At 37.8% G+C, this 71,648-nt stretch overlaps 4 protein-coding genes across 5 annotated transcripts; all 4 read left to right on the plus strand.

Moving 5' to 3' along the window:
* Positions 1-15,001: 15,001 nt before the first annotated feature.
* On the plus strand, positions 15,002-22,190 carry poglut2 (protein O-glucosyltransferase 2). Its single transcript, XM_015009718.2, has 10 exons — positions 15,002-15,460; positions 16,516-16,721; positions 16,843-17,048; positions 17,702-17,779; positions 17,937-18,109; positions 19,009-19,246; positions 20,367-20,576; positions 21,336-21,425; positions 21,533-21,637; positions 22,049-22,190. Exons 1-10 carry the CDS (start codon positions 15,273-15,275, stop codon positions 22,064-22,066), a joined length of 1,512 nt encoding a protein of 503 aa, XP_014865204.1. The 5' UTR covers positions 15,002-15,272; the 3' UTR covers positions 22,067-22,190.
* A 138-nt stretch (positions 22,191-22,328) lies between these two features.
* tex30 (testis expressed 30) lies at positions 22,329-24,890 on the plus strand. Its single transcript, XM_015009720.2, has 5 exons — positions 22,329-22,575; positions 22,744-22,980; positions 23,484-23,535; positions 23,643-23,857; positions 24,668-24,890. The coding sequence occupies exons 1-5, from the start codon at positions 22,507-22,509 to the stop codon at positions 24,836-24,838; spliced, it is 744 nt and encodes a 247-aa protein (XP_014865206.2). The 5' UTR covers positions 22,329-22,506; the 3' UTR covers positions 24,839-24,890.
* An 896-nt stretch (positions 24,891-25,786) lies between these two features.
* rmp64 (ribonuclease MRP subunit p64) lies at positions 25,787-30,879 on the plus strand. The gene is made up of 9 exons (XM_015009719.2): positions 25,787-25,919; positions 26,054-26,208; positions 26,359-26,447; positions 26,841-26,969; positions 27,107-27,184; positions 28,756-29,054; positions 29,181-29,221; positions 29,754-29,965; positions 30,064-30,879. The coding sequence occupies exons 1-9, from the start codon at positions 25,832-25,834 to the stop codon at positions 30,395-30,397; spliced, it is 1,425 nt and encodes a 474-aa protein (XP_014865205.2). The 5' UTR covers positions 25,787-25,831; the 3' UTR covers positions 30,398-30,879.
* Positions 30,880-32,392: 1,513 nt separating this feature from the next.
* ralba (RAS like proto-oncogene Ba) lies at positions 32,393-46,881 on the plus strand. 2 transcript variants are annotated; one of them, XM_015009716.2, is made up of 5 exons: positions 32,393-32,546; positions 42,074-42,287; positions 43,116-43,324; positions 43,771-43,948; positions 45,424-46,881. In XM_015009716.2, the coding sequence occupies exons 2-5, from the start codon at positions 42,174-42,176 to the stop codon at positions 45,544-45,546; spliced, it is 624 nt and encodes a 207-aa protein (XP_014865202.1). In that variant the 5' UTR covers positions 32,393-32,546; positions 42,074-42,173; the 3' UTR covers positions 45,547-46,881. The 2 variants fall into 2 exon arrangements, with proteins under 2 accessions (XP_014865202.1, XP_087858288.1); XM_088002162.1 differs by having other exon boundaries at positions 32,461-32,573.
* The last annotated feature ends 24,767 nt before the right edge of the window (positions 46,882-71,648 follow it).

Raw genomic sequence — 71,648 nt, forward strand, 5'->3', positions numbered from 1 at the left:
CATGTTTTTTTTTTTCTTGCTACTACAAACTGTGAGCATGATAAAAGAGGTAAACAACATCTTTGAAGCTCAGTGTTGTAACAAAGGGGCATCTTGGGGACACAAAGTCTCCATAACAACCATAACAGGCTCTTGGTTGTTTGTGAGTGATGCCAAAAAAAATAGCACTAACATTGCAAATATAAATTTGTGGAGTTTGCTAAGCTGGACTCCAACTGGAACCCTCTGCTTTTGCCAGAGAAAGATTAAGCTTCTTGTCAACAAACACTCCAGGTGGATTTGGTAGGAAACAATAGATAGAGATGTGAAAAGAAACCTCATGCTCACTGTTGAGAATGGTGAAGAATCTCTGAAACTGTGGAACCGTTTTTCTCCCTAATAGATTATTCAAGTGAAAATGGGTCGTCATTGTGTCTTTCAACAGGATATTGATACAAAACAATCACAGACATAAAATTAGCCTATCAGCGTCTTAGTCCACATGAAGTCCGGTAGAAAACCTACAGGAGCTAAAGATAAAAACATGAAACATGTGAGACTATACAACTGCAATAAAAGATGGATTTATTTTAAGACTTTTTATGCATCTCCACTAGGGGTGCTATCACAATTTTCTCTGAAAAACTTTTTTTTTTCTTTCACACGCTGCAACTTCTTTTAATTAGCCTTTCAATTGCTGGCTCACCTTTGCTTATACTGTATTGGTTACCTACCTTTGGGACTGTTGTGTATCAGCTGCGCTGGGTTACCACGGCGAAGAGACAGCAGGATAACTGAAATAATTAAAGGTCAGAAAACAGTGCGAGAAATGAGGCTGATGTTAATGAGGCCTACATGCCAGGCCTTGAGACAGAGGAGGGAAATGGCAGGGGAAGCCCGACTGAACGTACAGTGAACATTTCTACAGCACCGACTCTAATTTGAGCGCAAATGTATTAAATATTAACAATCCAATTTATAGTTCAGTACTTTGTATGTCTAATTAGTTGGTGAGTCTTGTTTACAATTAGTGAAGCTCACGTACAGCACATTTTTTTAGCTAAATCACAACGCAGGGTTGTGGCTCACTTAACTTCAAACAAATATAAGATTGATTGGCCTGCTTCTACTCTTACCCATACTCTTGCTGCTTCTTTTGCTCTTTAAGTTGTTACAAATTGAAGACAAAGTCTTTACCAGTTAGGCATTGAAATTTGACACGTCTGTGTACCCCCATGAAAAAAACAAATAGAATTAGGCATTGTCTCCAGTCTTTCGTCCATGTCTCTATTATGTGTTGCAGGTGTACGTGTACATAGCACTGTTTAGCTCTTGTCTGTCTCACCTCCTCTGTACCACCTAGCCTGTCTATGCCTCCCTGTAAGGGGCCCCAAGGGGTCCCTGTGTCCTGTCAGAACACCACTGTGCCTGACTTTCATTAGCCAGCACCCCACAGGCTCTGTCACGCAGCGTAAACACACCCCAGTGACACACGGCGAAAGCAGGCTGCCGCCGCCCAGACAGAGGTCTATTGTATGCTCACGGATGCCTGCTGCAGCGTACAGCACTGTTTCAGAGATAGCAGAGGTTTCGGAGAAAAAAAGAGAGCAATTATTTACCCACATGTTTTGTTGTATCTTTCCACATAGATGCATGAGTGAACTTTTAACTAGTTTGGAAACTGAAATTCAGTATACACGTATTTTGAAATAACGTTAATTACAGATTATTTGATCAGCAATTTTGTATCCAATTTCTGATCACCAATTTAGTTCTGACTTGCTGATGTTGGCCGATTCATCTTTCAGAGGTTTAAATAGCAAAAATAGATTTAACAATAAAACATTGGTTCCTCACCAGTAGCCCAAATGTAAAGAGCTGCTCTACTCAATGAAAACTTACCAATACAATAAAATCCCTTTGAATATAGCGCAGAATTACATCATCTGTCCTTTACAAATGAGGCTACAGCTGACTTGCCTTTTTGCAGGTTTTGAATGACTCTTGAGGAAAAAATAGGCTCATTCAAAACACATGAAGTAAGAACAGTAAAGCAAAGTCCAAATTAATATTTGAGAGAAAAATGTTATGTAAGGTGTTACACTATTTATTCAGTTGTTTATTTATAGCTTCAATGGAGAGTTAAAGCAGCCTTTCTACTCAGAAATATTTTTTATATACATTTGGAGCAGCTTTACACCACGTCTAAGTGAGAGGCCTGTGGTTCTCAACTCTGCAGTTAAACAGTTTCAAAAATGTTTCAACATTTTAAACTACTTGAAATCTTACATTATAGATAAGCATGATTATCACAGTTTTCTATTTATGTGTGTCTGCTAACTGAAAGACAATCTGTCAGAGCTTAGCTATGATGCATTCACTGATCCTAAAACAATACGATTGTTGAGTTCATAACCAGCTGCTCCAGCATCAAGGAAGATCAAGATGATTTGTCAGTTCATCTACAGTTCCAGATTCATCTCTGGATGCATCTTTAAAATGCACAAATAGAATAGAATAGAATAATTATTTATTCTATTAATTGGTAGCTGTGTGTTTTCAACTGACCAGCAAAGTGACTGGCAACTCACAATATCAAACAAAACTTTTAGCTGAGTTATGGAGTGATTGGAATCAGTCGACTTGATCTGATTGAAACTCAAAAATACAACTCAAAATTATCCATTTTAAAATCACAAGTGAGGTGCTTAAATTGATAAAAGGAGCTCTTTGATAGAAACTTATATGCACATGCATGGAGCAAGATTTAAAGCACATAAAAAAAGACTTCACATATTACAATAAGGTCGCCTATACTTAGCTTTCAACCTCTGCTTAGTATAAGATACACTAACATTTGTAAATGTTGGCAGAATATTAAAATATCCGAGTTAAGGTAAGGGTCAGAGTTCCTTAGGGAATAATCACAGAGAGTGTGGTTTTAGTAATATCAACCAAAATAATTGCAAATTCTCCATCTCTAATTTAAAATCATGTCCATTACAACTTAGTTTTGTTCAGAATCTGTTCATCTGTCACAGTGTCCTGCTTGCAGTGTCTGTTCCCCACGACACTTGAGCTTAAACATGAGCACGTTGTTAAGCATAAAGAGTCAGAAGACGTGAAGATGCATTGTTTGGTCACTAGAAACCGAGCTCGGATCACCCATCTTTTACTGCTACGCTTTCACTGCCGTATACTTTTGAAGAAATGTTTTCCACGCTCAGTTGCTTTCTTTTCTTCTCTTCCTTTTTGTTGTTCTCTGGAACCGTTGTTCATCCATCCATCTCGTCTGTTGCGTTGCTGCTCTTGTTTGTTTGTGCGCACTGGTGTGTGTACGTGTTTCTCTGGGCCATGACGGGGATGTGGTTTTCTTCTACGGGGTTCATGTTGTTGGGGGACAATTAGGGCATGCATCAAGGAGGGCAATGCTTCAGCAGTTACACGGAGTCACTATGTACTCCCATGACGAGCACCACACCACCGCCGCGTACTGCTGGAACGAGAGAGGTAAGGGGGCTTCGGCAGACACACAAACACACCTACCGCTGTCCTGCTGACTTGTTTGCGTCCGTCCGTCAGTCAGAATGTCAACTCGTCTTGTGGCCCTGTGTCATCTGAACATGCCTTCAGCTGCGTCATCTTGTCTTGGACGATGTACGAACTGGGTGGGTCATGTCATCTTTATAGAAGAGCAGCTAAATCTTTCACAGGCTTTTTGCTTGGTACTGCTTTTATGGCCAAGGGAGATCTCCTCTTTTTGTTTCGTTTTAGGTTGTTTAATCAACAAGGAGAGCTTGGGTATTCTGGGGTTTAAAGATCCAATGTTCAACTTTTTTTTCGATAAAAGCACTTTGGAAAATTATTCGTAACCCTTGACCTTTTCCACATTTTGTCCCATTATCACCAGAAAACATCATTGTATTTTACTGTGTTTTATGTAATGCAACAAAACAAAGTTGCACACGATTGTGAAATGAAAGGAAGCTGTTTTTCAAACTTTTTGTTTACCAAAAAAGTTAAATCTGCAGAGTGAAACTGGTTTGAAAACCATGTAAGCTTTTTCTTCAATAAGTTTAATGATTGTGTTGGCCTGACAAAATCTTGACAAAATGCATTGATGTTCTTGGTTTGAATTGGACAAAAGGTGGTAAAGGTTTAAGGAATAAAATATTTTAATGGCACGGGTAGTACAAATCTATGTAAAAGATAATTACGTAGATTGGATATTTTGCCATCACAATACTGTAAAGTGCTGAAAAACAGTTGCAGCCTTTTAATATCCGTTTAGATTCGATTAATCTGTTTGATAAGCGTACACCAGGCTCTGCACCTATCTGTACTTGCTTTTCCATAAAGCCTCCACTTTTTGTAACATCAGTCTAAGAGTGCAGTACTGAACGTCTCTTGGCTCTGAATTATTCAGAAATGCAGCAATACGGAAATACTTTCATGATGGAAGCTTTAAGCACACAATGAAGGAGTGGGACGCAGAATGCCGAGATGGAGTTAAAGAAGCTTTTGAAATTGGTGCAGTTTGTAGAGTGTAAGTGTGTGTGGGTTTGCGTGTCTCGCCAGATGGAGTCCTGCCAGTGACTAAGGACTAGTATGATGTCAATAAAGTTAAAGCATAAATGTGTATGTGTTTCTTCATGTGTGCGGGTGTTTATGTTTCAGGTAGAGGTGGTGTTTCTGTCCAGGTGTCTTTACTGTGAATATTCACTTTGCTTCTAAGTGTTTGACATCCATTCACAGGCATTTTTGTTGCAGTGTTTTGCATCACTTAGTCAAGAAATGAGCCATGTTTGAGTTTTAAAAATGTTTCGACCATGCTTATCACTCCTTTTCCTTCCTGTATGCCCTTTTTCTTTTTAACCGCTTGTCCTGCCATACCTCCTTTCTGTTGTGCTGCCATTCCTCCCCACTAATCTTTCACCAACTCTTGTAAAAAAAAAAAAAAAAAAAACGTTTTCCACAACTTTACCTTATGTTTCTTTCCCTCTTGCTCCTCTTCTCCCCATCATTGCTTCCCATATGTCTCCTCATTCTTTGTTTCCACCATGCCTGTGTATTCGGCCATTGTTCTTGCCGCCGCTGCTACAGAGAGTCGTGAAAACTCCTTCAGCCGCTCTCGCAGTTCCAGCGTGTCTAGCATTGACAGGGACACCAAAGAAGCTATCACCACACTGCAGTTTGGAGAGTCCTATGGACGCAAGAGTGATGCCCTGCCCACACCATGTCTGTGGGTAGGGACTAGCTTAGGAGTGGTCATCCTTATCCCACTATCGATCCCCACTGACCACGAGGAGAGGATGGAGGACCCTGTCACTGTTGGCCCTAGTGGTAAGCACCAGCACTTCTAGGTTTTTACTGACACAAAGTGTCGCTCATGGACTGTTTTTATTTGTGTTGTTTTAAAAGAGGAAAAATATGTATGTGAATAATAAGTGGAAAAGCCTTACTGGCATTACAGCAATCAAACTCTTGCTGTAATGCCAGAGTTAATTTTACATAATTAAAGTGCTCAAATTAAAGGTTGTTGCATTTTCCCTGTTTTTTTTTTTTTTTTCTCAGAATGGTATTTTAATAAAAATAGTGTAAGGGAACTGAACAAACTGTATTTCTCTGTTTTTCTTTGTTTGTTGTTTTCCTCTTAAATTGTGTGATTACATGCCCATCTACTCTAAAACCTCTCAAAATACCATGTTTCTGCAAAAGAGGCCCTTTTAGTATAATGGCAGGATATTTTCTGCAGACTTAAGTGCTCCACATTTCACTCTTAGAACAATGTAAGTCAAACACAGCAAGCATAGGTAGCTCATTTATTTCAATTGGATTTAATCTGTAGTGGAAGATAACTTTTACAGGAATTTATCATTCTTGATCTAGTAAATTACTGCCATCACTCAAGAGTTCAAACGGGTTTGCTGCTTCGCCGTTTACTTTGAACAAGATTAAATAGCAGCAGGCAAACATGCACTAGTCGTCCTTATTCCTCTGAAGTAAAACAGAAACCTTGTGTAAAGTAATGGCTTTCTAAAGAATTGGCTGTCTTAAGTAAAACAGCTGAAACAAACTTGTTTTTACAATCTATGTTTTTCAGTTGTCCAAATCTTGAAGACATCAGTCTGGTCATAAGTGTAACTAAGAAAACATTAGCAGCTGTCGGTAAAAATACTGGCAATCGTGTAATCATATGTGCATTTCTTAAGCTTATTTATGAAATCTAAACTTTAAATTACTTTAACAGATATTGTTATGGATCCAACAACTCCATAGCTTCTACATTTGCGGCCTTGAAAATTGTGGACCACTTGACTCTTATCTCTTGTTTGTCCTTTCCAAACTTCCCAGGAGCAGTCCAAATGTTAAAAGGCTCTGTGCTTCGCTTTGGTTTCTTGGACTGCAATGGAGCTCTAATTCAGAGCCCATATGAGGTTTGGCGGGACCTGAATGCCCCAGAGGACCCTGACAGACCACGGAGGCGCAAGCTGGTCCACTTTTCCCCGTCCTCTTCCCAGGATGCCTTTGGAGAGGGACATTTGGCCGTGGTGTGCTCTGAGAGGCAGGCTAAAGTCTTCTTGATGCCCTCACAGTCATGCCTCTTTGTCCACAACATCACAGAGTCGTCCTTTGTGCTTCGAGCTGACGTGGTATCTCTGTGCAACAGTGTGTGCCTGGCCTGCTTCTGCGCTAATGGACACGTCATGACACTCAGGTAAGATTGATCTGCAGCGCTCAGAGTGCTGCATGTGTAAGATGTACACGTAAACCAAAATGTAAGAAAAAGGATCATTTAGAAAGTTTCTTACCAGTAAAAGTCTGAAAAGCACAGCATGCATTTCCAGCTATCTTGAATCAGCACTTTTTGCAACTTTAAAGGGGATATCATGCTTTTAAATCCTCCCTTTTCCCATTTAAATCATTTACTCGTGCTGTACATAAAGCTGTCTGAATGTCTCATTATACGAGCTCCACAAGCCCCTTTTGTATCCCTGTTCTGATTTGTGCCTGAGCAACTCACTTCGGTGTGGTTTCTTTAAATGCAGCTTAAGCATTTATTTACAATGATCAAGCTGCACAGAATTTTACCATCCATCTTCACATGTTCAAGCCAGAATTGCTACCAAAATTTCTACCAAAACTGATGCTATGGAACAATGTGATGAATTGTGTGGGTTAATACACCCAACATCTGAACACGTCGATCCACTTGTAGTTTCGGGCTCCTTCAACTTAGACTTCAAAATTGCTGCAAGAAATAAAACTGGAAGTGTCACAAAATTGGTTAGCCAGAAATTCATGGCCTTTTCTTTTTTTTGGGCAGTTCTGAAGCAAATGCTGTGTTTTATTGCTCGGAGAAAAGTGCAACAGAGAACAGAGAAACTGAACAGATAGAAAATATCTGAAAATATAAAGATATCTACACAGCATCAGAGAAAAATTCAACTTTTCTGCATTCCTATGGACTCCAAGTACACAACAAAATGCATCCAAGAACTAAAAAATTGGATGTTGCATGATGTGTCTTCTTTAAGTCTTATTGGAATTGTCTTGTAATAATCTTCTCACATCAAAATAGGGAGATTTTTTTGTCAAGTCCAGATGAGAACTGCTAAAATTAACTGCATAGTTACAGTCAGATTGAGATACCAACATTTACAAATATACTCGATTGATTCCGCTCAATATTTTTCATTTAAAGCGCCTGATCTGATGCATTTCAGACATGAATATTAAAACATAATTCATCTGGATATGCATTGGCTTTCTAGTCTTCTCTCGTGCACTTTGTAGATCTAATGTTCTCAAAGTTGAGAAAATCTGCTTCGAGAAATTACTCTTCACTACTCAGCTGGAAGCTAATTGGTTTTATTTGAATATCTGATTTCCTTTTCACTGCTGGGCATAAAGTTAGCTCTCACTTCCCATTTGTTTTGTTTTTTTTGTTTAGAAAGTAACTCACATGATCTAAGTGTTCACCAGGTGTCTAACGTGTCTCTCTTTCACTCCTGTCATTCGTCTCGCAGTTTGCCCAGCTTAAGACCGCTGATGGATGTCAATTACCTGCCTCTGACAGACATGCGCATAGCAAGAACCTTTTGTTTCACCAATGAGGGGCAGGCACTGTATCTCAGCTCCCCGACAGAAATCCAGAGAATTACATACAGCCAGGAAATGTGTGACAACCTGCAGGTGAGCACTGTGGTTCTGTGCATAGGTATGTATCTTTTGGTTGGGAAAAGCAGCGGCGCTGTGAAGGAGCTGTATCCATTATTCATGCCCCTGTTAAAGCCCAGGGCGGACGGCGGGATTAGGCGTCAGATGTCACTTTGGTTATACATGGTGCAAACTTCAAAGGATTGAACATTTATATGGTTTTACTGTGTAAATGTGTTCATTTAAATATGAGCATCATCATAGATATTTATTGGTCAGAGCTGACGTTCCACACTTGCAGCACATGGATGTGGATTAAGTCATGTGATGTTTCCATAGTGCCATCTAGAGGCAAAGGTGGTCACAGTGTCATTACTGATGTGTTGGCGTTGTACCTCTAAGAAAAATGGCTGAAATATGAGTCTTAAAGTTTTAATTTTTGCTCTCTATTTGTTCATTTCAGGAAATGCTTGGGGAACTGTTTACTCCAATAGAAACACCAGAAGCTCAAAACAGAGGATTTTTAAAGGGCTTCTTTGGAGGAAACGCCCATACTTTCGACAGAGAGGAGCTTTGTGCGTCTTTTTATTATTTAATCATAACTTGTCATGCATTGCATCTAGAAACCTAACTTATTCATTAACAATAAGACAACATGAGACAATTAACCCTTTCAAGATTAATTCAACAGCTAAAATACACATTAAGAGCACCAGAGGGATAACAGTTTATGAAAATGTCATTTTGCCTGATGTGGTTCCCAGTTGGTGAGGCAGCAGCTGGGAAGGCTTCTCGGAGTCTGGCACAGCACATCCCCGGCCAGGGAGGTGTAGAAGGCATGAAGGTGGCGGCGAGTGGAGCGGTGGGGGAGCTGGCTCGGGCTCGCATCGCTCTGGATGAGAGAGGCCAGAGGCTGGGGGAGCTGGAGGAGCGGACCGCCCTGATGATGACCAGTGCAGAAACTTTCTCCAAACATGCGCATGAGGTGAGGATAGAAGACAATATTTATGTTTAAGGGTCCACAGTGAAGGCAGCCATACTGTCAGTAATGTTTCATAGGTCTGCACGACGTTACGGTTTTACTGCTTGCTTTTTTGCCACATTTCTCTCACCTCTCTTTATTTAATCATTATCACAATGTTCTCATGCCCATGAGCTTCGGTATCTCAAACACAAAAAATATATATATATTTTTTAACATCAGGGAGAGAGAAATCCATCCAGTTTCAATGAGTAGTGTTTGAAAGGTAATATTCTACCAAATATTCCTTTCAAGCACCTTGTTCCAACTGTGATATTATGCACATTAGTACTACAATTATAACTGCAAATTTCTGCATTCTTATTCATTTTCACTTCAGTAACAGATATTCCAACCTAGAAGGTGTTACTGCAAGATTTTAATTCAGTGTTTTAACAACATACCACCTCCAACATGGATTGCTTCATCATTTTTGTCTAAAGTCTTGATTCAGAGCACAGAACTACAAACTTGAATAATCTAATGAATTGCTCCTGCAGATGATGTATTATTGCAGAGCAATTACCTGAATGCTATGCTACTGCTAGCATATTTATTCTGATTTGACATTTTTTTTAGACGAAGAAAATGTGCATTTACATCCCGCTCTCATTGTGCAATCAGCTAGTTGAGGCTTCAGAGACGTCTCATTTGACTTTTACCACAGGTTGAGGAAACTGATGAATACTGAAGGGTGTGAGTGATTTAGCATGGGAGAAGGGCCCACAGCAGCACTCTGTGGTGGTTGGGAAGAGCAGGAATGATACGTGGTTTCATGTCAGAGATTTCATAAGCCACAAGATCTATTAGTTGATTTTTTTTTATTGATTTTTTTTTTATTTTTATAAAAGTTGCATTACATTGATAAGGAGCTGCAGCAGCCAATACAGTCATTCATTTACAGTCTCTCTTGTAAAGGTTGAAAAACACTTGGCTCGTTAGAGGGAACCCAAGAAAATCATATCTTTTGCAAGAAGTGATTTTTTTTTTTTTTATGGATTGCAGGAAATACGGTTTGCAAGCTAACATTGGTATGACTGACTTGGACTTGCATTGCTGTTGGCCCTGACAGCTGCTGTTTTCAAATTATTGGCAAAATCCTTTTATGATGACAAAAACAAGCCCCCCCATGTTGAGGAAAAAGTAACCAAATTCATCGGAGGCTCAGCTACTGTTTATTTTAACTCTTTGATTTATTAACCAACAGCATATGACTCTGTCTTTTTGCAGCTGATGCTGAAGTGTAAGGACAAGAAGTGGTACCAGTTCTAACATCGGGACGGCGGGACGAGGCTGCCGCTGGCCTATCAAGAACTTCATGCTGCGACTGGACTTTCACATATGAAATGAAAGCAATCAGAAGAGACAGAAGAGTGACTTTGTCTTTACAGCTTTTAGAACTAGCTGTGTGTACTTCAGTGTCACTTTGCTGAAGGACGAGAGCAGGTTTATTCCTCGTCTAGACGGGAGGTAATACGGACAGTTGGGGACAGTTTGACGGTCTAAAGAAAGAACTTGAAATATCCAACAATTTGGTGTGAGTGTGTGTGTGCGTGTTTGTCTGAGTGTGAGCTTGTATGGTTGGGATTTCTGGATCTTACTGTGTAGATACTCAAAAGTTATGAAACCAACAAGAAATGCATGAAACAGCAATGGATGAGTATTAAAAAATATCCAACTGCCATATTAAAAAGCAGCATGCTAATTTAAGAGGAGATTTAAAATGATTAAAAAAAGAACTTTTATTTATGATGTAAGCCAACGACAGAAACTATGAAAAACTTTATATTTTTGAGATACTGGCAAAAAAAGAAAAAAAAAACAACTATATCTAAAAAGGGAATCATATAACTGCATTGCTATTAAGCCAAAACTTGTGTTACTTTCCCTTTTTTAATTTTCATTTATGGTTAATTTTATTAGTCTTTTTATTAGTCTAAGCAAATATTACTTAATACAATATAAATGCACATAAATAACTATCTACACAGACTTGGAATAATGTAATATTCAAACTTTCTTCTAACTTCATTTACTCTGGGCTGCACAATGCAAATTTAAATAAGTAGTAATAACACTTAACTCTGCAAAGTCTGATCACCCTAACGTGTTTTCACTGTTTGAGCTGCTGCTACTCTCAAATACATTGGATGACAAAGACGGACAACTCCATACTCAAAAGGTGTGTAAAAACAGCAACTGAAGTGACATAGATGAGGACAGTGTATTCTGAATCGTGTGTTTATATCTGTTGTACAAACCTATATACAGTTTGTGTGCCATAAAAAGCAAGTAGGAGGAATCTTTTCACTGGAAGCTTAAGCAAGACGAGGTCATTAGCGGGAGCGATAGATCTTAAAGAATTACACATGAAGTTTTTCGTAGAGGGCATATCAAAACTCATTTCCTTTTTTTCTTTAAACAATATATATAAGGGCAGTGGAGGTTTTTGAAATGGGTGAATTTGCAGGACTGCATCCGGTTGAAGGGTGGCACTAGCACTTGGGAGGAAAAACTATTCTCTAATCCATCTATTGCATACCAACTGGTTTTATTATTGCTTATCTGCATGTTTATTCAATTGGGACTCAGGATCAACAGAGAAAATATGTCCCTGTATCGTGGGTAGAGAAAGACTCTTAGGTTGGCACCTGGATCACAACTTTTAATTTGGTCCACAATGAAGAACTTTCTTTTCTTTAAATTAGTACTGAATGTATTTTGTAATTTCTTTTTCTTTTCTTTTTTTTAAATACGAATAATTTCAACCGGTCAAACTTTGAAGGTTTATTAATCTACATGAGCGGTAGATTTAAGACACATTAAAACCTTTATTCTGTTTATGAAAACACAAAAATTTAATTATTTTATCTTTTTTTTCTTTTTTTACATTTTGGCACTGAAACATAAAAATCTGGAGCCAGAAGGAAAGGGACTCGCGTAGGTCACCTTTAATGCAAGTAAGCTAAGGCGTTTTTTTATGTAGGTCTTTAACAGCCTCTGTTGGATGTCAAAGTTTAGCAAGCCTTTGGGTTGTGTGTGTGCGTGCGTGTGTGTGTGTGTGTGTGTTCAAGAAAGATTTCAAATATTACTTTTTTTCTGTCAAAGCAATCAAAAAATGTGCCCTCCCATCTTTTCAGTGTTAAACCCAAATAGGCATTTACTCGCAACCCAGGACGGCGTGCGCTGTGATTTTCAGTTTTTCCGATAAAAGTGAGTTGAGATCACATCAGTTTCATCTCTGCCGTCTGTGAGTAGTGTATCTGTAAACAGTTCAGGGGAAATAACAGAATTTTTTTTTTTAGTGATGTTCAAATGTTGAGTCAGTGAAGAAAAATATGTATATGTGTAAAACATTTGCAGAAATTTCAACTTGAGGCAAAAATGGTTGTTTTTTTCTTTCTTTTCAATATTGTTCTTACTGACTATGATATCCTTGTGTCGCAGTCAAATATTTGATGGTTACAGCCTCTTCACTGATGGCTTATGTATTTTTAAAAGCAACTAATGTTTTATGATACATGGTCGTGTATCAAATTGTGATTGTGTTGTACGTCAGTGGGTAGCCACACGACACAGACTAACAGCGTCAAACAAGAAGGATATTTTGTACTTGTGAACTCGTCTGTATTTTGAACTGACATGAAAAAAAAAAAAATCCAAGGGTACCAACTTTGATCACTCGCGTGTTTTTTATCCTTTGGAGCATCACCACATCGAGGGTAAAATAAATTGCCTCGGTCAAGTAGAGGCCGGTTTCACATCCAAGATGAGACGTACATTAAATGCATTTAAAATCTGTAAAACAAAGATCCACAAGTAAATCGGTAATTTCCACCAGATTTGTCGGGCTGCTGAGACATTCCTTAGACTCAAATGGCCTTCATACAAACATAAACTAACCTAACCATTCTGAGCTTTCACAGTGGAGCTTCATGAATAAAAAGAAAAAAACACCATGATTTTGATTCAATAATACATCATCCTCTTATCTCTGTACCGTCAGTGACATTTGTGTTCTGTGCAGTTCTTTCAGTGGCAGAGAATACGCATAAAAAGAAAACAAAACCAAAATTCAGAAGGAAAAACAAAAACAAAACAAAAAAATCTGACTTCTGCTGACAGGGTGTTTTGTTAAGCTTTTTTTTTTTCTGTTTTTGGTTTGTATGTTTTCAGTTTTTATATTAACTGTACAGTTTAACTTTGGGTGAAAGGTAAAACATACAAAAAATGATTTCTGTATTTGTTCTACCTGTTACTGCTGGTACTATACTATCTGGTATTCTGGCTCTGTCTAAATCACTGGAACTATGTAGTTCTTCACAATGTAGTATGCTGAAATGGCATTTTTTGGTTTTCTCAATAATGGCAACAACGTTTGTCTTATTTCAATGGATTCCACTTTTTGTTCTTGATATATTCTAGTGTAATAGAAATAACTTGATAAAAAAGGTCTGAAAATATGTTGATGCAAAAGCAAAACTGAAATAAACATTGATTGATGTACACACTGGAAATCTCTGTTCCTTTGGCCTCCAATGCTGTCATGCTCTTTTATCAGAGTACAGGAAATGTAATTTTAGGAGTGAAACATTAAGGAAAGCAATTACATTTACACTTAGAACCGTTTTATTTGAAAATATATATTTTCAAAAATATTCTGACTGCTGATTCAAGTGGAACAAATTGGTATTATGTTCCATTTGTACTCAGAAAAAAATTGACATTTAAACAGCTTGAAGCTCAAAACATAAATTGTAACTCTCCTTTAAGTCAAAGATACAATTATAGAAGTTGGTGGCTCACCTTTGACTCCAATATGGCTCCTGCAAATACCAGAGAAAATTATGGTTACAGCAAACAGCTTAATTACTCTTGTGTCTCACTAAATCCATTATGTTGATAGTAGAGTTTGACCGTCATTAGTGAAAATGTTATGTTTGAATGCACTACATAGGGGAAAAAACATTTTCATCTTGTTTTGCTAATTGTAGTTATTCTGGTCACTGAGCAGAACAACTAGCAAATCCCCAATGTTTTTGCATGAAACACTGTTAAATTGAGGTTAATACTAAGTCTAAGCTCTTAATTTTTTAGCAAAATGTAGTGCAGCAATGCAGAAGATATTTTGCTAATACAGCTCAAAGAGCCATGAGTCTGTTATAAACATATTTTGTCTGTTTTGATGCTAAGATCAAAACTTAGGCTCAATTTACTGAAGAAAGTCAGCGTGTACTCAATTCTATGGTTACCTTCCAGCAAGATTGTCCTGGATTTAAATTCTGCCCTCCTCTCTTTTTTGTGGTCCTATGTTAGACTTGTGGTTTCCAGCTACTTTGGCTCTGGTCCAAAGGATGACAGTTTGGTTACTTTGTCTCTGTAAATTGTGAGATGTTAATCTGCATGGTTTTTTGATCTGTGTATCTCTATGTTGCACAATGATGAACTCGCAACCTGTCCAGGGTTTATCCTGGCTCTCGCCAAATCACCATTTGAGTTAAATAAGAACCGCATAGACAGTGGACATAGATAATGAATAGATATGCTTTTTATATTAGTTTTTTAATATTGTTTGATAATGTCTCTGAAGGTCATTAGATTGACAATTTTTCCTATTTCAAAACATTGTTTTTTCCCCCCTATTCCATTCTATAGATAAACTCCTCCTGCGCCGCCGTAGCTGTGTCATGTGCCGGGCAATATAAAAAGAGCAGACCTAGCCAATTATATTTTATTTTACTTCCGCGTTTCTCTCCAATCATGTTCTTGTTTAGTATTTTGTTGCTCCTGAAGCCAATTGTTGCTACAGTTCCTCGAAGCCTCAACCAATAGGAGCTCCTCCCTGCCAGGTCTGAGCCCGCCTCCCAGGTTTATTTAGCAGATTCCCGAAGTTTAGCTGAACTGCAAGAAAATACTTGTAAAGCAGAAATAATATGAAGTTTATTTTAAACAGACATTAAATATTAGCAATGCCGCTGCTGCCTGGAGCATTTGCAGATGGAAACAGAACATATTAAGACACGACCCTTGTGTTTCTCATCTTTTGGTGGGCTTCAGCAGAAGACGGCAGTGAGAAAAAAGGCTCGACCGAAAGAAAAGAAGACCTGGCGTTATGTCTGTTCGACTGTTGCTGCTGCTGGTTTTTAGTCTGGAGGTGTTCAGGTGTGAGCTATCCGGAGAAAAGGTTGGCTCGGTCATCAGCGCTGCTAAAACGTTGGTGTGGGGACCAGGGCTGGAGGCGGACATCGTCCTCCCTGCTCGATTCTTTTATATTCAGGCGGTGGACAGCTCAGGGAAAAAGTGAGTAAATCTGGCCTGGTCTGCGTATGTTGTTCTCCCTCCCTCAATCCCAAGTAATGGATGTTTTTTTAATGTGAAACATTGAAAGTTTTCCTATTTTTTTAATAGTTTGCCGTCAACCGTCCTCCAAAAATAAATAACTAAAAATCGATTTTTGGACGTTGTTTCTAAACAAGAGTGCAGACAGGTACAACTCAGTTTAGTTTAGTTATATAGCGATGTTTTATAATAGATGTATGGCCCTTTACAGAAAGCAGTTTCGGTTTGGACCCAATCGGACAGAATTCTAAATCAAGTCGACTCAATCTATTTTAAGTCCAGTTCTTAAAGTAAAGGTCGAGGCCCAGCTGTGGATCAGAACACTTAATGGTCTGTAAACCATTTGCATTTAAAGAGAACTGTAACATCCTGCTACAACAACTGGTACAATATCTGAGAATATATCAAATATCTTTAAAAAAATTAATAAATAAAAAAAAACGGAGTAGCATATAATCATCAAACACATTTTAATATTAGGTAAAGATATCCCGGGCAAATATTTCAAATATTGACTTCACTTCTGGCTGAAAAAAAGCATTTATTCTCTCTGCTCTGATAATAGTTATCAAAACTGGAAAAAGCTGCTACTGTATACAGTAACAGCTTTTTATACAAGCTGTATACAGTTTTTTATACAAGACTTTTTATACAAGACTGTATACAGTCTGCATGTAACACTAAATATATTTAGTGTTGCATGCAGACTGTCTCATCTGTTTACAGTTTCTATTTTCTCTGTTTGCTAAAGTAAAAAAGTTGAAACTTAGAACTAGAGAGAACACATGGAGCTGACCTTCAGGCAGTTTCGTCACACATCTTTTGTCCTCTGAGGGGAAAAAAACAAACAAACTTTAAAGGTTTCACATTTAGGGTGTGTTCTCTGTTTAGCTGTATCATTTTCACTCATTTTGCGCAGAGAGCAACAGTAGATATCAGATTTAATTTTAAGCAGGCAGTGTAATCTTAAACTATTTCCAATCGTGAATGATCTCTCTGTATCCTGATGCTTTTAGTTTAACTTCGTCGCCTGGAGAGAAGACTTTTGAGGTAAAGATGGTCTCCCCAACAGAGCAGTTCACCAGGATCTGGATTCAAGTTCTTGATCGTCGGGATGGGTCGTTCTTGGTCCGCTACAGGATGTACGCCACCTATACTGACCTGCGCATCCATGTTCTGCTGAAAGCCCAGCATGTTGCCAAGTCACCCTATATTCTCCAAGGTAGAAAGCTGTTCAAGTTGTCATAACAATGTGTGTCAAAAGATTACATTTTTGAAGTGGAACTTCAACATTGTTGCTATGACACAGGGTGAAAAAGCATGAATGTGTCTCTCCTTCCCAGGCCGAGTGTACCACGAAGGCTGTGACTGTCCTCAGCCAAGTGGTTCTGTATGGGAGAAAAACATGCGCTGTCCTGAGTCCTTCGCCCAGATAAGCAGGGATCTCTCCCTTTATGCGAGTGTCGATCCAGATCTGAACGCACAGGAGATCCCAAAGCGCTTTGGGCAGCGCCAAAGCCTCTGTCATTACACAATTAAAGAAAACAAGGTACTTGGAAACATGTAATTATAAAAATTATACAAATTATAACTCACAGGTTCAATAAAAGAACAGCTAAAAAAAAATCCTAAATGCACCCCCTTACCCCTTAAGCTTTATTCAGATTTTGTAAAATTGCATTCACAAACATCAGTGTACCTGATTGAGATTTTATGAGATTAATCAACGCAAGTTGACCCATCATTCTAAAGTGTCACTCCCAACATGGCATCTTTTCAGAAATCGAATGGGTTTTTTGTTTTTATAAAGGAGCCCAGATTAACTTAAAAATCAATCTGAAATGCAAAAGAGGTAAGGGTGATTTATTTTTGCCAAAGGGTTTCCCCCAGGAAACTTGCGAAGCCTGGTGGTTGGAGCACTCGGGCAGTCATTCATCCAGTGGCCCACCGTGTTTTTGAGTTAAAAATTGTTTAAAGTTGACAGGAAACCTGAAAATATCACTTGATAATTATGTGTTATTGGAAGATTGATGCCTGAACACCAACTCTAAAATCTTAAAAATGCAAACATTAACAAAACAAAAGATGCGTATAAATAACTTAAGCCTGGTGGGGACACAAGTAAAGCCTGGGGGCCCGCCAAGCTTATAATGTACTGGGGGAAACCCTGCTTCTGCATTTTGTCCTTCCTTCTCCCTCCAGGTGTATGTGAAAACATTTGGAGAACATGTCGGCTTCAGAATCTTCATGGATGCCATCTTACTCTCACTCACAAGAAAGGTGAGCTTTAAAGTGAATAACCTAATACCCTTCAATTTAGAATATTGATCCTATCGAATGTGATGCTTCTCTTCTGCAAGGCTTTCATCATGAATATATATATGAGAACATCAGACAGGAGCTGAATCATTGATATTCTATAAGGGTGTGTTTGCAGGTTCGACTCCCTGATGTTGAGTTCTTTGTAAATCTGGGTGACTGGCCCCTGGAGAAGAGGAAACCCACTGATAAGCTCCATCCTATCTTTTCTTGGTGTGGCTCAAACAACACCAGAGATATCGTCATGCCCACTTACGACCTGACTGAGTCGGTTCTAGAGAGCATGGGAAGGTAGGGCCTTTGAATCAATGTGCGTATTAAGTGTTGCTTAGCACCAGAGTGAGTAGTATAATTCAGTCTCATTCAGCAAAAGCTTACAGGATTATTGTTATTATTATTATTATACACAATCAGCTATTTATGCAGGTGAACTTGGAGTGCACTCCAGGAGCTTTTTGAAAATGAAGCCTCTGCTGGTTTCGCTCAAGGGAATTTCTCTCATAAACTAAAATCAAAGGAAGTAATTTGTCTCTTCTTCCTGCCCTTGCAAAGATTTAAAAATAGACCAGCAGAAAACTGCTCCATTAGAACAGGCACCCTGTCCTTCAGTGCCTTGCCAGAGTTTTTACAACCCAGGAACTTTTTTATTTGCATTTAAAATCTCTAACTTCGATGTATTTAATGTGATAGACCAATAGAACATTTTTTTACAGATAAGTCTGAAAAAAATGTGACATGCATTTGCAGTCTGCACCTGTTAATACATTGCAAAACTGACACTGATTGCAGCAGGAACACACAAAACAAACCCCACTGTTTATACTGAGGAGACTTATTATTATTTAAATGGAAAAGCAGAATATCAGCGTTTAAAATTTGCTTTTTTGAAAGATTAGATTTTAGGTCGCATCAATTAAATGAGTAGATTTTATTCATTTTGTGTCTACAGGAGACTTCATTTGCTTATAAAATGTTTCTATATAAATTATTACCTGTAATGTTTCTGCCGATTTATCACAATGACTTGGACTCTTATTTTATGCAAGAAGCACAGCCTGCAAATTTTATTTTGCTTTTTTAAGACACTGAGTTTGGCCAGATAGAAGTATATTTTGTCACACAGTTAGATTATTACCCTCTGGAACAGCAGGAGGCTTGACTTCAACTCTGTATTTTCCTGCACCGGACAGAGTGAGCCTGGACATGATGTCGGTCCAGGCCAACACGGGGCCGCCGTGGCCGGAGAAGAACGCCACGGCCTTCTGGAGGGGCCGGGACAGCCGCCAGGAGCGCCTACAGCTGGTCAAGCTGTCTAGAGCTCGCCCCGACTTTATAGATGCTGCTTTCACGAACTTCTTCTTCTTCAAACATGATGAGAGTCTCTACGGCCCGCTGGTCAAACACGTCTCTTTCTTTGATTTCTTCAAGGTGAGAGTGGTGAAGCTGCATGAAGACACGTCGTCTCTGTGCAATATGTCCTGAAACCAATTAGTCGTATCTTTATAGTTACTATTCAGGAATACTAGTTGCCAAGTTAAGTACAACTTTAGATGCAGAAGCAGTCAGTAAAAGTATGGAAAAAGAACACAAGGAGTATGGAAACATAAATTCCCCTTATTCCAAAGTTCTTTTTTGTGTCTTCCTTCTTTATGTCCTTCAGTTTTTGTGTCCTTTCCTCCTACTTTGTGAGCTTCTTCATTTTCCTTGTCTTTGCCTCCTTTTGTCATTCATTGTGCCCTTGTGTCATATTTTTCTTTTCTTGTATCCATTTTTTCATTTTCATTCTTGTCCTTTCTTCCGTCCTGTATATGTTAGTGCCTGGCATTTGTAGATCCCATAAGTTAAAAACTAGCCTAATATAAAAATGTCTGCCCTCTTCAGGAAGTTTTTGAATTTATATTTAAAAACAGGCAGAAGTGGACAGAGAAGTATGGAATACCTACATGTCAACTACCGTATTTTCCGCACTATAAGGCGCACCGCATTATAAGGCACGTAGAATAGACGCTACAGTAGAGGCTGGAGTTACGTTATGCATCCACTAGATGGAGCTGCACTAAACGGAATGTCAACAAAACAGTCCATCTCCAGTCGGCAAGGAGAGCCTTCCGCGACTGGGCCGGGGCGTGGCCGGACGATGATCACCCTTCTCCGTTCGCGCACAGCATGTTTGTGGAGAACGCGGTGCTAAATGACCTGCAGACGACCTGATTCTAGACGGTCGGTAGGTAGATAGGTCAGTCAAACTTCATTAATAGATCACAAACCAGCGTTCTGACAACTATCCCAGCATGCACCGCGCGCTTCTTCTTCTACCGGGGAAAATGAAGTCGGCGGCTGCTTGCCGTAGTTGCATGACCTGTTGTGGCTCAATATTGGTCCATATATAAGGCGCACCAGATTATAAGGCGCACTGTCAACTTTTGAGGACATTGAAGGTTTTTAGGTGCGCCTTATAGTGCGGAAAATACGGTATTTAGGAACTAATTTCTCTTCAGGAAGGTAATTATCTCACTTAATTTATTTCTCTCTTCTTCTTCACCTGCAGTACAAGTATCAGATAAACATTGATGGGACAGTAGCAGCCTACCGTCTGCCGTACCTGCTGGCAGGAGACAGTGTGGTCTTAAAGCAGGATTCCAGCTACTACGAGCATTTCTACAACGAGCTGCGGCCGTGGGAGCATTACATCCCGATAAAAGCAAACCTGGGCGACCTGCTGGAAAAGATCAAGTGGGCCCGAGACCACGATGACGAGGTGATCATATGTTGGATGATTACGGTCACTAAAACTGAATTGGTGTCGTTATGAACAACCATTTCACACACAGATTTTTTACTTTCTTTCTATTATCAAGAGAGCACACATTGTTACTTTTCAAGCAGAACCATCTACAGAATCCACTGTTAAAATCCCAACTGGACGAACAGAGTAATGGAAAAATGCAGGCCTGTCCTCATTATATCTGTTAAATAATGGTCACATTATTTTTGCATTATCAGATTTCTTCAGTTTGCTGTGTAATACTGTAGACAGTCCATTTAAGAATACATTATTCATGAGTATGAATTTATTGACTCGCTGAGTTTATTTTATGCCTCTCTGAGTTAACTATATATAAATCTATCAACAGGAGCTCATCAATTATACAATCCTTAGTGAAGTATTCATACCTCTTGAAATGGAATCATGATATAACCACAAACTGCTGTATATTTCAGCAGGATTTTGTGTACAAAATATAATCTGTCACTCAGGGGGCTTGGATACAAATGCAGAGTACACTTAGTCAGATTTTAGTTTGTAAAGAAGGTACAAATTGTTTACGTTCCTGTAATTTCACAAATAAGTTGAGATGCATTGTTTTTCTTTCATTTCAGGCTTGCTGGGTGTGTATTTTCTTTTAGGTTTTATATGTTTTAAAAGCATTAAATTCAACATGTGACCTATTGATTTTCCAGGGCGTAATTCCTCCTTGTGGTTCTGTTTTTTTTTAAAACTCTCATCTTTTTGCAGGCAAGGAAAATTGCCCTTTCAGGTCAGCAGTTTGCTCGCAGTCATTTAATGGGAGATAGGATATTCTGTTACTACTACACGCTTTTCAAGGTATCACTGCTGTATTTTTCCTTTACCCTTGCTGTTATACCAACCTGAATAAATCATGTTGGTTGTAAACAATATTCATAAAATAATTTTTGCTGTGCTTCATGAAGGAGTATTCCAGACTGCAGATCACAGAGCCTAAGGTTCGGGAGGGCATGGAGTTTGTAGAGCAACCTAAAGATGACTTGTTTCCATGTTCCTGCGACCGGACAGTGGTAAGGGATCTCAGCACGTTTCTTTTATACCAGGGCTGCTTAGAACAAGTGTTAAACGGCTAAAACATATTTACCAACAATGTACTTGTTTAAATGTGTGATTGCTTTATTGAAAAACTGTCTTTCTTCCCTCCATTAAATGGATCCTCTGTTGGCCAAAGTGATTAATTGTTATTAACTCACTTTAAAGTTTAAGAAACTAGATTTTCAGTTAAATTTATCTTTTTTGTAATAGTATTATACTATTGCTTCCAGTAACATACTTTCATTTTAAAGTATCTGGCTCCCTCTGCTGTACATGAGTTGCCACCGCACTACATTTTTTTTTTTTACTAATGCGGTTCGTCAAGTAGTCCTGAAAGGACAAACATGAGTGTTTCTTTTACTGTTTCACTGTTCTCCCTTTTTCAGGCAAAAGATGAACTTTGATCTTACACCATGGGAAGACCAATGCGTCATATCTGAAATTGCCAAGAGATTTTTTGAAGTTATGATTTGTTTATTATGAGATGAATGTCACTTTTTTATATAATTAAAATTCTTCTTTTTTACATTTCTGTGTTTTTTTTTATTTCCTTGCCTTTATTCAGCATTTACACATTGGTGCTACATTCACATAAAATCACTGTAAAAGTATTATTAGCCCTACAAAAACATCATAGTTTCCCCATTTTTTAAAATTGTCTTATGTGATGAACCGACACAGATAAGCGCATAGTTTTGAAATTAAAGGAAAATTCTACATTTTCTACGTGTTTTACGAAACATAGCAGCAGTTCAGACCTGAATTCAATATGTGGCACTATTCCAAAATTTATGTTCAGATAGGCAAAAACTGAATAATTGTAAATGCCACTCCTGAACGCTAGATGGCACTCATTTTCAGTCATTTTGAAGACTACAGAGAAGAACCGCCTGCAATGGACAAGTTTAATGAGGTAAGTGTTAAAATAACATACGAATTAAAAATATACGTCGTTTTCAAGCAGTTTAGGCTGAAATAATTCACACGGAGAGACTGCAGATGAGGATACACAGACTGTACGTCATGGAAAAGCGCAGTGAACTGTCCAGATGAATGACTTGCTTTTAAACGTATCTTTCAGGAACTTGTAAAAGTACCGTTCGGGACAAAGAGTCTGGACGCAGTCTTGTGTGTTCCAGCGTCACTGAATGATGTTCGGACAGCCGTCATACTAACACACGGTGCGGGAGGAGACATGAACTTCAAACATTTAGTTTCTCTTGCGCGCGCTCTGGCATCAGACGGTTTTCTCTGCCTCCGTTTCACATGCAAAGGCTTGAACTTGGCTTATAGAGTTAAAGCTTATAATGCTGTCTGGGTAAGTATTTATTGTTTCTGTTCAAAGAAAACTGCTGCAAAATTAAAGGAAAAATCAGGCTTGTGAGCTATTTTGACACTTGTTGAACAGAATTTTATAGTTTTTCAGTTTTGTCTTTCTCCTCCCTCCCCAAAAAACAAGCCTCTATGCAAAAATCCTTATAATGAAATTGCATAAGGCAAACTGCAGAATCAATTCAAAAGAGTTAAGTAAAAAAATAAAGTAGAATGTGACTTTTGTTTCAAGTAGTGAATAGAAACTGTTTTAAACTGTTTGCTTCAGTTAAATGTAGAAATATGTAAACTAGTGTGAATTTGACATACAGTTTGCAATAGCAGCTGATCAGATCTTTCTTGTGCCTCTTGTGATATCATTGACTGGAATTCATATAAGGCAAAATGTACATTGCATTTTAAGAAATTTGCATGTTGTGAAATCCTGCTGTTATTTTAATTGCAAAGTCCTCATTTAAATAAAAGAAACACTCATATTTGTCCTTTCAGGACTACTTGAAAACCTTGGAGAGGTTCACGTTGAAAAACATATTTTTTGGAGGTAAATAGAAAATGCCTCCTGTCCATGCTGATTTCCATTGATAATAGCTTCTTTGTGTTTTAGACAAACTACTGCACTAAATGGGATTCCTTTCATGATAAAATCAGGCAGGTCAATGGGATGCCGTGCGGCTGCAGCCCTCACCAGGCAGCTGAGCGATGAGTCTGAGGACGCAGTGCAGGGTGTCATCTGCCTCTCTTTCCCCCTGCACCCACCAGGAAAGACGCACTCCCGTCATCAGCGGAGTGAAGATTTAAAAATGCTGCCTGGGAGTGTTTGTGTGCTGTTTGTGTCTGGCACTGAGGACATAATGTGCAACGGGGTGAGGGTGAAAATGTTCTGCATTGGATGAGGAAATGGATTTACATTTGTAGATTTTTTTTTTTTTCACATTTGCTTTTGTTCTCCTTTTTTAATGTCCTGCCACAACATTTCAATCTGTTTCAGTCTGGATTTTGTATTGTTCCATTGCAACATCTTCATTCTGCATACTGCTATAGGTTTCATTTTTCAATATGGAGGTTAACACATAGCCAGAAATGCAATAAAATATTTTGAGATGTTCTATGTCTCAAAATATGGGAAAACTGAACAAAATTATTGAAAAAAATGACTTGCTGTGTTTGGGACCTTATATTTTCCCGACATGTTCCTGTAGCGCTTCCTAAATCTGTGGGCAGATACAGTTGTTTCTCTTAGATATTTTCTGATGTTTTTCCCAGCTTGCCGTTGTGTCAACACACATTTGTTGGTCATTTTGCTGATCATCACTTAAGTGCATTTTAGTGTTATCTGTCTGCTACATCTACTTTTTAAATTTTACAGAAGCAGTAAGACTGGGCTTAGTTTTTTCCATTGAGCTTATATTCTAAAGTAAAATATTTTATGATTGTAGTTTATGTATTCATACACATAAACCACCCCTCTTGCATGCAGAGCAGCTTATTTCATTCGACCATTTCTTCTCTACTGGTTTCACAGACTTTGTTTTTTTTTCTTCATCATTTATAATTCTGTTAAGTCTCCTTTTTAACTCTGCCTCTCTTTGATCAGTGTTTGCCAGGTGTGTACTTGAAGATTCAATGACATATCAGGCCACAGTGGTGACTTTTCTTCTTTTTTCTTTGCTCAGGACCTTTTTAATGAGGTGCTAAAAGATATGAAAGCTGAGGCTGAAGTTTTCTGGCTACAAGGAGGCAGCCACGGTCTGACTGTGAAAGGAAGGCCTGAGGATTCTGTAATGGATGAAGTGAACTTAAAAGTCCTCCAGTGGATAAAGGACAAAACAACATTGGGGAATTAACATTTGGTGTTTGTTTCAATGTGCTGTTAAATAAAGGATATCACTACTTAAATGTGCATAAATGACTTAATACTGCTTGCCGCATCATGTAATCATGAATTAAGATACATTTCTTTTTCAGTGTAGTTTTCAAAACAGACTTTTTTCTCTGATATAGTAAGTAAATAATAGTGCACAAGGAGAAGAAAATACATTTTAATGCAAGGTATGTAAGAACTTAAAGTTCAGGCTGTTACCACAGTATATTCTATTAGGCTTAGTTTACTATTATAATATTACAGTAAACTTTGCCTGCAGTACTTAATAGGTTATGATTTCCACACAATAAATTTAAATAATTGAATTAAGCCAGTCCCTTCGCGCTTAAAGACAAAAAAGACTAGAAATCACACTTCCAGTTGAGTGCAGTAAAGATGAAGCAGTGGTAATGAAGCTGTAAGAAAAATTACTTGGAGAAAACAAGGCAGATAAAAGCAGTAAGAGTGAAATAACACACTAGTTCAATATGTGATTAGGTAGAAAAGATTATCTGTATCTTCATTAAATTATCTATAGAACGGATAAGAATGATCAATTGTGGAGATCAAAACTACATTTTATAAGTGACTTTTTAAGATATCCATTTAAATGTTTTACTCCTCAACTGTACAAAGTTGCCTATTGGAAAAATACAAAGAATAGACAAAGATGGTATTGTAGATAATAACTGTACATGCATTAATGAATGAAATTATTTTCAAATAAAATATAAAAACTCTTTTTTAGGTATGCATTATTTTTATATGATGTCTATTAGCAATGAGAATGCAAATTTATATAATTAGTTTTTTAGATTTTGATACGCAGTCTATTTTAGGGCAAGAAAATGCGAGTACAGTAGTTCGTACCGTGGAGAGTTAATATTGTGGCGGCTCCTTTAAGGCCAACTCTGACGTCACCTTTGTTGGAAAAGCTATTGGCTATTCCACTTCCGCACATTTCAAGCAGAGGAACATGGCAGAGGAACAGCTTTGGAACAGGGTAAACATTCCGTATCCCTGTGCAACTTCAGTCGTCCGCATAAAAGTTGCTCCAAAAACAGGTTTGAACGTCCAAACAGAAAATGTATCAGCTTGTTGTGTGCTCATTCTTAAAGACACATGAAGCGAAATTATACCTAACCCTAACCACGTGCTTTTGCAGGGATATTGACAATCTACCATTTATGTTTTGCAGTTAAACTCTTCAAAGACCTGCTGCTGCAAAACGACGAGGTCCTGAAGCTCCTTCACAGTAAGCTACTGCAGACGGAGATCCGGCTTCTCTACGATCTGATGCACATCCTGAACAACAGCTACAGGGGGAACAAGACCTTCAAGGGCTTACAGCAGGTGAGAACTGCAGGCAGAAACCCCACGTTATGCTTCATTGTGTCACATTTTCTTTTTTCAAGTCTCAGAATGTCGAGCAGCAATAGCAGTTTCAGACTTTCCAATCTTAACCTGAATTTCTACATGAGCTTGTCTATTTCTGTCCTACAGGTTGAACAATGTGTAAACAGACTGAAGACTATGAAGCTTGATGCTGCTCTTCAGGGGCTAATAGAACTATGTCCCAATCAGATTCAAATGTAAGTTTTAACTAATTATTGTTGTAAATATAGCTATCATTAACATACAAGTCAGATGTGTTACAAAACACAATGCAGTTTTTACAATTCTTTGTCTGCATTTTTTTCAGCCATGAGAAATGTGGGATTAATGGCTAATCCTCTTATTATAACTCCTTAATTGTGATTTTTTAAACCAAAATTGTGCTGCCCTAACAGAACACTATGAGAAAATTATAAATAATAGGGAGTATTGAAGATAAAATCTACACTCAGTTAGTTGTCATTTCATTGTGAAGCCAAAATCCCATGATCATTTGTGCTCCCCACTCTCTGGTGTCTGCAAAGCCATTTTGTTTACAATATTGCAGCTGCATGTACAGTCTCTAATTACAGTTTCTTCATGGGTTTTAGGGCATTGTGCAGCAAGAAGGGAGACTGTGACGTTCCAAGTCAACCCATGCTGGAGTGGACCTGTCTGAAAGTGCTGGGAGCTGGCAAGCTGCTGAGCTGCACTCTGTCTCGCTGCAGCAGAGCTTTCATGTATCCTACTTAGCAGTTCACGCTGTTCTGTAGATCAGGTTTTAATGTTATTTTTATTAGACCCAAAAGAGGGTTTGTGATGCATCTTGGAACATCTCTGTCAGAGTTAGCTTGTCTTTAACAGATTAATTTTTCAGATTAGCAAAGCGGCAGATGAAATGGGAGGAGTTTCTCATCCTGAATATAGTGCTAACCAGCATGCTGAGTCGTTTATGGTAAGTAGCTACTTTATTTTTTTTTTCATATTTGGAGCTTTAGTTAGATGCGGGAGATAGAGCAGCACAAAAATAACTTTAATTCTGCTTTTTAGAATGATTTGACTCAGAAGTCAAAGGTTGAAACCATCAGATTTCAGGGATCCTTCCTGTTTCTTTGACCAGAAATTAGAAACTATGTGCGACATTAACAATATGTAGCATGATGCCATCACAACAAACATTTTAATTAAAATAAAATAATAAATGGAATTATTTTTCAATCAGTGGATACTCAGACTTGATGTAGTGCAGACTGCTGCAGAAGAGCCTTCCTGCCCATTACCATCTACGTGTCTTTACAAGTTCGGTAATATGAAATAAAACTTTTCATTCCTCTGGGATTAATTAGGTATTTTGAATTGTATATAAAACACTTCAATTCAAAGGAAACAAGTTCATAAGTTGTTGTTTTTTTAATAAAACAGTACCAATATTTTACCCTGGATAGACTTGAGAAATCCATATTTGGTTTGAATAAAGTGATTTTAAATGTTATTCTTCCCTTCTTGCTCCCCACCAGTCTTTGGCACTGACTGTGTTAATATGACCATATAATTATTACTTCTGCTTGTGTTGGAATTCAACAAACATTGGAACTGAATACTTCTCGTTCAGGAAGCAGACATGTTTTCAGAAATTATATTTTTTCCAAAACTGTATATGATCACTAGACCAAAAATGATATAACAAAAAACATTGTGATGTATTTTTGATGTACTGCCATAGTAAGAAAACTGTTCTCAGTATATTAGTTGGTGACATATTTATGTGTTCTTGCAGTTAGCAGTTAGTTTAAATATTGCAAAGTGTTTTTTTTTTACTAGGGTACTTTCTGCAGTACAGTTTGGTTCCACTTTAACAAGCATTGAACAATAATGTAGCCTGATGTCTGCTGATAACTGTTTACTCAACACACTCGGCCATCTTAAGTCAGTAATCCTTACTTGTATGATTCAGTGAAAACTGATGTATCAGATTCGAGAAGAAGTGTCCCATTTCTTTAGAGGATATTTTAATCACTTCTTGAATTAAATGCTAAGGAATGGGGAGATATTTGGGGGTAAGGATAACTCTAAGAAATCTGATTTGGACTAAGTAGCCAGTGGTAAATGTTATAAATGAACTGTAACAACAGTGACTGAAAGCAAACATTACCGGTGATTACTTGTGGAGAAATTTGATGATGGATGTGGCAGAAATGGAAGCCATCCAAATACCTCCTGGCGCAGAGTCTCTCCTCTGTGGGGCTGTAAAGTTTATAGCTCATACACCGCTCCACTGTGCTTGGATCTGTGATTGATTTCTGCAAAGCAGGAGTATATAAAAGCTATTTCTGCCAATTCTGTCAGCCATTTTTATTGGAGCTAATTGATGCTGCAGGAAAAGACTTTTTCCTGTGAAACTGCATTCCTGGCTTTAGGCTGCTGTGTATTGTACATAATATACAAAAGAATTTTGTTTGGGTGGCCTTTTGGAAACGCTTTCTCTTTTCATATAAAATGACTGATCTCGTTCTTTTGCTTCATCAGGGTGTTTTTTCGTGGTTTACTGGTCAGCCTTTGCAATCTTTACCAGTGGCTCCTGGAACTCCTGAAAGCTGTAGCCCAAGCCAAATCCATGCCCTTCCTCACCGACACGGTCTTGCCAGCAGATATGGCTGAGTTCCTGGGTCCCTCTGATGCTTTAGTGCTCAAGAAGCATCCAGCGTTTCACGCTTGTCCTAAAAATCAGAAAACAAAATGCCAAACAACAAAGAAAGCTAAAGTCAAAAACAAACAGCAGATGGCCTTTAAAGAAGACCTTGGGATGACTGTTGAAAGAAAAAGAGGTAAGAAGTCACTTGATTATTCAAGACCAGATCAAGCAATTTGACAAACCAATTATCTCCATTTATCAGGTGTTTGCAAAATTTCTCTCCTCCTAACCAATTATTATTCAAAAAATCTATTTGCAGGTGTCGGTTTTGATGTTGACGACAAGCCTTTTATCTTCAAGGTCAGTATGATAACCAAGATGTTTATTCCTTTAACATGTGCCATATACAGCTGATTTTTTTCACAGAAAACTTTAACAAAATTGAAAATTGAATTCAAGTGAATTTAGTACATTTATATTAAAAAATCCCCTATTTATATATTTGTACACAAAAATTGTGGCAAAAAAACAAGATGTAAGGACTTTTAATTAGGAATTCATGGCTTCCTGTGGTCGATTTGTCTTAGTTACTTCTTAAAATGGGAAAGACTAGAGAACACCTTTGTTCTGGATACTTCTTACTTCTTGTGTCAGAAATGAGCTTTTTATTTAAACTTCCCAGTCTCCACAGTCAAAGTAATAAAAAAATAAATACAAATTGGAACTGTAAAAAATGAAGCTGCAATAGAAACCATGTTTATCTTCTGACAAGACAGTGAGCAGACTGACTTTTTTTTGTGCGACTAAATTTATTTCAAGTATTTCAAGTATTAAATACTATCAAGTATTTATTTGTCCTTATTTACCTTATTGTCTCATTTTGATCTCAAAGGGCAAGACTGTCTCAAAATTGAGCAACAAGGTCAAGAAACAAGAGTTCAAGAAACAAGTGAGTGAGGCTACTACATTTGCACTCCTGGCTGCCAATCTGGAGGAGATAATTCAGTGGTGCGGATCTGAAAGAATGAAGAGGACAAAACGTCTCCTTACATTCCTGCATATAAAGTGCCAACAGATGAAGTGTCTCGAAGCAGGAGGACACAAGTAAGATGAATAAAACATAAAATTGTTCAGCCATGACTTTCAACTTCTGTGACACATTTTGAATGCTAACTGTGCTCATTATCTGCCCTTTTACTCAGTGTTCAGAGGAAGCTTCGGGTTTTCAGACGAAAAGTGTGCCAGGCTGTATCTCCCCAGGGATCAGCAGTGAGGACTTTTCGTTTTACGGCCGTAACGAAGAGGATCACTGGCCGAAGAAGCCATTCTGTTTCACTCTGGAAAAGATTTATGTTATCTAGAGCCAGGTCTAGTTTTAAGAGGACAGTACTGCTTGGACAGCAAAAAGACTCTGGGCCAGTGGTGTATTGTAAAGATGTCGGGAAAAGCAAGGCTTCCAGCAGGAGAGCATTACAGATTAATAACCCAGATAGCAATGAAGACATAGATGATATATTTGCAACTGCAGGCTTGTAATGCTTCATAAACCAAGACAAGACTAATGAGTTGACAACATTGAGTGAAGGTCAATCATCAGGTCAGTAATCGTTGTGTGAATTGCTTTTATGCTAAGTGTTGTATTAGAACAGATGCATTTACATTTTACACCTGTTATATCGCTGCACCTCATCACACAGGATACAGATGCATTTCTGTAATTTTGTATGTGAATTTTGTTTTATTCTAAATTTTTGGAACGTAGTAGGTTAATAGATAGTATTCAAATGCCTAGAATATGATGAAAATGCTAAGGAAACAAGAAATCTGCATACACTATGTCTCTGTGTTAAAATGGACCACGTAAAGTACAAACCAAATGCTAAGGAGCTCTGGCCAAGACAAATTCCAGAAGTTCTCAGCTGTACTATTGAGGCTGGTGGTACCAAGTATTGAGTTGAATACAAATACATGTCATACTTTTCAGATTTGTATTTGTAAATAAAAATAAACTGCATAAATATGCCCTACTTTGTGTTATTCTGTTACAATAATCCAAATAAAATACTTTGAGATGTGCAGTTGCATCGTAACAAAAGGTTAAAGTTCAAAAGTCATGAATACGTTTGGAAGGCGCTGCCAAACAATGGGTCTTGCGTCTTTTTATTGTTGTCTGTTACAGCTCATAAACTCGTATCTGGAAAACTTATGTCTCACATTTCCTTTTACGATCAAACGTCTAGAATGCTCTGTTGTAGCTTTGCAATAAAAACTCTCATTGTAAATTACAGAATCTACTCTATCATTAGCTGCTTTATTAATGCTCTTAATCTAATCTTAAAACTCATGAGATCCTGCAATTCAGATTATGTTAAATGTAATGATACGTTTTCTGGCTGAGAACTCCGTCACCACTGTCGTGCCTCTAACCAATTAATTGGTAGCTCTTTTAAACCTGTAATTTTAACAGTTTTTAGATCTTTATAAAAATAAAAAAACAAGGCTATTGTCTTAATGTGTTAACCTTTATCCAAAGATCAAGGTTCAATCATAAAGTTAGGATTTTATTGCTGCACTGAGTTTTGAGTGCATATTAAGCTAAAACACGACACTGCTTTATTATCTTCTCCAAAAATACAGGTTTTGTTGCACTTTCTGGAAGCTGGTTCTGTTTTCTGTCCTAAAATGTAAAAAGAAAAATGCAATGTTTAGAATTTTTAACATTTTATTTATTTTATAAGATTAGAAGGATTAAAATGACTATGATGAAATATTTGCATAAGAGCATCATAGTGCTAAAATGTTTATAAGATTAAAAAAGTATCTGACGTAAGCCTTGCCATCGCAGGCTATTTGGTCTGGATTCAGTATGGACCAAGTATTACACATGCTCTCAGATTCAAAAATTTGATTCATGGGTCTAAGCAGGCCCTGCGACAGACTGGTGACATGTCCAGGGTGTACCCCACCTCTCGCCTGGAACGTTAGGCACCAGCAACCCTCCCACCCCACTAGGGTACATGGGTGTACAGCAAATGGAGGGTGGATGGATGGATGGGTCTAAGCAGAACTTAGAAGTAAGTGTTTGCAGGTATTGTTGGTCTCTGTTTATCTCTTGACCGTGTGAAGAACTGGCTGTCTTTGAAAGGTCTCTTCTACTGGTGCTGCATTGTATGTCTTTAGTTTCATACAATATTGCAGTGATTTTGGACATTTTACTTTTTACCCTTTTTACATTGTACAATTTTGAATCAATTATCCATCCTTAGTTCTTTCCTTAGTTGTTTTTCCACTGTGAAATTGAAAAAAAAAAAAAAAAAAGCCCTTCAGAACAAGATTTAAAAACCACAAGATCTGTTTCTTGGTTGTTTTGCATTTGTGTTGTATTTTTTTTATTTTCGGTTAAGTGGTTTAAGAAGTTGGTTGGACGATGTTTCTCACAGACCCACACAGTTCTAACAATTTTGCTTGCATGTTTTTTTATAAGATACAAAAACCACAAACCGGGTTCTTTAACTGGAGCAAGGGCAGATGCGTCACTTCCTGTCATCTGTTGTTTTTACTTCCGTAAGGTGGGGCTTTTGTTACGGGAGCGGTTTGTATTTGGAGAACCAATGCGTCGGTCTGCGCTGGAAAAGCAGTCAGCTAGATAGCATCAACCAAGGGCAGTCATTGGAACTACGCTTCGGTAAGGCGTCCGAATCTTCTTATTTCGGTAAAGTAGTTGTACTATTATGTGCTTATTAGGATGGCTCTTGAAATAACGTTGCCATACGTTTTTAAGGGCAGAGCGAGTGACTGCTGGAGGCAAAGTGCTCAGCGTTTAAGGGAATATGGGTGTTTAAAAACTGGTAGTTACCAGATTAATGTGATGAAATCGTCACGTTGTGGTGGTTGTCAAAATTTTTTTCTAAATAGAAAACCCGATTAATAGTAGAATAATACCAGCACCATTGATTGAGTTCACGCTAGCATAACTGATTTGGACATTTTCCCTCGATCTGTTAGCACTTAATTTTCTTTTTCTGACTTGTAAAAAATACTCCGAATGAACGTTTATGTTTACGTCATTACGCTGCGGTTTGGAACTACTGTTTATTTTTCTTTAACAATAACGGTATTCGCAACTGTTAAAGCCCGAGTTGGGTGAACTACTCTTTTTAATATTAACAAACTTGTGAGTTCCTCATAATATAAGTACGTCAATAATATCTCCCATCATTAAATGTCTGAATAAGCAGCACCTTGGTAATAATTGTTACTGCTGTAAAGTTTTGCCACTAAGAAGACACACCCAAACTAGCTCATGTGTTCTTCTGCTGATGTTGTAAATCTGTTGGTATCTTCAGACGAGGCAACCTGATCTTTAGGTTTTACGTTCGTCTTTTCCTCTCTTAAAGGACGCAGAGTCATAAAGATCCAAAGCCAGTTCGGTCAGTTGCTAGATGATAGTTTACATATAAACAGTGTAATGTCGAGATGCGGGTTGGTTTTTCCCTCTCTGTATTTGAGTAAGAAAGAGGGTGTATAGGACGGTGTTAGCAAAGCACCACGCTTCCATCTCGATATTAATGACGGGTCCATTTAGGTAGCAGGGGAAGTGAAATGTGTGTTTCCTTTTCCAGATAACTGGCTGCATAAACGTGTTGTTTTAGGATCTGCTTTGGAATGAAACATGCAGTCATCCCCCCATAAACAGAATGCTGAGCCCAGCACATTTGCAGCATTTTCAGGGAAACCAGCTTAAGAATTGGTTGGCAGTTTTGTAGGGTTTTGCCCTGCCTTTTAAGAAGCTAATGCAGACTGTTGGGTATTTTTTCTTCTCACAGCAAACAGTATTTGAGGGTTTTACTCATTTCCCCCCCCTGTGATTAGATTCAAATGTTACTTCTAACACAGTGCTTACTCAGCAATGAAACACAATGGATATATCAGATTACTAACTTTTTTTGATTCCACAAAGGTGCCTATGTTTTAGTCTAGGACTTTTTTGCTGAAACTTAAAAAAATTGCGTAGGCATTTCAGAGTATACATTAACACACACGTCCACACAAGCCTTTTTAGTTAAAAATGGCCAAATAGTTTTAAATGATTTCTGTTTAAGCCACAATGTTCTCTTAACTCAGCATGGGTTTTGGTTTGGTAGCCATCTGCTTACTGTCTTTGTTTTACTCTGTAACTTGTTAGAGCACGATAGACATTTTTTCCCCCTTCACGTCTCTTTAGTCGGTCAGGATGGCTCATATCCAGACCTCACCATCTTTATGTTTCTGAGGTGGGTAGTAAATAATGACATTTACTTAAGTAATGTTTTTTGGGAGGAAAACAAATGTTTCCGTAGTAATTTTACTACACTGTACTTTATACTTTTACTTGAGTAGAATGAAGTATCGCTTCAGTAAAATTTCTGGCTACCCTATTCAGTGTGAGTCATTTCAGAGAGTGAAGACCGGACATATTTTAACCAAAAATACATGAGGCACACCTACAGTTTATATTAAAATGAAACCTCTTGTTTGTCCACAAATATCATGCAGCTTTGCTGTTTTCATGTTATTTTCCATCTGCCTGCTGTGCCATTTGTAGGTCAAAAAGATACAACAAACACTATGTATCGTCACTGAAAGTACTGTTGAGTTGAGCAGCAGTGTGTCACTTGTTGCCACCACAGTGTGTGCAATAAAGACAAGCAGATCACACTTGCATCACAACTGTCAAACGAATAGTTCAGATTTTTAAACAAAGTTCTAATAAGCACACAATAGCTTAACATGAGTGGATGGCTCTTTTTGTGTCTCTTTTCCTGTAGCCTGAAGCTATTTTCAAAAACAACTCCCACCTCAAACTTGTCATAGTAATTCCTGACACAATTTTATTCTTTTTCATACACCTGGCATACAGTTAACAAATACCACATTCCATACAGTCACTTTTGTAGTTCAAACACTACATTGCTGTGATTTTGTATATGATATATAATTTTATCTTTTTTTTTTTTGCATTGTTCTAATATTCTATGCAGAAATTCAATAAAAACGCACAGAAAAAATTACCTTTGCATTTAATGTGATTGAGTGAGTGACTAAATGAGACTTGAATTATGTTGATTCTGACACTCAGCTGATGCATTGTTAGCTTTAGCTTCAGCTCATTTTTGATGATGAAAGCAGATGAGGATGTAAGGAACTAGCAATACACAGCGGAGCATCCTGTTTCCCCCAAGGAAGAGGAACAAGTTATGCAAATGAACATTTGTAAAAACGTTCAGCCTTTTTTTAAAAAATTATTTTTATATTATTCATATTCGTAAATTCTCTTCAACTCAGTGCTGGCAGCTGCTGCCGGTGGGCATGTTTGCCAAGCTGTGACAGACGCTACCTGTGGCAATTGTTTGCCTTTTAAAATGCAGCTTTGTTTCAGCGTGATGGAAACTTCTGTTAGTGTCGGAAATTTTAGATCTACTTTCACTGAATTTATGCTATTTTTTTCTTCCATGGTTCATATGCAACTTGTGATTCTTTTTCTTAAATTTTAAATAATTTTTTCTCGTAATTGCATTCGTTGCATCCTAATCGGCAGCAGGAGAGTTTCCAGTTTTAGAGCTCTCATTAATGTAGGGACACCTGGAGTCTCTCAGATCACAACCCCCTCTTTCCTCAGTCTCACTCTCTGAATACGCTATAATCAAGGCCATCGTTTCACTGACCAACACCGAGTGGGTTGTCTCTACTCACAAACCTGATGGTGTGTGTATTTATGTAAATGCTCAGGCCAAATAAAGATATATGAATTTACACAACAATCAGAGCACTTTTAATGACTTGTAATCCTCTAATTGAATTTAAAAACATTTGAATTGAAATGCTTTTGTTTTGGGGAATCTGAAAGCAGACAGCACACAGTGATTGTCGACCTCACCCATTGTCAAATTTCTACCTTAAATTTCAAACATCTATATCTGTATAAAAGTGGCAAAATGAAGGGTGGAGAAAGCATTAAACAGCATGAAATTAAGCCTGTTAACAAGAGACAATGTTATTTTTAAACTAGAATGATGAATTACCCTATACTGGTTGCCATCGTGATCACTCTCTGTTTCTATTTTCTCAATTTAAAGTGGAAAAATTATTCCAGTTTTGCTGAATTAGCCTTTCAATAAAAATTTGTATTTGTCTTCTTTTCAAATAACGTAAAGCAATGCTTTAATAATATGTAATTCTTTTTTATTGCATATATAGGCATTGTTCTTTATGTGACAATAAATTTATACTAGTACTGCTAGAATTTACCTTTTAAAAAATTTCTAGACGCGTAGTGATCTGACTTAAATTCAGAATCCAGGTATTGATGTGGGGAATTTAATTTAATTTTGTACATTAAAATTTTGTACATTTAATCAGATCCAAATTTATTAAGGTGCTATGCAGAGCCACAAACTTTGACTTCTTATTAAATAACTGGACTTTACACAGAAAGATCCATAAAAAAATAAAATAGATTTTTTTTTTATCTGTAAAATACAAAATCATACTGCAGCAAAATATTAAGGATTATTACAGCTGATCAACCCTCTAATGCTCACCTGCATTACTGAATAACCTGTCCTGTTGTTTTTAGCACAACATGGTAGGTTGTTCAGAAAACAACCCAATAAAATTGACCTTGAAGGGGAATACATGCATGGGCACCTACTGTAAGTGAGTTAAACACACTTTGAGTCAATAAATCATTTTTCCTTTTTTCTGCTTCTATTCTGGGACAAGGACACAAAAAGAATTACTTTGTGAAACTATAGGTGTCATCCCTATGCATAGGTGGTGGTATGCAACTTAACCTTTAAGGAGATGGTAAATGGGCAGCTGGCTGCTGGTCAGCAGTAATGAAATGATTTTTGAACAAACGGTGGTTAAAAAAAATCAACATACCCCTGTTAAAATGCCTTTACTTTGCTGCATACTAATGAGAAAATGCTAATTAATTTCAGAGCTTCCCATCTCTGTGGGCCATAACATATAGACATACCAATTACCAATGGAAAACAAAACAAAACAAAAAAACAACTTAAATAAAGTGAAGTGGGTGTCTTCAGAAGTGACCACCAAATTCAAGATCATGTTAAATACGGGACAGTACTCTACAGCAATAACCTTAAAGTTTTCTGACTGAGAAAAAAAAAACATCCAAATGAAGCTCAGCTATTCCAAGAAACTTTTCTTGACTTTTTGTTAGTTGCATGTTGCTGCAAATATCGTACTCCTCAAAAAGCTCCCAAAGCATCACTTGCAAATAAAATAGTTCAATAAATTTTTTAAATAAGAAAATAAACACCAAAACTATGCCAATTAAGGAGTTCGAGGTAGAACATATTTATAGACAAATATTGCATCTGAAATGCAATATTGTTTGCACAGTTTTGGCTTAATTACTACTCTGAGGGTGGAGTTTGTTCTGCAGATGATCTCTAATAGTCTGTTAACTCCATTTAATGATTAATCGATTACCAAATTAGTTGACAAATATTTCAGTAATTTATTAATCACGATTAATCCAATTGTTTCAACCCTAGGAAAGACTTAATTTGTTTTATTGGGAACAGTTTAGACAGTACCTCATTTTTACCTTGAAGATATTTTCATATTAAATAAAACCGGAAGTGTTTTAAATGGAGATTGGTTTGAAAAAGAAAAGCAGCCCACTTAGTGTTGCTGCAGTGGGGAGGATTCTGACACAGGGAGGATTTAAGGTCTCAGTTGCCCAGTTTTGTCAAAGGCTTCTCTGTACACTCCCACAGGCAAATACTTGTTAGTATGCATTGTAGGACGAAAATGGGCTCCTATCTGCTGTAGCTGTCTTTTTAAGTATAGTAAATCATTTCCTGATCTCCACAGGCGGTGACTGTTATAACTGCTACATATGAAGAACCAAACAGACTTCTGCAAAGCCACCTGCAGGGCTTCACGCTTAAATTCTGCACTGTTTGTTGCACTGTGATAAAGGAGTCGTAGTCTTGAAACCTGGTCTGGGGTCGTGGAACGTCTTACCCATTCTTACTCTCCCCTCATTACTGCGACTCTGTCAGGTTATTGTTTTGGCACAGCAAGATGAGAGAACCAGGTTTATCCTTCAGTTCCTGGAGTTAATTTTGAGACTTGTAGCAAATAAAGACAAAATACTAAAAAGATGATTTACTGTTTGGTTTATAGATGTAACAAGAGTAATGCATACATGAAGGAGAGCAAAGAGGTTCTCTGGAAAAATATATGTGTGTGTGTATATATATATATATATATTTTTTTTTTTTTTTTTTTTTTTTTTTTTTTGAGATTTCAACATAAACTTTCTGCTCCAATTAGTAATTAAATGTTTCTGCTCACTTGGTAAGTTGTCAGTGTTGAGATTTAGTTTTCCATCTTTGAGGGTGAGGTGAGCAGGTGATCTGATCACAAACCTCAGTTTGAAGGTTCAGTAGAAGGACAGAAGAAATCAAATGAGGTTCAGACGTCTATTTACTACATCAATGCATACATGGCACAGACACAATAACCATGAATGTGACCTAATTTGTTGAGATTCAAGGCTAAGGTAGATACCAGAACTAAACTAAGACTGTTTTGTGACTACATAGTTTGTAGCAATAATCCTGTAAAAGATGATTTTGTAAGAAATAAGTCTTCCTCTACCCTATTTGTAGTGTTGTACATAATTGACTTAACCATAATATTTGTTGTAAGTTGTTTGATGCAACTCTCATCAATCTTGAAAGGTAATAATGCAACACCTGTGTGAGACCAAGCTACTGTTCATAAATGACGCAGTTAAAGTCAAGATGGTGGATATTCTTTGACCATACCAATGTACAGGCAGAAATGCTTATGAGCAATGAATGCTGTCCAAATTGTTTTCAAAGTTAGGTGATTATTTTCACTTCATACTAGAGGTGCACCAATAATTCGGCCATGATTTTCTGAATATTGGGAGATTTTGATCAGTTGATACTTAAATTTGAAGCTGATTTTATCCACAGAAAATCAGCCACTGTCCTCTGTTACTCTGCATTGTTACTCTGTAAACAATAGTGACCCCACTGGTGCCAACTCGGCACCTTTCTTGCTATTTTTTAGCAGCATTTCAGACAAAACAATTAAAATCAGCAGGTCAGACTTTTTGAAGATCTGCGATCAGCCAGAAAACTGCAATCGGTGCACCCGTACTTTGTACTTAAATGACCAAAGGTTGCATCAAGAAACACTTTTGGTTAAGTGGTGGGCAAGTACATTTTTCTGTTAGTGAAAAATCTGCTTAGTTGCAGGCATTTCTATGCTGAATCCTGGAAAAGGTAGTTTTAGTTTCACCCATGTCTTAAAATAAACACCAGTTGAAGATTGGGTGGTTCTCGGAAGGGCTTGCTAATAAATGTCTGCTGTCCACATTGCAATGGTGTCATCTATTTTTCAGAAGCCTAGCAACCAAAGTGGTTTGTTACACTTCACCCCTCCCTTTTCACAAACCCTGATCCTCTTTAAAGGGCTTGCACCAAACATGTGAGACTTGCCAGAATACTGGCTTATCTTGACTTTGAGCATTTCTGAGACCGTGTTGCTGTAATGTTGGAGGTTTTGGTTAAATTAGTTTATTGAGTTCAGTTTAATGTTAATTCCTTCCTAGTTTTTCCTTCTGTGCTTGTGCACAGGGAAGTGGGTTACATGTGAATAATTAAAACGGTGACCCGTATACATAAATGCTGAATTCTGCAAGTTCCACAAGAAGGTGTGTAAATGTGTTTATGTGGGCATTCTTCATATCAACTATTCCACTGACCTGGTTTGGGATAACAAAGACAGGAAGAGCAAAGGTCAGGCTTCATTCCCTGATTAGGGAAAGTGGAACCATGATGCCACTTCCTCAGATGCTGTTATCTGTTAAAAATGGCCAAACTTCTCACATTATGTGACCCATTCAGAGATATTTTTTTTGAGGTTTTATTTGATTTTTAGGGCTTGTTTCCTTCTGTTTGCAATGACAAGTTTAAGTGGAAATTCTAAGGTATTTTCAAAAGACTTTCTCCTCTTAGTCTTGTCTCCTGAAGAGAGTGTTGCTGGTTTCAAGCAGAAATGTTTACTGTTAGGGAGGAGCAGATTATGAATACTGCTATGAATCAGCTCAGTGCTTCCATTAGCATGACATCCTGAGAGGAGGGAAGGATCTCTCTCTACAGAGACGGACAGAGAGAAAATGTTAAAGATAAGGTACTAAACATATTAGGAGGGGCTAGAAGAGTCTAACATTATTAACTTACAGAGGTGTTTGTGTCAAAGTTGCTTTTTTAGAGCGATTTTTATGCTCTGGTATTTCGTTTTGGACTTGTGCTTTTGGCTATACATTGTTCCTGGATGGCTCAGTTGGTATTCTGTGCACTGATATAGATGACAGAAGTGGCATACATCCAGAGCAAGGTAAACACATGATGGTGTTAAGTCTTTGTATTAGATCAGCTCACACAACAAATTGAATAATGCTTTTTATCAGAGCACAGTGGACCCAGGAGGACTTTATTTTACTGAGTGTTCTCTATTAGGTTTGCAAGATACAACATGTTAATATAAAAGTGGTCACCTGGAGACCAAACACTGGTACATTCTTGCTAAGTTAATAGATTAGCTGCATTTACTGGTTAAAGATGCTACTAATATTACTCTGTGTTCTTCCTCCTCATATTTTTATTCTGCCAACAGATTAGTTCAAGTCAGTGGCTTTCTTTTTTTCAAAATATACACCACTTGTACAGATGGGACCGGTAACTAGATAATTTTAAACTGGACACGTATAAATTAAGCAATAGAACAATTCGGAGTGGAGGTAAATTTGATTGGCCGTGAAATTCAAACAAAGAATCCTTTTCGTTAACACACTTTGTCATACCTACGCTTCACCAGGCCACGCTAACACCAACAGTTTTCAGGGTGGTAGGTTACTGAGTGATAAAAGATTCAAGGTTAGCTATTTCTAAAATGATGCAAGGTGTTTTTAAAAATGAAGTTAAAGGAAGCTATAAATAGAAACGGTACTTTCTACGTATCAAGACGTTTTCATTGAGGCTGCGAGACAGAGCAAGACTTTTAATAGATAACGGAAAGACTAGAGACTTCTTTTGTTATTATAACCACAATAGAATAAAAGAAGCATAAAAAACAACATGCAGCCAAAGCTGAACTGGGATACTATAATGGTACATGTATTCTTTAAAAGCTTGTAGTCTGTAAAATGTTTACACTGCAAAAACAACAAAAAATTAAAATACTTGAGATAAATTCAGTATATTGTTGTGAGGTGGATTTTTCTATCCATCTGTTTATATCTTCAACCTAAATGACATAAAATTACCGCATCAACTAAAGTAAGATAAATATTTTTGTTGGCTTTTTAAGGCTGTCAAAACAGAAACCGCACTTGGCAAACAAACTCAGCAGGAAATGAAGGTTAAAGCACACATGAAATGATAGGACTTCTAGTTGCTAAAGAAACAATGTGAAGAGTGTGTTTTATCCAGCTGTAATGTGACAGTAATGCAGACATAATCACAGTTTTAAATAACTGCAGAAATATGAACAGTAGAAGCTTGGTTTTCAGCTCTCAGTGCATTCAAAACTTGAAATAATTTCCATTTTAATTGAAGCTCAGATGAGACATTTAAGGCATCTGCGGTGGAGTCCGTTAGCACTCCGTTTAAAAGTTATATCTGACAGGAATGGGAGATACAGAAGCAGGCAAAAAGCAATTGACTCTGAGCTTTCACCTACTCAGGGCAGGGCCCTGATAAAGCAGATAGATGGCCAGTCAGTTCTTCTTCTTCTTTTTTTTTTTTTTTTTTTTCCGTTTTTAATGGCTCTAGCACATGATGCTCTGTTTTAATGCTTTCGTAAATTCAGCCTTGCCGTGGAGAATGATGGCTTCATTACTCCTGATCAGTTGCAATGACCTTTTGATGGGCAACTTTATAAAGTTCTCGGATTCATGAGTAGGCAATTTGGCACTTTAAAGGGTGCGGTGGGTGTTAAGATTCAAGATTTGTTGGAACTCAGCCTAGAGCCTTGGCACAGAGCGCTGCTATCTGTTAAGTAACAACTGCCATCTGCCCATCCGCTTCTCCCATGTTCCCTCCTTATTGATGTTATCCACTGTACACACTGCTAAGTTTCCTCTCTTGTCATTCACAGGTCGCTGTCGTAGGCGAGTGTGTGCATGTGTGTGTGACTGCGTGCGCGAGTGTGCACATGTGTTTGAGTGTGTGAGAAGGACTCGGAGAAAAATCCAGTGATGGCTGCCAATAAAGGTAAAAACCAGAGTTCTCTGGCACTGCACAAGGTGATAATGGTGGGAAGTGGAGGTGTGGGGAAGTCCGCCCTCACGCTGCAATTCATGTATGATGAGGTGAGTTGATACTACACACACCTGGTCTACACGCAAACTCCTATCTGATCAGTTAACCACGGTTCCCTGTGTTTAATTGGTCTCCTGGGAAACGCTGTTAAAATGAGATGAGGGCTCCCAGAACGACTACATAGGAGAGGCTAAAAACACTTTAATAAGACCAGTAGCTCAAACTTCCTTTGAAATCATATGATCTTTTTTACATATTACAACCACAAACTGCTTTGTAATTTAATGCTATTTGATGTGAAGTGTGCAAGTGAAAGGGAGGGTGCATTCACACCCAATTTGTTTGCCTGGAAAGTCCAGTTCATTTGGGGAGGTGTGAATGCACAATTGAACTCTGGCCCGCCTAAAAACCTGGGTCTGTGTCATGTTGAGGTGAACTCTGGAAAAGTTAGAAACGTTTGCTGTACATTTACAACGGTTTAATGGCCCAGACACTCATCCAGGTAAGAATCTATTCTGCTATTCACAGATGGTCTCCATTCAGTGTGTCTCAAATTGAGCTGTTTTGGTAAAAATTTCAAAATGAATGGCCTCTTTTGTGGTGGTGTCACCCTCACTGCAGTAACAATGATTCTGCAAAGTAATGACTTTGGGATGTAAATACAAGTGCATGTCAAACCTTTCATATTTTAATCTGTAAAATACATTACATTGTGTTGGTGATTTCCATAAAATCCAAAGAAAACATGTTGAATTTTATGACTGGAATCTGAAAAAGTTGACAGGTTGTTTAGATCTGGTGTTCTGCATCCTTGTGCAAACACACATACAGTCTTCAAAACGCAAGAAAATAAACTGCCTTAATGTTCTCCTTCTCAGTTTGTCGAAGACTACGAACCCACTAAGGCGGATAGCTACAGGAAGAAGGTAGTGCTGGACGGGGAGGAAGTCCAGATCGACATCCTGGACACAGCTGGCCAGGAGGACTATGCTGCTATCAGGGATAATTATTTTCGCAGCGGGGAGGGCTTCCTGCTGGTTTTCTCCATCACAGAGCACGAGTCCTTCAGTGCCACTGATGAGTTCAGGTAATGATGCAGTGAGGCAAACGCGTAAATGTGGCATCTGTTGAAGGTCCGCAACTTTGATGAGATGTAAATTAGATTACATGTCGCTATATTGGTAATGACTGTGATCACTGAAATGATTCAATTACATTTTTTCTACTTCTTGATCATGACATTGTTTTAGACAAGTTTGGTTTAGGATTAAATTAATAGCTTTTTTTCAGTGTCAGTTCTGAGGAATTGACAAAAAGATTTGCTTGAATCTGATTCCAAAAAAAATGCAACAAAACTGTTACATGCAGTCCAACGTGGATTTGTTTTGCAGGGAAGAAAATAACCCTCTATATTTCAAAAACAGTGATGTTCCTGCTAAATGTTAAATAATTGTACCTATTATTTGCAAAGTACAAAAACAGTATTCGACAACCCTTGCACTTGCTTATTGGGTTTTTGTTTTGTGCTTGCAGGGAGCAGATCCTGCGAGTGAAGGCGGAGGAGGACAAGATCCCTCTCCTGGTGGTTGGCAACAAGTCGGATCTGGAGGATCGTCGGCAGGTGTCTGGTGATGAGGCGCGCGGGAAGGCTGAGGAGTGGGGGGTCCAGTATGTAGAGACGTCTGCCAAAACTAGAGCCAACGTGGATAAGGTGCCAATGCTCACTCACTGCCTTACTGAACAGAAAAAGGCTAAAATTATAATCAACAGCATTGATATTGACTGGTTAGTAAAACAACACAGCCTGCTCAGGTAGCCAGACTGTTGTCAGCTACTTCATAGGCATAATTTACCGAAACCAGAGTTATATAAATACAAATCTCAAATGACCAAAATGAAAATTTTTCATAGTCAGAGGTCCATGTATTATAGTCCATACATACAACATACAGTTGTACTCAAAATAATTCAAGAATCTTGTAAATTAATAAAATAAAATAAATGCTAATATAAAGTTACAACTCTCTTTCAATTTAACAAAAAGAATAAACTCCTCCACAGAATTTGTCGGTAAGCAAAGAAATCAGGATCTGCAGTAAGATCTGTTTTAAAATCCATGCCACTAAGAGTGCGTTCGCTGTTGGATTGTGTTGTTTTGTGTCATGGATCAAACAAGAATTCTACTTGCAGCTTGATAAAATGGTCATAGAGCTTTTATTCTTCTTTTTCTTGACTCAAAAGTTTGAGAAAATTTCTCTTCAAAATGCCTCTCCTTGCTCTCAATGCTTTGTCGTACCGACGGTCTCTTGGTAAATTAAGCACATCACACTTGTGTTGGTTGGAGGGAGAATGAACGCATAAAAATGCAGTCCATTTTCCTTTTACTGCAAATTTGGAATGTGCTGTTTTCTACTGCTGGGGAGGTTTCAACTAGAAAACCGCTCCCAAAGTGAAAGTCAAAATGTACCGCTGGTGTTGCAGCAGTAATGACAGATTGACATGGAGATGACGGTCCTGCTTGCTTTATTATATGGCTGGCATTTAGTTGTCTTCTTATTATTAGGGAAACAGAACATAGAATTTTACACTTCCAACTTGATTCTTTGAAAAATATATATATCTAGCAAAATTGACAAATTTGGAATCTAACAAAGGTTAACTTAATCTGGTCCTAAAGTTCAAAAAGTGGCCAAAAATAATCATATCAAAAACCCTCACATTGTCACACTGGACATTTGACTAAAAGAATCACAACATGTGCAAATATAATAGTTATTTACAAATTTAGGTTATAAACTGGATTAAGTTTGTTTTTCTTTTTTTAAAGAAAAAAACTAAATCAGTTAATTAATAAACGTAAATGGCCACCAAACACTCCGGAAAAGTTGGCATTTACGTTCTGACGACAATGTTTACAAACAGCAAAATTAATTTTTTCTGTCAGTGAAGCTTGCTCCATATGACCAACGACAAACCCTAACCCATTCACTCTTTGATGGAAAATTTTGGTGATTATGACACCATGAATTTGTAAAACCTTGGTGCAACTTGCTAACATGAACCACTCGTATCCAACTTGTAAATTCTGTACAGTACCGAATTTTAACGTGAACTCAGATTTACTTGTTAGATTTTTTTTATCTGACTCCCAAACATGTGACAAGTAGCTGCTCATTTTCCCTCCAGGTGTTCTTCGACCTGATGCGCGAAGTGCGTGGCAAGAAAATGACTGAAAACAAGGACAAAAACGGGAAAGGAAAGAACAAGAAGAGTAAGAAGAGTTTCAGAGAGAGATGCTGTTTACTTTGAGCTCTTCATGGACCTAAATATAAGCCACAACACACATCTGTATTGCCGGGGAACAAAGCAGATGTCTTTCATTGTCATTTAAATGGGAAATTGATAATTATTTTTGTAATGGCTTGTGATAGATTAGTCTCTACAACAATCTCAACCACTTTGTTGCCAATTTTACGTACTAAAACTGGAAGATGACCACTGTTGTTACTGTGACTTAAACTGCAGTGCTTGATGGCTCACACTAAGCTAATGACCAAACTGCCAGTGACACTAACTATGCTGCTCAAGAATTTCTCCACTGTTTAACGCTGAATAATGCCTTTGAATTTCAGTAAACAACGCGTTAAATTTCCGAAGCCAGTCGTAACCTTATCATGCCGACCTCTTGTTTCTGTGTTCATCAAACTGTAGGAACTATAATGCTGCTGTCTGTCATGTTTGTCCATTAATGATGACATTTACTGCTTTGCCAAGGTCTCATCCATTTGGTCTGTTCAGATTTATCCTTTCTACTTGGCTGCTTTGAATTGATAAACATTTCAAATTATTATTTTTTTTCTCTGAGTGTGTAAGTTTATCTTTCCCCAAGACTTTGTGAGTTTTGTGCCCACAGATGATTCTCAAGGTAGTGGAATCCAATTAGAGGATTTGTGGCCAAACAGGGTTATTTCATATTCCTTTCTAATTTCTTGCCTCGGTAGGATTACAAAATGTCAGAGAGATTCTTTGTAGTTCTGGAGGTAAAAAGCTGCAGAATTTTGGGGACTGAAAAACTCATTAATTAATTCTTTGTGCAGATGTGATGCGATATATTTACTAGTTTATCACAAACAGAAGAAAGCATCCATGTACTCCGACCTTTCTAGTAGTGCAGATTTGCATTTCTTGTTTCTTTCACAGGAATGCCGATGTTCTGCTGTTTTGACGACAATCTTCAATGATGACATGCCTGCTTTGTGGTCAATAGTTTAATTACAGGAAATCAGAGGCTCTTTACATTTTAATAACATGCATTTCATTGCTAATTCATAGGAAGGGGGTTTCGTTCACAGTGGACACTTTTAAATAGTTTGTGCCAACCAAACTGCAAATCGAACCATGTTTGTACACTATGTATGTGCTCTAACAGAGCAATTTGTCTGAACTATACTACCTTACTGTGTCCTTGAGCAAAGCTTTGCATCTTAACTCTTGTTTAATCAAGTGCTGTGGTGAGTGAGATGTTTCTACCACTGCCTAAGCCATTCTTTGTAACATGCCTTCTTTGTTTTATGCATTCTACTGTGAATATGCTTCAGTCTCCTTGCAGCATGAAAGCTGCAAAATAAATGTTTCTTTTCTTTATTCTTGACCTTTTATGTTTTTATTATTTAAAATGAGTTTTAGGTTTTAATCATGGCTGATTTGTGAAAGCAATACTTAAATGAAATTAAGTCATTTACCACCATTTCTGCTTGGTGTTGCACATCCTCCTCTCCTGGTGGGTGTGTGCATTTAAAATTCTATCCAAAAAAGTATTAACACAAACTAAAAAAAAAAAAGTAATTTAATTAATCTATTAGGTGACTGTATTCATTCTTTTACTAAATAAAATTAATTGAACTAATTTCCTTCAGAAGTCAGCTAATTAACAACAGAGAGGAGTTTTAGTTCAGGAAACAATGCTGGACATTTGGCACTATGAAAACTAATGAGCACACAGAGTGCACGACAGATAAGTTAGGTTACAGAACAATATCCAAAGCTTATAATTTTTCAGAGAGCACTGTTTAATATCTTATCCAAAATGGAAATGGTAAGGTACAAATTCAAACCTACAAAGACAAGGCCATGAACCTAAAATGACTGGCCAGATTAGAGTTGTAAGAGCTGCCGAGAATCACAACCCTGCTGGACGAATCGGTCTGCTGGATGGTTTAGTGATGCTCGCATCTAGTTTTTACACAGCAGTGGGAAGGAAAAAAATATATAAAACAATGTGATGGTGACGAGTGTTGATGCTTTTCCCCATTCGAGAATGAGAAGCTGAAAGGCTGTTGAGACTTGAGAGGAGGGTCACCTTCAGTAGCAACAGTAAACATACAACCAGAGCTGCAATGGAACGGGTTGGATCAAAGTATGTTGTGCTAGGATAGATTAGTCAGTCCACAATGTAGATGAGAATCTGTAGCAAAACATTAAAGTTGCTTTTTCACAGATGTTATAAATTTTGAACTGTTTTGCAAAGAAGAATGACCAAAAGTTTCTGTTTTTTGATGTTGAAATCTGGTTCAGTCATACTGCAAAAGACCTACAGCTGTGACTCCTGCAAAAGTTTTCTACAAAGTAGTGAGTCTGACTTTATTTGCTATTTAGGTATAGTAATAATAATCAGTGCCATTGAATTTAGGTTTATAAGAGTAAAGGGGTCTGAATACAAATGCATTCCATGCATATAATATTTTCCTCTTTGCAATTGGGCTTTATTTTGTGTTGGTCTATTACATAAAATCTGAAGAAAAGTCCTTGAAGTTTGTGGCTGTAAAGTGACAAAATGTGAAGAAAGTTCAATACTTTTGCAAGCCTATGCAATGTTCTCATACACTTACATTAACCCTAAAGGACGAATGTCACTGCTGCCGTTCCTTATCTTCTTTGGACCAGTAACTTACATCATACGGCTTCCCAAGTCAAGTTGGGAGCCTGGGGCTTGTTTTCCTGATTGGTGACAATGATGTTTTACCAGCCTTTCTGTTAACCTCGCAACCTTCTGTCACATGGCAGACTGGTGTAAGATCAGCCGAAGCAAGGGCTCACATTTTCGAAGCCCAGGGAGCGTCTGGGTCAGTGAAGCTCATTTCACAGTGTGAAAACGGGGTTGACTACATCGCCCGGCCAAGACTCACTATAATGACATTTTTAAAATGGCTTTGGGTGTGAAGGATAAGAACATGCTTCCTTGGTGCTATGTAAATCGAAATGTTTGACCCATAATCTGATTGCACCTTCTTTGGAGTTAAATGTAGAGTAATCTGCTTGTATTTCAGTCTGCAGTACTCTTCATGATAAAAACATAAATAAGAGGGGTCTGAAAATCATCAAATTCCTGCAGTTTTTATTCTTTGGGGGCTGTTTACAAATCCGCCTGAAAGCAAGTTTTTTTTTTTCTGACCTTGTTTTGCTTCATTCAAAAGCAACTCTTAAGGGATTTTAATTGATTTTGTGTGTTATTTTTTTACATTCTCTAAAAGTTGTCTTAATCTTTCCCAGCATCCTTTTTCTTTTTGCATCAAGGCAAGTTCTTTTTGGTTGCCAACACTTTAATATCCCCACCTGTCCTCAAATCAGTCCCCCATTGTATCTCCAATCTTTTATTCTTTATGGCAACAGAGATAAGACTTCCTCTCCAGTCTTGGGGAGAGAACTGTATGTTTAAAAGTATTGATCAGACAGGCCAACACCGGGGGAATTCTTAAATCAACGTTAACCTTTAAAAGAAAACGGCGCAGAGAGAGTTGCTGTGGGGATTTAAAGCTGTAACATCTATGAAAGCCACTGCTCCACTTTCACAGGATACTTCACATAAATACACTAATCCCCCCCCACTCCCACCTCACCATAATTTATATCACCAGTGAAACCTGCCGGGGGTTGGAAGCCTGTGGCAGAATTTCCACCAGAGAGGCTAAACATGTCACAGTGCAGATAAGCACATTTACCTGCCTGAAATTCACCTCTCTGGGCTCCCACTCCTCGCCCGCACCTCTAAGTAGGCAGATTAGGTGGTCTGTTAAACCCACAGGAAGGCACTTATTTAGAAATACATGAAAGGGCAAAGTGAGGCAGGCTAATGACCGATGCCATGTCACAGACATACTCTCGGGTCTTTTATCATTCTGCGGAGAGGGCCCCCGTCCTCTGAATAACCCTCATTATATCTGAGCTAATGTTGGGGATGAGGATGTTCAAGTGATAAAGCACCATCACAGTCCTTCATTATACAGAAAGAGAAACCGGCTCTATGGAATTGCGCTCGACCTATAAAATAAATGCAATGGACAGAGAATAACTCCTATTTTAGCGGTTGTGCCATTTCCTACCGTCTGCACATTGAGCCTTATGAGGGAGTACTTCTGTTCACTCTTTGGCCATGGGATGGCAGTCTTGCATCTCTCTACAGCCTGTGTGCCGTTTGCTGTTTTCTGCATCATTAGTGCTACCAGCTTCTCTTCCACCCCAAGGCTTCATTCATCTTGACTGAGGCTGACAGAATGACTAAATGTTTATCACCCCCTATTAAATCATGTCTTCTTGCAGAAATTAAGACTAAGTTTTCTTTATCTTTATAGCCCAATGTATGTGTATCATCACTGATAACACAAGGTTAACATTTTTGTTTAAATGTTAATGGAATGAATTAAGCTTTCCTCTGAGTGAGTGTGTGTTGAACATCCAAAACCATAAATAAGTATTAAATGTAAAACAAGACTCAGCGTTTTTTTTTTATTATTAAAAGTGTATTAAAGTGCTTATTGTTTAATTTTTGTACAGTGACTTGTAAATGTACTCCTAAGCCCTGAAGTTTTTCACATCTTTTCTCAAAACTACAAACTCTAATGCATTGAGATTTTGGTTGATAGACAAATATAATTAATGCTTAATTGCAAAGTGAAAGGGAAATGCACATAACTTTAAAAGACACATAAAAATAAAAATATCAAAAATGTTGTGTGTATTTGCATTTATACTTAATTACACTATTGTTGCCTTCACCTTTCAGGCTCTTTCTAGTTATTCTCTGATTTCTCTGGTTTCTCGTGTTCCTTTTTCCTGATGTTTCTGCCACATTGATCACGGTGGTCGTCCTCTGTTGCTCATCAATGGTCACAATGTCCAGTTGATTGGAGATTACTGCTTTGTCCATCTGTATCTGGAAGTGCCACAGGATCTTAGCTTGACAATTCTCCATCACCTGGGGAGGTGATTTCCACTGTGACCTACGGGTCTCCAGGTCGTATTCCGGCTGTCCTGGCTGCTTGGCCCCTGGCGTTCCATGCATTCCTTTCCTGCCATGAGATGCTGGGTTGTTTCTGGAGCCTCTTTGCATAGCTACACCTGGGATCTTTCCTGGTATGGTAGATCTGAGTTTCTATTGCTCTGGTGCTCAAGACCTGCTCCTGTACTACAGTGATCAGTATTTCAGTTCTGTCTTTCGATCCGGCCCCGCCTAGCCACTGGTAGGATTTGGTCACATCAGCCACTACAGCTATCTGTGATAGGTACATCCCATGATGGTTCATTCAGCTCCTTCTCTTCCAGTTTTCCATTGTCCATGTACAGTCATGTACATTTATTACTGTTTTTACTTCAATTTATCCTCCAGCTTCACCATTCCAGTAAAGGAAAGTCTCCTCACGTGATGTTGCTTCCACTTTGTTTTGGCTTTGGATCTCGTCTTATCCAGAGAAGCTAAACATGTTTGCTGTGTCTAAATGTTTGCTGTGTCCTCTGAATGACTTGTGGCAGAATGTATCCTGAACTTCTCATGACTTGTTAGGTGCACAACTAATAGTTTCAATATAAACAGAGTAATGGATCTTTTCAGCTCCCCCAGAGTTACCATTGACCTTTTCGCTGCTTCTTTGGTTAATTCTCTCTGCTCGTCCAGCCTGCCGATGTAGGTGAAGGCCATTTCTTGGTAGGTTTGAAGCTCAAAGGCCTGGGATATTGTTTTATGACATCACCCCTATTTAAATATCTCCACAACTTTATCCCTCACCTATATTATCCGATGTGTGCCTTGGTCTTCATAACGTTTTTGTGCTTAGTCATTTTCTCTGACAAACCTTTGAGATTCATAGAGCAGTTCAATTTATTCTGACATTAAATTATATACACCCTTATTCTCCACTGTGCTGATTCCTGAAGGGAATTACTTGCTTTGGATCCTGTTCAGGAATGTCAGAGTAAAAGTGGATGAATACAAATGGCTTTTTCAGATTTTTATCATTAAACAGTCTTCACTTTCATTCTTCCACTTCACAAGTATGCACTACTTTGTGTTGACCTATTTACATGGAATCTGACAAAAACACTGTGAAATTCATGTTTTTAACGAGACGCAAAGCGAAGAAGTTCAATGTGTGTGGAACCCTTTGCAACAACTGAAGCACAAATCATAAAAGTCAGTTGTGGCAGTGGCTCAGATGTCTGTCTCTTTAAGAATAAATTACTGCTGAATTAAAGTGAAGCATTCTCCTTCAGCTGAATTTTGTTTTCCATAACAGCAAAACTATCAACAGCTCCCCACAACAGCACAAACACTGCCTATGAAAAAAGCCTGTTTTGCACAGTGTCTTTTATTGCCTGGCACACATGCTGTCTCTGGATGATCCCTTTGGAACAACTCTGCAGACATGGTCTTCACTCAGTCTCTGCAAAGAGTGTGTGCTGGGACAGATCCACAATGCTTAATATGGATCCACTACAATGCTATTGTATTAATGGAAACACTTTGCATGGTTATGCTCTTCTCTGTTCAATAAATTAGGTTTTTAAAATGTTCAGAAAAGATTTCTAAGATATATTTTTCTGAAATGTTTGCTCATACTATATAATTGATGTAAGTTTATAATTGCCTCACTGATTTCCATCAGTCAATCATCATGTTCTTTCTACACATACGACGTTGTCTTGCCTATCTGGAAGTAAGGATGGGCAAAACAGACTTAAGGTTTTATCACAATATTTTGTGGTACTATTGTAATAACAATAAAAGTGATGCAAATAACTATTTACTGCTTCTTTCTTATGCAGCTGCATGGCTTTGACTGCATGCCACAGAAATCACAGCCCCACAAACACAAATTATGTTTGTGTTTATTTGTGTTTATTTGTGTTTGTGATAAATTTGTGAAATTTATCTTATCACAAATGATAAGATAAATTTCTTATCATAATAAGAAATGTATCACAATTAATGATAAAACAATGAATACCCACATCTCTCTGGAAGTGCAGCATTTTTAACTCTCCCAGATCCTATCAAGGAGACCACTGTGGAGTAAAGGACTTCTGTCACAAGTTGTTTAGTTGAAAAAGACACAAGATTTTGCACTTTAAATTTCTTTTCAGTTTATGCCGTTGGATTTCTACTCTGTTAATGTGAAAAATCAAATATTGTTAAAATTAATTAAGCCTTTGGACACTAAACTGTCTGACATGTTTTATTATTTTTCAATTAACTGAGCAGCTTTTTGTGTTCAAATAAGATGAGGAACATTGAGTTGAATGTATAGTGTGTGTGAAAGTCGCATAAAGAGTTATTTTAAAGACACTTGTGGTCTATTCTTTCATCACATGGCAGACAATAACGTCATTTTATGCAAATTGCTGCTGTCCTCCCATAATCACTAACAAACTCAATAGAGGAATCAGTGCAATCCTTCATTATGAGTTAATGAAAGAACCCATTGAGCAGCTCTATTTTAATCCAAAACCAAACAGGAGTTTACCATATGACATGTCATTTACTACATGAGCTCACACCAATCAGCTGACCTTGTTGGACCTCATTGTGTTGGGATAAGTAATAATCTGAACTGTCCACAACAAATCTTGTCAAGAATAAATGACCAAAATGACTGAAAGCCATGTTTCTTTACTTATGACTGCTGGGATGGGTTCTCCTACGCAACCCTGAACAGGACAAAATGGGTTTGGAAAAAGAAATAATGGAATTACCATTTTGTAATTTATTAGAGATACAAATAAATACTGTTGCTTCTGGTTTACAGATTAATTGGAGCTGAGAGATTTGTCATTTATGATCAGCAGCGGTTCTTGCATAAATGGTGTCCTCATGCTTCTAATGTTAAAAATGCTGATTTCTAACATTAGAAGCACCTTACATTTGAGAGACATAAAGATGAACTTGCAAACACAGATACAGGTATAGATATAAACAAAAAGTGACGAAATTTGTGTTTGATTGGTGTTTTTTTTTCTTCATAATAATACTTGTTGACAATAAATGTTAAGCCATTGGAAAACTTGTTTATTTTCCCTTACATGGGGCCATATTTGCAATGAGCAGCATGAGGATGAAGTGCCAGGCTGTTGGAACTGTGACATGACCCAGAAGCCATATCATGCCACATTAAACACCACTGCTGTTCATAACAGTTAAAGCCCCAGCACAGGAACTGGATCTTTAGCTTAGTTTTTATTTAGGATAAATCACAAAATGCTTGTTTGTTTCTTTTACATAATATGACTGCTTTCTAATGTAAAAAGAAACGGATTCTAGATATTCTATAATGCATCATTTGTGCCAGTGTGTGAAGTTGTTTACTTTAAAGCAAGATTGGAACTGAGTGCTTTGCAATCAGTTCCATTCCTTTTCAGTTTGTGTTCTGCGTCTTCAAATTTTGTACACTTTGTAATTTGTAGCTTTTCATGCAGGGGTGCCCATCTCCGATCCTCCTAACTCCAGAGAGCTACTATCCTGCAGCTTTTAGATGCACCTCTTCTCCAGCTCACCTGAGTAAAATAAATTGCTTGTTATCAGGCTACTGCAGAACTGCGTGACATGCTGATGAGGGAATTCAGGCATTCGGAGGGGTTTTGGGGCAAGAGTCGCAGGATGGAAACTCTCGAGGACTTTACTTGGGCACCCCTGTAATACAGCTCCAAAATTGCAACATTATTATTCATCTCTTAAATGTTGAGCTAGCTGCTGCATAGTTGATGCTTAATTGTAGAATGAAAGGGTATTTTTCATCAAAATGTGGTGCTCTTCAACTGTGCCTTTGCAACATGTGGAAATACTTTAACTTTTTCAATTGTAGGTCTGGTTGAATGACTCCTGTTATCTTGTGGAAAGGTGAACCTCTGCTTTAGTCTCAAACATTTTGCTGGTTTTAAGAAGTTTTCCTTAAGAATTGCACTGTATTTATTATCATCCATCCTCCTTGATGCAGCTGAAGTTAATTATCCTGACAGCATGATGCTGCCACCACCATTATGTTGCTAGTATGTTCACGTTGCTTTGCAGGAATGCTAGTGGTGAGCTGTGAATGACATGTCTTATGAATTTCTTTCCCCCCAAGTCTTGCAAAAAGTCCAGATTTGCAGAGTGCACAAGAAATGGTTTGTCTTGTTAATAGATTCTCCCACCTGAGCCGTGAATCTTCTCCAGACTTATCGTGGACCTCTTGACTGCTTTTGCAATTAATAACTTCCTTGCCCTCTATCTTGGCCCCTTATATTGGTTTTGGTTGTTTCCATACTATTCCCCATTTTGGGATGTTGGAATGAATAGTGTCACAACTTTTAAACTTTATTTACAACTTTACTCATTTTCTTTCCTGTGTGCTTTTACTATTTTTTGTATATGTATTTACACTTAAAATGCACACAAGTACTCTGTTTAACTATTAAATAACTTCTAATGGCATTAATTGCACTGGATTGTATTTAGGGACATTATAGTAAATGGGGCTTATTGAATCCTAATGCATGCCACACATGTTAGATTTTCATTGATTAATGAAAACATGTTCTTCTACTTTGATCTAAAATCTCAATTAAATATGCTATAGTTTGTCACCATATGTTACCAGCAGTAGCTTGCGTACATAACAATCTCACCTCCTAGCTGATTGTTAACACCTTCTGCGGAGACCCGCAGTTTACAGTGTGAGTGTGAACGTGTAATTATAGACGCCATTTCCACTGTTAGCCGAATTTAATCTTTTACAGCCAGCCGCGGCCCGCTGTAAAAAGAAAAGAAGCAAAACAAACCTCACAGTTTACCTGGGTGACTGAGATTTAGTATTCTGCTCAGCTTGCAGTTTATGCAGCTAATACCTGGAGAATTAGAGATGTGCTGAATGCACCCACACATATTAAAGAAGCGAGGCAACTGATGCTATTTTCTGCTTGAGACACAGCGACCTGCAAACAGGTTAAATGTAGTGTGGCGTTATCGCTAGATACAAGCTTTGAGTCAACCTTCAACTCTATTCAGCATCAAAGATGAGCAGAGAGTGTCACACACTCTTCAAATGTGAATAAAAGCTCCATAATGCAGAGGATGTGCTGTTTTTCAAAGCGGGGGTTTAAAGGTCTGCTTCAATTTGCTGACAAGCATCATTGGCACCTGTAAGAGACATGAACCCTGTTTTGCTCTCATTTACAACTGTGTGGCTGCATTAAGCCTCAAGGTATCTGAGGTTTGCAATAAATCTTTTCCCACTGATGTTGTCAAGCTGACAGTACAATCCGTCAGCACTTCAGACGGGAAGCTGTTTATCATTCTTATCACTATCAGTATCTACAAGTGGTACACAGAGGAAAGGAACCTTGAACACCTACTGTGAATATAGTTATGGGTGGAGGAAAAATATTCTAGTGTAATAAAACCCTCACTTTCGATGGTCGTTTAGCTTTGTGGATCGCTACGTCTAAATTACTCCTAGTTCTTTTTTTTTTTCTTATTTAAACGATCCATTGCTGTCAGCTACTTTATGTCCTGTATTTTGTTGAACAATGCAGGCCATTGAAAACCTTCCTGTGGCACACCAAAACAAGAAAAAGTATACTTTGGTCCCACTTTGGATCAATGTTGTAGTTTATAGCCACAGAGATTAGATCATCGTCACGTGCAGTCATCATATATCATATCATCATATATAATGCAGCCAGGTGAAAAAATATAACAGCTTAAATCTTTACAAATTGTACCATTTTATAGGCACCACGTTCATATTATTTTGTGGTATTTTTCATGATAGACCAACACAACATAGCACATAAATGGAAGAGAATTGCGACTCTTATAACTTTTGTCCTTTTTTTCTTTTACCAGTAAGATCCTGAACATTGTGGCTCTGAGTGTCTATTTAGGTCCATGTTCTCTGACAGTGGAAGAATTTGCTGTGATCAAATGAGACCAAAGTGAAACTTTTTGCTCTCTGTGATGAAAATCTAATGCTGCGCGTCGCCATGAAAAGACCATAATTCAATTGAACGTAGTTGTGACAGCATCATGCTGTGAGGATTGTTCTCTTCTGGTCACAGTTGATGAAAGAACAATTCTGGATGTGGCATTTTGTAACTCAAACCCAAAAAGGTTTGAATGAGGACTTTAATCAGTGTCTTGTTTTTGACACTGACTTTCTTAACTTCAGCTTTGACTTCTTTACTTTTAAAATATCAAGTTTACAGTTACAGTAGAGGTCTTACTGGGTCTGCTGGATTAGACAGTAAAGTACATCTGAGCATCTTTACTAACCTGTCATATGCCATTTTAGCTGCTAGAAAACAGATTTTCTTTGCAGTAAGCCACAATTTTTCCCACAACTAACGAACGCATACTACTAGCTAAGTGTTAAATACAGAGAATGAGAATAAATAACATACACAACTGAGTGAATAATCAAGAAATATGAACATTATGTGTCGTCACTGCTGGCAAGCAAGAGGAGTGAAATCTGCTCTGAGCTTGAACCTCTAGATGGTGATTCCATGGAGAATCCTACAAAGAGTCAGTGAAGATTTGAAGATGAAAACATCATCACACTCTAAAACATCTTCCTGCAATCTTACTGTAACATGTAAGGCAGATTAAAGCGAAATAGACAATAATTACCCTTTCTGAATGCTCCCTCCTAACCACATGACTCCTGCCAGTGGAGGATCTGTATGCTTAATTCATTAGAGACTATTTTTATTATAGAACAGCAGGATACCACAGTACTGCTCACATCATCTGCATGAGGCATATGGGCAATAATTGCATCAGGAACTTAAATTGTTTAAGTGTGTGTATATATATGTGCTTCAGCATTTCTTACCCAGTAAGGCCCATCTTTCCAACAAATACTACGTTGTGAGGACCCTCTATTCCTTAGGCAACCTAAAGCCCATTTTCCATAGGAAGAAGTGCTGTTTTTTGGGTTAGGGTTAGGTTTAGGACCAAGGCACGAGTTGAGCTTAGGTTAGGTTTAGGGTTAGGCAATGATTATGTAGAGGGTCATGGTTTGGCAATAGAAAACCCTGACCCTCTACATAATAGGAAGTCAATGCAACGTCCTCATGAAGATAGAAAGACACAATGTGTGAATGTGTGTGTGCAGTAAAGAATTCAATTATTCCAAAAGATAGTGATGCAGAAGGATGTCTTGCTCCCTAACACAGCTGGGCTCTTGGTGCCAGCAATATAATTCTGTTGAACTTGACAGGTGACAGGTGTGAAAGCATGTGATCAGTGTGTTTATACAATATGCAGAAGTGCTTCCTTTAATTAGTCCTTTAAAGTAAAATAAATCACTTCACTACTTGTTGCTCACATGCCTTTGTGTAGAATTTAATTGGCAGATTTGGAATGGTGATTCCTCAAATTATAACATCTCCTTTGGCGTTCTGCCTTTAGGCTCGCGCTGATGAGCCAAAATATTATGACACATTCTGCTCAATATGCCGCGAGCACTTTATCTGCTGCCAACACATATCAAACTGGCTGTGATGGAGTCCAGAACATCTCTGAAGGTGACCTTCAGCATTCAGGGAATTAGCTGTGCGGTAGTAGATATTTTAAGTCATGGAAGTTTGCAGGTGGGGTCGCTGAGGACCAAACATGCTTGACAACATCTAGAACAATCCTTTCACTAGTTCATGTCTCATCTCTGTACAGTTTACTGTCAGTGGGTACACACAGATAGATGAACTTATTTTAAAGAGTCTTTGACACAGTCCAGCCTTATTGATTTGGACGTTGGTACGGTCTCTTCTGCCTGTTTCTTACATCTAGCAACAGTTCTCCTGGCCTTAAAATGTTTTATTTTATCTCAAAATGATTCACTATATTAGGGCTATTGTTACATGAGTTATACGGTGCAACAGTCACACCCTCTCAGGTGCATTTAAAGCTGCAGACACTCACATCTTTGCCTATTACTGTTTGCGTTACAGTATCAGCTCATTCAGATTGGATGGATTGAACTCTGATTTGTCCATTTTAATGCATGGATATGCTGTGATCTAAACCTATTGTAGCCCTGGTTAGCCCCTAATTAGTTTCTATGAAAGTTTACCACAGCAACTTCCTTCACATGTTTATCATATTACATGTCTTGTAGTATAATATAAATGGGACTTGTTATTACTTTCTTTCAACCATGGCTTTCTCATTGACGCATCTTGACAAATGTTAACTTGTCCAACACTTGATGTCTATTACTGTTCCTTAGTCTTCATGAAGCGGTTTCTTCACTAATGTTCTCTTACATACCTCAGAGACCTTTACACTGAGATTAAATTAAGTAAAGTGACATAATCCGCTTTGGCTTTTTGGAGTAAACGGAGGCAAAATAAAAATACACCTCACTTTCAAATGTGTATTTTTGTATATTTACAAAAACACAACCAAAAACAGAAAACTATGCATCATTTCTACTACATCATATTCACTCAATACAAAAATCCCCATTAAAATAAAATTGTCATAACATGAGAAAATGTGAAAAAGTTTCAGTGGTAAAGATACTTTTGCAAGGCATTACAATGTATTATCTCATACATTTTTAAGTGGTCCATGAAAAGCATGCATGGGTGTTTGCCTTAAAGGTGCTGACCCAGCCGGCCACTTGGGGATTAACCAAAGCTCTGACCTCCATTCTAATCAGCAGACTTGCTGTTTCCCCAATTACTGTGCTGCTGGTTGACCTTTTGTACAACCACCCTAATCTCCCTCAGGTATTTGGATGGGCTCAAAGAAACATAATATTTACATACCTTGTGCTGTGCGGCTTGGAGATCAGACTGCAATTGTGTAACAATTGTCCAGGACTAAAGGAAGATATCAAATAGCAAGTCAGAAATGATAGTGCTCCTTTGCAGGTAAAGTGTTTCCCATTCAGGTCTCATAGGATTCTGATCAAATAACAAGAAGCCCTCTGCTCCAGTTTGTATTGTTATGTCCAAAGTGATTTATCTCCACTGTTAGGGTGCATCGACTGAACTGTTCAGCTGAGCATAAAAGATTCAAGAATTCAGACTGAGTGTAAGATGCAGCAATGATAATAGCGTGCTGTGCCAGGCTTTATTCTGAATATCACCTGTATCTTAGTCTCTACCAGTCAAATGGACCAACGGGCTGCTGTGTCCTACATGAGGGAAAACAAAGGACATACTATGTCAAAATGTTGTTCTGTAATTGTAAATGCACTGTAAAAAGTTTGATAAAAAAAAAAAAAAACTCAGGGAATGTTAATTTGTTTCAAAAGAGTGGGTGTCTAAATGTGACATCTTGTTAAATTTAACTACTCAACAAAATTAAAGAAATGCTTTGTGACAAATCTGACAATCTTCATCATGTAGACTCGAGAATCTCTTTATTTGCTTTAAACAATGAAGTAAAATTGTAAAATTTACAGTAAATTACTGGCAGTGGTGTTGCTGTAGTTACAGTGACTGTAATCTTCACAGGATCCTAATTGTATTTTTCTGACAGTAATTCCGTTACAATTCTACTGTTATTTTGTAATTTTACTTTGCTTTTATTACAAATTTACTGAAATTTTACTACTATTTTACAGTGATTTAATGCAAATTTACTAGAATTTTGCTAAAATTTTAGTGAGTCTTTCTATTTTTTGTTTTAAATTGGTATTTTGTAATCGAAACCGTGGCATTCTTAGTCTAATGTCACACCTCCCATCTTAGACTAACTTATCATATAACATGCAATACACTGTAGACTCTTTACCACCAGGTTTCAAGTAACTTTAATTTGTATCTGTGGTTTCCACAACATTTTCAACACTTAATATGTTCAGGAGAATAGAAAATATGTGCCAAAGAGAGCCTAAGCAGAATACTGATTAGACAGTGGATTTAAGTGGGATTTATGGCAGGGATGAGCTCTTCATTTATTCCTTGTACTGCCACTGTTCTGTGTGTTGTCAGGCTTTGGGATGGGGCTTTGTCTCTGTCATGATGCGTCTACGTGTACCGCTTTCTTTTTTCAGCTACACTGGCTCTAGAGATCGGGATATGAGAAGATTGATTGACGATGTATCAATGCAACAACCTGTCCACAGATAAAAAAATGATAATATATCACTATCAAATTCTGCACATTCCTGATCAGAAGCAGGAAAATGGGCAACAGCTCACATATAGCATTTTGTACATAACCATGCATTTGATAAAGAACAGTGAAGAAAACATTATCTTTATTTACTGGTATTGCAAAATCTGGTTTATTAAAGATATTGTATCTTACTGCTAAAATTTGATCTATAATTGTTAAAAACTAACTTTAAATTATGTTTCTTTAAATGTGTTTTATGTTTAACAAAACTTGGTGCATTCACAATATGTTCATCTTCAAAACCTTAGTGATACATTCACACTGAGTGGAAACTATCAACCAAAATTGGGAACCCTCCCCCCTCAAAAGAACATATTGCCAAATCATTTCTCAAACATTTAAAATTTCGAAGTAGCCGGTGAATGTCGGAGCAGCTCTGTTTGATGAATATCCATTTTAGGGCCATAGTGTTTACTGAAAAACACTACAGAGTATATCCCTTGAGGCACGTCATTTTAGAACTCATTTTCTGGCTGAGTGTGAATTTGAACTAAGGTAAATCAGGAAGTCGAGATGAGCAGCCCAGTCAAAGTAAAATAAAGGAAAACTGAGTGAAGCACGGAAGATAGTCGTAAAGACGGTTTCTTAGAAACTCCATTAGCCACCAGCTGTTTGCCTGTCTGTCATGCTGCTGCCGTGCAATCTGCACAGAATAACCTTGTTTATCCTACCTCTTCCCTTAACTTTATGACAGCATTCTTAATGATTAAAAAGAGCCTGAGGAACGGCAATAGAGATGCTGAAATGTGTCATCTTGACTGGTTTGTGACTGCATCTTCTCTTACATTTCACATTAATCACGGTTGGTATGATTTTTGCTGCTGTTGTCTGAAGCACAGGTGTTTGAAATCATGTCAGAAAAAGAAACTCAGAAAACATCTTAAACAATCATTTATTTTACGAAATGTGATGTACCATGGCTAAATCATGATACGTGATTATTTTTGTGAGCACACAGGTTACATTGCACACATTGAAGTTGTTTCATATGCTTTGTGCAAGTATTTCAGACTATCTTAGGTTGGAATAAGGTCAGCCTTAGAATGGCTTATTTCTAAACGTGCAACTTTCCATCATGAAATAACACACGGAACATGTTCATATTATTAGTGATTTTTGCCTAAAATCAAACTGTGAAACAACAAGACTGCAGTGGGTGGTAATCTATTGTTTTGGGTAAATCTGAAGTGACAGTAATTATGGTAATTACTCTGCCTTCAAGCAAAAACATGTTCTTCAGCACTGAAACAGAAGCTATTTTTATATATTTTCTCCTTTTAGTAATTTTTTTATTTTTTATTTTTTTAAGTGGACGTCAATGTTAGCTTAGGATGAGGAATTACTTCAAAGCCAACGCAGTCACCTAGGTTTTGTTAGGAACATTGTTCACCAAATGGCTTGATGGATTGAACTTGACTGGGCTGAAGTATAATTTGGAACAATTCGAAATCCATGTAACTGAATTTCAGTCTTTCTGTACGGTTGGACTGATTTGGTCACATGTTTTTGTTTAAAAATTAGATTTGTTTATTTTGTTAAATGCTTTTGGATGACATTTATTATGTGGGCACAGTGCCCATGTAAATCGGTAGGTACTGTACACAGTTGGTGTTAAAATATGTTGCAGCACAAAAATGTCAACATTAGTCGCTAAGACAGCTGAATTAGAATGATCAAACCATAAAACTACTCTTTATCTTTGTTTCTGTTTAGTACCAGTAATTGAGATCTACGTGCCAAAAGAGTAGAGGTTTTAAAGTAATTTATTTGTCAAACTTCGAAATGTGATTTATAGTATCCGCTTTGGTATACTGCACGATAGATTTGTAAAAGCTCTATGATGGGTATCATTTATCCTTATTGGAGGGACATTTTATGCCAGCAACACACGCTGAATGTTTAGTCAGCTTTGCTAAACAAATGAACATGTTCTGACCTTACAATCCTGAAATGTTTTCTCTAAATACACCTCTGCTGCAGACAGTCATTCTTCCCCCTCATAAAGCATTCGGCATGTCTATTTGTTCATTTGGAAAAGTTTGCTATTAAATTTCTCTGTGAGAGCAATAAAAGGTTTTTGTTGAAAAATATTTTCCATGGAGAGCATATATGTAAGGGCATGACTACACATCATAAAGGCACCGGCAAAACCGGGTCTTTTGTAAAGGTCAAGTCAAGTCAAGCTGCGGGGATCATTTGTCTTTCTATCAAGCCCAGTAGAAATTCTCAAAGGCAATTTTCACACCACATTTCTTCCCAATTTTCTTCCGGATGTTTTTAGTTGCTGCCAGCTGAATTATGACTCAGGACGTGATTGTGAGTAGAGCCCATAAATTAACTCATAAAATGCAAGACAGAAGTTGGAGGGTTGCAAGTTTTATTGCAGGTTCCCCCAACTCACACGTGCCCTTCGGCAAGACACTTAACTCCAAGTAGCCTGCTAATCTGTGTGGTGATACAGAAATGAGTGTGGCTGTGTGAGAGATGGTATATAGGTTCAGTCTGTGTATCGTTTCGATTACAGGTTTACATATAGTCTTCATCAGGATGAATATGATATTAATTTATATATTTTGGTTGCTTTGCTAACAAGGTGGAATGATTATCAGGAATTTCAGTGATCAAAAATAATTTTGAGAAGTTTGTATGTATTGTGAATTTTCTCACCAATACCTATAAAAACTAAAAGTTCTAAATGCACTCGTGTTAAAATGTGAATGGATGTTATTTGGATGCTTTATTTGACCAAAAGTAAGAGAGCATATTTAAATTGGTTGGTTCTCTGGGACAAAAGTCCTAAATTTTTAGACCTCATCTGCAAGAAAAACAAAAATCTGTGCTTTTTTTTCTTTAATATCAAGTGATGAGTGCGTAGGGAAAAAAAATCCACACAGTTTTCATAAACTATTACTCACAGCTTTTAAAAATTGTGTGGTTAAAAAAAAAGAAGGATTTTTGAACAGGATGGATGTGGAACAGAGGAGCCACCTGAAAGCACCACAGAAGAAAATAAGAGACTCCTTATGCTGTCTGTGCCTTCACTTAGCAGAACTCTCACGTCTCTCCCAAAGCACAGAACAGAACGGGGGATAAGAGGGAGAAAGTCTTCAGACATTGAGGAGTTCTCTTTCTTTCCTTTTCTCTTTTTTTGCTGATGTTTTGTTATGATGGATTGTGCAGACTGAGTGCCATGATGTGCGCGTCTCTGGGAGTGCTTGTGTTGTGACCAGTAGGGTCGCTCATCGATTCCAAGCCATCTCTACTAAAGCACTAATAAGACACTTGGCATTTTCCCTGGTGTGATATTACTCCCTTTGTGGGCTTCCTCTACTCCTGCCAGTTATTGGAGAGAGTGGAAAAGTGTGTGTTTTTTATGTCTGTTGAAGTTTTGTTGTTTGTGTTTGTGGTCATACCCCCTTCCCCATGCATATGTGCTTGTGTGTGTGCGTGGTGGCATTTAAGTCTGTTACGTTCTGTTCAAGTGCAAAGCACAGATGCACACAGATTTGCGTGCGTGTCTGTACATACATATGTGCATATGCCATGAAATAACAGATTACATTATGTGAATTTAGATTAGTGGCAACATTACGCAAATCCTGATAGTAGGAGGAAGAAAGTCCACAGTGGGTAGAGGGATCAGATGGAAATGTCACCTTGGAAGCCACTCAAGACTCGCTGAGGCCTGATTGCCCAAGTGAGATCCGGAATGTCATCTGATTTGGAAGCAGAATCATCAGTGAACATGGTCTGATCCTTTTCTAAGGATAGAGATTAGGTGCAGTGTTGGAGATGAGATCAGCATCGCCAGATGGAGCATTTACTCCAGCAAGAACTTTGAGAAAGCCAAGTCAGGCTAACATGGAAGCTTGCAGGACTGTGTGTTTATTTGCTGCCAAATGTTTAGAAGCCTCATTATAATTAACAACATGAATAAATTGGGATGCGTGCTTCATTTATTTTACTGCAAGAATGGGCTAGCATGAGATTCTCATGGCATGGTAACCTTAAGTTGTATTAGTGCTCTCTCCCTCTCACTCTGTCTTCAGCCAGTGGTCATATTTTCCCATGTGGCCCTTTAGGAGAATTACTAACCTGCCCTGGCATCGTGCTCTATACAGTGAGACAAAAGTATTGACAGACCCAGTCTCAAAGGGCCCCAGGACACAGCTTCTGTGCTCTTCCAAAGTTACCATAACAAAAAGTTATGAAAGCCTAACAGCAAAAAGACCAAAAGATTGAAAGTTTAAGAAATTTAAAATCTCACGGAGAGCATGTTGAAAATAAAGTTTAAGAAAGGAATTACAGCATTAAATAAAGTGAAAGAATACTGGACCAGAAATCAGTTCCCATTCTGTTATTTACTGATTTGACTGAACTTATTGCGCAGGAGTTTGGGACCAGAATTATTATTACAAATGACTTTGTGTTCAGCAACCTCCTTGCCTTCTTGTCACTCTTTCTTCACATCTTAATAAAATGACATTAAGCCTTTGAATGGTGGGACCTTTCTGAGGCTTTCAAACCAGAACGGGTCAAAACCCTGAAATGCCTTGATGCTGATAATTAGCCAGTATCTGCTCTGTGGTGTTACTAAGTTCTGCTTGGTGAAATTTAGACTTTATAAATCTGTCATGTCGCCCACTTAGCATATTAACAGTTTGTCCAGCGGGGCGCACTTCAGTTTGTTTTGTGCACTTAAGCATCTTAACATGGTAGTTGGAAAATTTGAGTGCTGCAATTATGCTTGTAATCACTGAATAACAAAAGAAGAAGTATGTCAGGAAAATGGAAAGTTATATATATATTTAAAACACGAGTGTGCTTCAGCTTGTTTTTGTCTGACCGACTGAGCCGTAGTATGTCTGTATTTACTAAACCAACGAGCCACTTGCATGGGCATGGAAGAGATATACCTTAACCTATGAGTGAGGAGTCTCAAGGCCAACAACTTCCAAGCTAATAAATTTGTCTGAGGGAAAAAGGATGAGAAATAAAGGCCTTTAAATGTTCCTATTCCTCTCCACGTCAGAATGAATGGATGTTTCAGCAAGCAGTGCCACAAATTACCCCCAGAGAGAAAAACAGCTCAGCTCAGACAGCTGCAGCGTGGGGGATCCACTCCCTCTGGAGAAGTCATATTCAGACTGATAGGCTTGTGTGGAATTCAGTGAACCTGACTGCACCCTCCACCCACGGGGCTCCGCTCCTTCCACATTGGTGCAATCCAAACTCCTCGGGGGAATATTCCTTCCTCAGCTATCTTCAACATTTTCTTAGTTGTTCCTTTTTAGAAGTCCTGCTGCCAACTCAATTTCAGATGGCTTTTACACTTCAGCTACATGCCTCCTCCGTGCCCACGCTTGTGACTTCCAGTGAATCTCGGGGCAATGCATTCTATTACCCTATTTAGTTTTTTCCTTCCATTTGGTATGTAGAGTCAAACACAGCCTGTATCAGATTCTAAAGTGAAGCTTGAAGCCCCCAAGCTAACTGCCTGCGAGTGTCTCGCTGCCTACAAATCGCCTTTGCTCTTCATGTGTGTCCTGCATATGGGTTCAGTGTTGCCCTCTGCTCCACACTGGGCTTCATTAAATGATAGCAGCAACGATGGAGACGTTGTCGAGACAGAAATATAAAGATAGAGAAACTGAGTAGAAATCTTCACCTTTTACCTTTGAGTTTTTCACTGTTTTACTGTGTGCGTCCTTGAAATGAGAGATGTTAATTCCTCTCTAAAGAGAAGCATTCCAGCAAAAACAAAAGGTCAGCATGATTAATGATTAACATCACCATCAAAGGCTGGAGGCATGATTGTATCCATGTGCCAAGAAAAGGAACCAATGTGAATTAATTCACCAATTCTACCACAAAGAGAGGTCAAATATCCCAATCAGAACTCAACCAAAAGCTTATAGATGGCTGCAGAAAGCAGGTGAGAATATTTAACCAGTTTGAATGCATGTATATTGCAATTACTGAACAGTACCTAGTATAGATGGAAAAATAAATTCAAGTATACTAAGTAGATCTTAGTTTTGCATTTTCTGTTTTTCTGTTTTAGTACTTATTTTACCTTCTCCATCATTGACACTCCCAAATTTGACACGTACTTTAGATGAATGAAGTAGATACAAAAACGATGGGGTCTATTATCTTGACATGTTTTAGATGCAATCTAAATCTGACTCATGATTGGAGAAATATGCTCTGTTCTAGAGGTTATGCTAGTGCAGGATACCCACACCATCTTCCCAGGTCCTGAAGAAATCCTTCGCTGTCTAACAGAGAGAGAGGAGAGTTCAGTTTAATTACAAAACATTTATATACTCTCCTATGAAGGCTGGTTTTTTTCCCCCCTCAGTTTATCTCACATTTACATTTTATTGAAGGTAACAAACGTTAATAGATTTTTTGTGGGGAAAATGAAATATTAAAAATGCGAAATCACCTAAATGTATAGATCGGTTTCACTGCAATCTGCAAGGAAGTAACTAATTGAGCGCTTACCAGGATAATAGCCATTCAGCCCGTGATTTATATTCTCACTCTGCTACAAGGGCAAACATAAGTATTTGCAGCCTGATTGGTGTTTAATGTCTTTTGACGACTTCAGACAGCGGTAAAGGCAACGATCATTGCACATCTCAATAATGGCAATCATAAAAGCCGGCACCAAAGGAAAGGTCACTGTTAATGGCTGGCAGGCAATATTTTGTGTCACTCAAAGTGCCCAGCTTTGATAGTAAATCTCTCTAATAAGAGGAGCCTCGCCAGCAATTTCTTTAACTTAATTACCAGGTTGTTCCAGAGGCATGTGGTTGATATCACTGTGTGACATTTGAGGCCAAACAAGACAGAGTTCCGAGTCTCTCTTTTACTTTGACTTTACATCACATCCACTCATTCGCCGCCTATTTTCCACGTCTCCTTAGCCTGTCATTCTTATTCAGTTTCATTCCGTTTATTTATAAAAATGTAATCTCAGACGCTACCAGACCAACTGTCGAGAAACATAAACAGAACAAATCAATGAAGTTGTATAGACGGATTCAAATGCAGTTCCATTTCAATTCTAGCTCTAATACAGTGGAGAAGAATGCAGTATATTGTTCCAGTTGGTGAAAAGTTATCTAATGGACCACAGCCAATTGCATCAACTCATTGATTTTGCAGCAATCCCTCATCTTGAGTGAGCATTTTGTGTATGTGACCAACTATAATTGACAACTACAGATAAACCTTCATATCCTGTGGCCAAACAGATAGATGTGTTATAACATTGTTTTTCTTTCAGATTGGTGCACTTACAGAGTCCATAGCACATGCTGTGACACTTCAGTGAATCATAAAAAACAAAAAATCAATTTGCTTAAAGGGTCAGCTATAGACTTTAGAGAGGAAGCAAGAAAACAAAAGGGTGGTTAGATATCGTTTTTAAATTGTCAAATATTCTGAGAGAAGTCAGCACTCTTGTGTGGAGCTTTGCTGCCTGTAGGTCTTAGAACGGCATTAAAAATAGGGGAATCTAAAAAGAAGGAAGATGACTTACAAAATCACATTTAACTTTAAAATTCAACTTTAAGGTTCAAGGATTTCTCAAAGATGCGAGACAAAATCAAAGCAACACTCCAGGTATGTTTTTGATGAGGGGAATAACGTTATAACGTGATATAAAGCTCAAGCAAGTCGATTTTATGTAATACCCCTATTTTAGTAAAAACTTGCTTTGTCAAATACACTTAATTGTCAACATAATTCTCCTTTATTTATTTCTAGAACCTATTCTCAATCTGTGAGTCTCAGTCAGGAATAAAAACAAAGATTTCTCACTTTGACATATCAAACTTTTCAATTGTTACTGAATGTTCTTAAGGCCGGGTTTGAGATGGCTAAAAGCAGAAATGTAGGTTTGTAAAATACAAAGTGACTAATAGGATTAGCAGGATGTTTATTTCACCCACACAAAGTAGTACCTCATATCTATTCAGCTTAAGTTTTCATAATTCTTCATATGGCAGTCAGACTTTTGCCATCTGTACTCTTTCTGCTTTGACTTGATCATTTTCCAGACGGACAAACTCTTGGGTTGAAAGAAGGAACACTTACTTTTTACACAGCTGCATGTGAGAACCATGTGTTTCTTTCTTTTGTTGCTTTCTCTATTTTCGCCTCACTACTCAAGCCTCTTGCCGTTCACAAAATCGGCAAATTTGTATGGAAGGGTTCCTATATTCTTTCAGTTCAGCCTGCGTAAGACTTTGTCCTGATTTTCTCATGAAAGACAGATGAAATAGATGAATGGTGAGCATTTTCGCAGGGCGAGTTCTGAACAACTTTGCTATCACATAATTATCACACTTTTAGGAAAAAGTATCACTTCTCAGCAGCACTGGGCATCACAATGGTAAAGCTATTACAAACAGATGTGTGTGAATCTATTGCAAGCGATGGCTATGACATGTCAGACAGATGACAGCTCCAAAATGATTCTAATCGATTTTAACGAATCTCTCGGGTTTGTTTTAAAACCGACAAGACAGTAAACAGGCTCCCAATGAAAGATAGCAATGTTTTTTTTCATAACTGCCAGTGTTGGACATAATGGCTGTCTGTGACAGATTAAATAGGACGTATCGAGTCACAGAGCCTGAACTGCTTCCAAAGTGCCAATTTCATTTTCAGCCGGTATAACTGGCCACTGCCATTCATTTACTGACTGTATTTCATTATAAAACCAATTTTCCGTACTTTGGGAAAGTTTCAAGATCAGAATTTTATTCCACAAAATGAAGGCATTATTATGGTTAAACCTTATCTGAACTGAATGTAAAGAATAGATAATCTAATCATTTTCAACAAATGATAGGTGATAATACAGAGGAGCCTCTCAACATTTCCCCCGTTTCTTAATAAAATGAACATATAATAACCTTGAGCTTGCTAGAAAGGACAAGGTTAGACATTGTAAAATGTCAATGGGTATGAATCCTATATTAATTTTTGTCTATTAATAATATGCAATAGAAAAATTATACAGCATAAAAGTTGCAATTTATTGTGGATTTTCTCTCATCAGCACAGAGCCAAAGTATAACTACAACCTTAAACACGAACAGAGATCCTCACTTATGTTTGGTTAAATGTTCTTTGGGAACTCGCACATTGACCACAGGATTTTCAAAACTGCAAAACCAACCTTCTGGTATAATTCCGGCTAAATGTTTATCAAATCTGCTTTTATCAGAAGTGGCAGGGCTCATCTTCTGGTTAGTTTCCTGCTAGGAATACAGCTTTTTACTATTATCCATAAAACAGTTGCAGTTAAGACCATTTCAGAAGTGTGTTTGGTCTTTGAACTGTTGAAATGCCCATCATGTCAAGCATCGGGCTCAAAATGCCCCCTACAGACCAAATATGGTTCAAACTGGTCTTAGAGTGGAGACTGCTGGAGCTGCAGTGCCTCTGTCCACCACCAAGCAATTTGATATCAACATGGAGTGAAAAATTATTGAAAGAAACAAAGAGGACAGAGTCTCTTGATCCAAAAAACCATGACGAAAACAATGTTTGGAGCAGTCAATACGTTTTTAAATTAAAATTAATATTAAAATAAATTATTAACTAAAAACCTGGGAGAAAGATTTCGAAATCTGAAGTTGAGTGCTTAACTTTGATCTAAGAGGGGAGCATTTTGAAGTGGGGCATAGTGAAAGCCTCAGAACCATTTTTGCAATTAGTTACCGTAACTAGTTTCATTAAAACCACGCTGACTGAAGCCTGCAACCTAACCAAATGCTCAGCCTATTTTATTTACAGCAAACTAACAGATGAAAACAAGCCTGATGTGCATTCTGTGGAGCTGTGACTCAAATATTTGATCAAATCTGTTGCAAGAAGCACAGCTTCTATTAAAGACATAGGAATCAAAAGAAGTCTAAAATGTTTACTTGTCTTTGATTTCTTCTCCTGCAGCTTTAAAGCCTCAGCATCAATTTGAAGATTGATGCAGAAGTTCACTGTCTTGTTTTTATGAGCATCTGTATAAATGCTAGAGTTAAATATGCCCTTCTGGAGACTTGTTTACAACCATTGCATTCCCTAAAAACTACAGGTTTGTGAGTTATTTTCTTCTAATTTTTGTTGAGCTGAAAAATAAAAACGTACCTTCTTATTAATTTGAGAAATAATTACTTTGCACTTGCAAGCACTCAGAGCATCGGAATGAAATTCCCCGATATCAATGAAATGTGACATTATAGCAAAAGTATCTTACCAGATCTTGATGCAGTTGAACACTGTGAATCCCACATCATAAATCCCAAAACACAGACACTGTTCAAAGTTCATCAACAGTGGAAAAACTTCAGAAGAGACCAGAATTTATCCTCTACAAAATCCCTTCTATTTCCTCACATTTAGATTAGTTTATTTATTTATTTATTTATTTATTTATTTATTTGCTCAATATGGCATCATACTGTGCAAAAATAAAAAGATTTGACATCTTTGGTGAGGTGGTGCAAAGCGTCTGAGAACAACAGGGATTGCACCTTAAAAGCTTTAGGTTGCAAATAATAAAGTTTGTAGTGTTTCTCTGTTAATGTCCTTCAGAGAGGGATGTAAAAAATTGCATTATAACTTGTCGCAGTAAACTCACGTGTCTTATATGTTTAACTTTCTCACATATATTCTGTAGTTTCATTTCTGACAGTCAGTTCACTGTTGCTCTTTTTACATGACAATATTTTTCAGAATTCAGTTGGTCTCCCAGTTTCCCCCCAGCAAACTCCAAAGTATGATTCCCACTGTGGAAAACATCATCTGTTTCCCCGTCTAATAGCGATCTACTGCACCACGGTCATCTGCAGCTATAGAATGAATGGCTGGGAGCATTAAGCCTGACATTCTGACATTTCAAAATTGTATATCTTATCTTGATGACGTCTAAATTCCAGCTGACATTAAAGCTACT

The sequence above is a fragment of the Poecilia mexicana genome, unplaced genomic scaffold (genome assembly GCF_051168715.1).
Source record: "Poecilia mexicana isolate PSO_F unplaced genomic scaffold, ASM5116871v1 scaffold_2, whole genome shotgun sequence".
NCBI classification, from domain to species: Eukaryota; Metazoa; Chordata; class Actinopteri; order Cyprinodontiformes; family Poeciliidae; genus Poecilia; species Poecilia mexicana.

Excerpts from the sequence above, each read along its gene's own strand:
- poglut2 (XM_015009718.2), top strand. The coding sequence starts at position 15,273 with ATGTCTGTTCGACTGTTGCTGCTGCTGGTTTTTAGTCTGGAGGTGTTC. Across the intron at positions 15,461-16,515 it reads GTGGACAGCTCAGGGAAAAA|TTTAACTTCGTCGCCTGGAG; the intron begins GTGAGTAAATCT and ends TGATGCTTTTAG. Across the intron at positions 20,577-21,335 it reads CCCGAGACCACGATGACGAG|GCAAGGAAAATTGCCCTTTC; the intron begins GTGATCATATGT and ends ATCTTTTTGCAG.
- tex30 (XM_015009720.2), top strand. The coding sequence starts at position 22,507 with ATGGCACTCATTTTCAGTCATTTTGAAGACTACAGAGAAGAACCGCCT. Across the intron at positions 22,576-22,743 it reads CAATGGACAAGTTTAATGAG|GAACTTGTAAAAGTACCGTT; the intron begins GTAAGTGTTAAA and ends CGTATCTTTCAG. Across the intron at positions 23,858-24,667 it reads AGGACATAATGTGCAACGGG|GACCTTTTTAATGAGGTGCT; the intron begins GTGAGGGTGAAA and ends TTCTTTGCTCAG.
- rmp64 (XM_015009719.2), top strand. The coding sequence starts at position 25,832 with ATGGCAGAGGAACAGCTTTGGAACAGGGTAAACATTCCGTATCCCTGT. Across the intron at positions 26,970-27,106 it reads CGCTGCAGCAGAGCTTTCAT|ATTAGCAAAGCGGCAGATGA; the intron begins GTATCCTACTTA and ends TTAATTTTTCAG. Across the intron at positions 29,055-29,180 it reads GACTGTTGAAAGAAAAAGAG|GTGTCGGTTTTGATGTTGAC; the intron begins GTAAGAAGTCAC and ends ATCTATTTGCAG.
- ralba (XM_015009716.2), top strand. The coding sequence starts at position 42,174 with ATGGCTGCCAATAAAGGTAAAAACCAGAGTTCTCTGGCACTGCACAAG. Across the intron at positions 42,288-43,115 it reads TGCAATTCATGTATGATGAG|TTTGTCGAAGACTACGAACC; the intron begins GTGAGTTGATAC and ends TCTCCTTCTCAG. Across the intron at positions 43,949-45,423 it reads CTAGAGCCAACGTGGATAAG|GTGTTCTTCGACCTGATGCG; the intron begins GTGCCAATGCTC and ends TTTTCCCTCCAG.